General features: G+C 46.2%; 3 protein-coding genes across 3 annotated transcripts in view; 1 reads left to right on the forward strand and 2 right to left on the reverse strand.

Annotated features, from left to right (window-relative positions):
- Window positions 1-2,703, reverse strand: part of T265_00612 (hypothetical protein) — a gene marked incomplete at both ends in the record, with an annotated part of 21,256 nt that extends 18,553 nt beyond the window's left edge. Inside the window, 3 exons of the mRNA XM_009164440.1 lie at window positions 1-699; window positions 1,790-2,007; window positions 2,653-2,703. The exon at window positions 1-699 is cut by the window's left edge and continues 562 nt beyond it. Of these exons, the coding sequence (XP_009162704.1) occupies window positions 1-699; window positions 1,790-2,007; window positions 2,653-2,703 (968 nt within the window). The remainder of the gene's footprint in view (window positions 700-1,789; window positions 2,008-2,652) is intronic.
- A 17,661-nt stretch (window positions 2,704-20,364) lies between these two features.
- On the forward strand, window positions 20,365-26,122 carry T265_00613 (hypothetical protein; the record flags this gene model as incomplete). The annotated part of the gene is made up of 4 exons (XM_009164441.1): window positions 20,365-20,392; window positions 20,427-20,593; window positions 22,966-23,254; window positions 25,459-26,122. 4 exons carry the CDS (start codon window positions 20,365-20,367, stop codon window positions 25,554-25,556), a joined length of 582 nt encoding a protein of 193 aa, XP_009162705.1.
- A 7,484-nt stretch (window positions 26,123-33,606) lies between these two features.
- Window positions 33,607-53,135, reverse strand: T265_00614 (hypothetical protein; the record flags this gene model as incomplete). Its single annotated transcript, XM_009164442.1, has 10 exons — window positions 33,607-34,280; window positions 35,834-36,292; window positions 36,509-37,070; window positions 41,295-41,463; window positions 42,469-42,736; window positions 49,122-49,340; window positions 51,894-52,250; window positions 52,289-52,686; window positions 52,724-52,982; window positions 53,067-53,135. 10 exons carry the CDS (start codon window positions 53,103-53,105, stop codon window positions 33,969-33,971), a joined length of 3,042 nt encoding a protein of 1,013 aa, XP_009162706.1.
- Between the last annotated feature and the right edge of the window lie 9,125 nt (window positions 53,136-62,260).

Genomic DNA, 62,260 nt, shown 5'->3' on the forward strand with positions numbered 1-62,260 from the left:
GGCTCGGGACGTTCTCGTGGATACCGCGATCCGACACTCGGACATCTCGGTGGGAAATCATCTGACCGAGTGTGCGACGAAGGTATAGGGGAAATTGACCCAGGCAGCATTGTAGCGGCCCTCCTCGGCGACAAGGAAGGCACCTCTGGGCTTTTGCACAAAGACTCCGGCTGCATGGTCTCGCTATGAATAGGAACAGGAGCGAATGACTTTCCTGATGTTTCCACGTGGGGAATCGGATTCACCTCCACTACAACCCCAGATGTTGAAAGGACTTTGCCCATAAACGATCCTCTTCTTGGCACACAGGATCGACGGAGAGTTGCGGTGATTTTTGGCTGTTCACCGTTTGTTTTTTTGTCAGCGCTGATCGAACCCGGAAGCACGACAACAGGTTTTATAGGCGGAGGGTCAGGCGATACACTAATTCTGGGTTCCCCGATCGATTCAAAGGTGCACGGTACATTTTCCTTTTGCTCTATTTCAGTATAACTGGGCTGTGGCAAACTAAAAAGTTGTACCACACGATGCTGCTTCTGTAGAGATACCTTTGATACCAACTGATCTGTTTGCGCAGTCAACAAGTTTTGTTTCAGTTTCGTGGCATATTTTTCCTGTGAACAAATGGTCTTATTCACCGCACTCTTCTTTTGTTTGATCGGAATATCCCAAGGGTTTTCTGTGACTACATCACTCATTCTTTAACACCTAAAAATGAAAAGAACATGTCAAAACAACGGTAAAGTATCCATAAAATTATCAAGCAGAAAACCTGAACCAAGAATAAACAAATGTTGTGAGTCGTTGAAACTGAAAGCAGGTGTGAAAATTGCAGCCGTCATTGAGCTTATATTCGCCAGCGTCCCAACCAAGTCCATCCGGCGTCATACTTCTCATCATCATTGAGATCAATACTAAAGGATAACCTTGGTGCTTCACTGCCATACAACCATGACCATTTGAATAGTGCCTTATAACAGAAAGAAGAAACAGTGGGACTTGAAGGGGGAAGCAGAGTTAGTCTAAGGCAAACATACGAGGTGCCTACACCTCCAACACTCAGTTACACGATATGAATGGGAAGTGACGTTAGTCAGCTGCCTTATCGTTCAGTACCACAGCCAGTCACCGGAGGGTCATGTGGATCCCATCCTGCAAGGTGGATAGCATCAATGGCAATCTAAGTTTGCGCAACACCCTGGATTCCTCTTTCCAATGCCAGATTCTGTGCACCTCTAATTTTTCGCAGCTCCTGATTAGGCACGTAAACACAGCTCGACTCAACAGACGGTAAACCGGCATACGTAGCACATGGTACAAAAATCTTTGTTTGCAATACTTGAGTAAAGTGCCTTATGCATCACCAAAGACCCGTTTTCGGATTAGATTACTGCGAATTCGCTGACTTTAACCGACTACAGTTACAGTCTAGAGCTGTCAGAGACTTGAGGAGATCTCAGATGCTCCACCCGAAGTGATCGAGTCTCGTAGTCGTACAACAATATACGTGCACGCACCCTTTGAGATCCAGCGAGATGCCCTTTTGACGCCACCAGTGGCTGAATGGGCAAACGCCGTTTCAGCCCTTGAGATTCGCGCGCTGATATCGTCTGTCATACTATTGCTAGAACTAGCGCAACTCCCGAGATAATGACAATGTCGTCCGCAGATTTCAGGTTGACAGGGTTCTCACTTGGAGAGATTTGGAAACCGGGATTTTCGGGAACTTCAACAGTTTACCTCACCGTCATATTGATGAAGGAATTAAGAAAAAATAGGGAGCGCACACCCCCGTCGGATGTATATATCGTACTGATCAGGTGTCGCACCCTTTCGGTGCCCATCTGCCATGCCACCCGAAGGAAGCACGAGGGCTGGGATACTGTCAGGTTGCCCAAGCCTAGACAGATGAAGTTGAGAGGCAGAGGTCGGGTTCGAACCACGGAACTTCAGGTCAGTAAATTCAGACATACCGCTTGTAGTATAGCTTTTAGAGAGTTCCCCACCCTTAAGCACATAAGTGTATGGAAATCACACAGCGCACGATATTCGTACGAAAATAGGACACGCCCTGTCGCGCAATTGTGTTGAATAGCACGAACTGGTTGATGGGATCAGGGAACACCAATAGTGCTGTTGCTCCAACACCTGACAAAGTATGACGATGGGGTCCACACAGCCCATTCCTGGCCGAAATCTTGCTTGTTACCCTAGTCACATGCCTTGGTAGGACGACCCACAATAAGCGATAAAGAGTCTCCCTGTGACTGCCACACTCATTCAGAGTACTCCCTTTGAAAATGGGCATCCTTATCGACCCATCCCAGTTGGTTGGGGCGATCTCTTCCACCCTAATAAAGGCCAATAATACGACCCACAATAAGCGATAAAGAGTCTCCTTGTGACTGCCACACTCATTCAGAGTGCTCACTTTGAAAATGGGCATCCCTATCGACCCATCCCAGTTGGCTGGGGCGATCTATTCCACCCTAATAAAGGCAAATAAGTTGGACAATCACTGGCTGGGGATATCACCCACATTCGAACAGAGTGAGTGGAATTTCGTCAGGACTAGTAGATCGGTGGCGCTCGAAAGAGGCTTACTTCCGGAGCTGTCGCCGGAAAGTGGGAGTGCAGGACATGCAGCCAAACCTTGGAGGTGATCACATGCTCGCTTAGTTCGGGAACCGAATGGCTACGCATTGGAGGCGGCAGCTTTGATACACAAACGCGACTGAGTGCACGATTGGGCCATTACTGCCAGTGTCATTAACCATTGGTGAGTTCGAACTATGGGGTCCCTATCGAGGGAGGCAGCAATTGTTAAACCGACAAATTTTTCATAATTCGTTGTCAACTCCCCATCCGTTCACATACCGGTCACTTCCACTTAGCACGGAGGTGAGCGAAAAGAGCCCTGCGAGGAAGACGGTCTTCTGGCATGCGGAGTATATGTCCTACCGAGCGTAGACTATAAGGCGTTAGTGATTCATCTATTGCAACATTACAAATCCGAACTTCCCACCAGACTAGACCAATGCTTCGGAGACACCAACGATCAAGCACTGACAACATTCGTATGTCATATGCGTCGAGGCCAGGTTTATGATCCACAAAATGGTACGGGTCGCACTTCTGCAGTGTAAATTCTGTCCTTGATAGAGAAATTGATGTCAGGTCGACGCCGTAGGCATCGGAGGCTAACAAAACTATCCTGAACTTCCCGACTCGACAAATAATCCTATATCTTCACAAGTAATCTCATCTCATTCCTCGATATAAAGCTGTCTCCTTGTCATGGTGGTCGAGCTTATGTGCTACAATCATCCTACGGGCTACACTGGCTGGAACTCGAGACCAGCGGGGATCAGCCCGACGAAGAACAGCGATTCACCGTACTGCGAGGAATAGTAGTACGAGACGGTCCGGAGGTGAAACCGTACTGTCCTCTGTGATAGGGGTCTGAAGGCAGTAAGGCGTTTCCCACCGGGGACCAGAATGTCCATATTTGTGGAAGCAGCGACGCTGCCTTCCGCCGCGGAAGGACGAGGTAGAAAAGATGGGCCATCAACACCGCACATCCCGATCGGCTAAAAGTTGATCGTGACCGCCGGCGCATGTGGTGGAAATACTTAATTCCAGCGTCCTCCAACAAGGGAGGCGGCCTACAGCATAGTGAGTCAGGCTATTGAGTCACTTACTCCGGGAAGCGTCCCTCAAGAAATCCCAAAAACTGCTGCCTCGTGGATGAGATTTTTGAGTTATAGACTAGGAACAGGGTCTTCAACCAAACCCTACATAATCCCACTGCCTTGTGGATCAGAATTTTGAATCAAAGGCTCAAGGTGGGTTACATCAACAAAGTCCCATTCTTCGGCATGGGCAACCGGGAAGTATGATTCGCGCTTACAGTTGTTCGCTCACCGACCTTCCACCACGCTCCCTGTTGTGTCTTTCTGGACGGTCGTGCAACTCTGTATCGATTCTGTGGCTTCCTGCTTCGCTAATTATGGTATATTAAAGGGCACGGTAGCTCTACACAGGCCTTTATGGAGACAAAGGAAAAGTAGTACAGCCGTATTTATAGGGCAATGGCAGAATGTTCCACAAGGTCATGCTAGAATCTCCGTGAGGGGTCGAGAAGCACCGAGTCAAAGATGCTTTATCCGGAATGGCTGGTATTCTGATCAATCAGGGCATGTCCGTATCCTGCAAGTGACATCCCTCCAGATGATGCGATGTTCGATTATTAGGAACGGCTCTCTTCCCCACCCATCGGACATTGCGACCAGCCCAACTACTAGTCCCCTAATCATTGTTGTGTCATAACTGTCGCCCCGAAAAATGAACCAAAATGATCACTTGCTAACCCCAAAAAATTTGATCCATGGTCGCAGCATTTTTTGCTGAGACCTTGTTTCCCTTATTTGTAGATGTACGTTGCGTCTCCGAAACAGGCACACACTTTCGTCGTGCACCAAAAGTCGCCTAAGTAGAGTTCACATGTTCCACATTTCACTCTTCGGGTATCCGGTGATCCTGACGCAATGGCCAATAGGAGTGTGTGGGAGTTGCATTCAGCCCCGAAGCTGAAGGCACTTCACTGGACTGTATCCCATTAAGCAGTCTTCCTTAGACTGTGCGGTTGGTTGGCTCAGTTAAAATCAATGCAGGTGTTTATTTGTCGTATCAGCATACGCCCCGAAAAACTGCAGTTCTGAGGCTAAGAAAGAAGGGTTTTATTGAGATCCGCCACGGCTGCTTATAAACACACCTGATACCAGGCTATAAGCCAAACAACAGGTCACATGAAAATGGGGGAATAGTCCAATATGTATGTTACGTTTAGTTGAAATTTCGTTTTTTTAGTTCTTTTGCAAAATAATCACGACCACAAGCCTTTGAACGCCATCGCCACTGTTTACTTCCGTGCGTCCTACCTTCAAGGGCCATTAGCTAGAGCCAACCCGCTTTTCGGACCATGACCAGGAAGCCGTCATCAACCGATAGTAGGTTATCCAGGCATAACTTTTTCTTACCTTTGAGAATGATGCTATGCTGTAATAACCTAATTCTGGTTTCCACCAACATCCAACATGCACAAACAGAGCGCTGACAAGGCACACGTAGGGTGCGCCATATCCCATTCAGCGGGTGGTTTACTATTCATTCAACGGATTCTAGTAGATGGTTCTGATTCAATAACAACTATTCAGATTGCTGCTAAAATGGCTGAAGATAGCGCTCGGTCCTGAGTATAAACAAATGGAGTAGGATGTGTACAATGATGAGTGTCTTTACCCGACACCGACGGGAAAATCAGCGTGGGAATGAGGCATGTTAGCTCTAGAATTTGTGTAGTGGAATAATAAATGTGTTAGGACGGTTATATCCTAACGAGCAGTTACGTAGATAACAAAATGGTAGTCGTTCAGCCTCAAAACCCTTTCGCTGCCTAGCTGAAAAAAAAATAATATCGTCCAGCTGTAACACCCTTTCGGTGTCTAGCTGCCATGCCACCCGAAGGAATAACGAGGGTTGGGATACAGCCAGGTTGCCCAAGTCTGGACGGGGAGTCGTGGGGTAACGGTCGGGTTCCAACCACTACCTCTCGGCCAGTAAATTCGTGCTCTAACCACTGAGCCAACTTGCCCCTATCTGGCTGATTTCACACCCGAAGAAGGCATGGCGGTTGAGGCACTGCCAGGTTGTCCAAGCCTAAACAGGAGCAATCCAGAAACTGAGGCCTTCCAATCAGTACGTTCACACCTCAACTATCGAGCTATCTCAGGCTCAGTAGTGGAACATAATGGCTCAGACGTTGAAAGGGAGGATATAAATGCCAAGAAACGGTAGCGAGTGCGCGATGAAGTTGTGCGTAAGCGGATACGTACCGGATTGAAGTGGTATGGGGCACGCTTTACGCATACCCAATTAAAGGCTGCCGAGCGACTGTTGGCAAAAGGGTCGCGGGGGACAGGTCGTGATATGGCAACGTGAAATGAATGTAGTTACTGGCGAACTGAGTGCTGTGGGACCTCCATGTATTCCTGGCTATGACCCACTTGATTCTGTTTGCAAGTGGTTTGAAATCCTGCAGCACGTAGTGCGAAAAAGATCCTAGTAGGGCGCACGCTATTACTTTATAGTCGGATAGGATAGCTGGAAACTACATGCCATTAACAAAGGACGCTAGGTCNCTGGAACTCGAGACCAGCGGGGATCAGCCCGACGAAGAACAGCGATTCACCGTACTGCGAGGAATAGTAGTACGAGACGGTCCGGAGGTGAAACCGTACTGTCCTCTGTGATAGGGGTCTGAAGGCAGTAAGGCGTTTCCCACCGGGGACCAGAATGTCCATATTTGTGGAAGCAGCGACGCTGCCTTCCGCCGCGGAAGGACGAGGTAGAAAAGATGGGCCATCAACACCGCATATCCCGATCGGCTAAAAGTTGATCGTGACCGCCGGCGCATGTGGTGGAAATACTTAATTCCAGCGTCCTCCAACAAGGGAGGCGGCCTACAGCATAGTGAGTCAGGCTATTGAGTCACTTACTCCGGGAAGCGTCCCTCAAGAAATCCCAAAAACTGCTGCCTCGTGGATGAGATTTTTGAGTTATAGACTAGGAACAGGGTCTTCAACCAAACCCTACATAATCCCACTGCCTTGTGGATCAGAATTTTGAATCAAAGGCTCAAGGTGGGTTACATCAACAAAGTCCCATTCTTCGGCATGGGCAACCGGGAAGTATGATTCGCGCTTACAGTTGTTCGCTCACCGACCTTCCACCACGCTCCCTGTTGTGTCTTTCTGGACGGTCGTGCAACTCTGTATCGATTCTGTGGCTTCCTGCTTCGCTAATTATGGTATATTAAAGGGCACGGTAGCTCTACACAGGCCTTTATGGAGACAAAGGAAAAGTAGTACAGCCGTATTTATAGGGCAATGGCAGAATGTTCCACAAGGTCATGCTAGAATCTCTGTGAGGGGTCGAGAAGCACCGAGTCAAAGATGCTTTATCCGGAATGGCTGGTATTCTGATCAATCAGGGCATGTCCGTATCCTGCAAGTGACATCCCTCCAGATGATGCGATGTTCGATTATTAGGAACGGCTCTCTTCCCCACCCATCGGACATTGCGACCAGCCCAACTACTAGTCCCCTAATCATTGTTGTGTCATAACTGTCGCCCCGAAAAATGAACCAAAATGATCACTTGCTAACCCCAAAAAATTTGATCCATGGTCGCAGCATTTTTTGCTGAGACCTTGTTTCCCTTATTTGTAGATGTACGTTGCGTCTCCGAAACAGGCACACACTTTCGTCGTGCACCAAAAGTCGCCTAAGTAGAGTTCACATGTTCCACATTTCACTTTTCGGGTATCCGGTGATCCTGACGCAATGGCCAATAGGAGTGTGTGGGAGTTGCATTCAGCCCCGAAGCTGAAGGCACTTCACTGGACTGTATCCCATTAAGCAGTCTTCCTTAGACTGTGCGGTTGGTTGGCTCAGTTAAAATCAATGCAGGTGTTTATTTGTCGTATCAGCATACGCCCCGAAAAACTGCAGTTCTGAGGCTAAGAAAGAAGGGTTTTATTGAGATCCGCCACGGTGCCTTATAAACACACCTGATACCAGGCTATAAGCCAAACAACAGGTCACATGAAAATGGGGGAATAGTCCAATATGTATGTTCGTTTAGTTGGAAATTTCGTTTTTTTAGTTCTTTTGCAAAATAATCACGACCACAAGCCTTTGAACGCCATCGCCACTGTTTACTTCCGTGCGTCCTACCTTCAAGGGCCATTAGCTAGAGCCAACCCGCTTTTCGGACCATGACCAGGAAGCCGTTATCAACCGATAGTAGGTTATCCAGGCATAACTTTTTCTTACCTTTGAGAATGATGCTATGCTGTAATAACCTAATTCTGGTTTCCACCAACATCCAACATGCACAAACAGAGCGCTGACAAGGCACACGTAGGGTGCGCCATATCCCATTCAGCGGGTGGTTTACTATTCATTCAACGGATTCTAGTAGATGGTTCTGATTCAATAACAACTATTCAGATTGCTGCTAAAATGGCTGAAGATAGCGCTCGGTCCTGAGTATAAACAAATGGAGTAGGATGTGTACAATGATGAGTGTCTTTACCCGACACCGACGGGAAAATCAGCGTGGGAATGAGGCATGTTAGCTCTAGAATTTGTGTAGTGGAATAATAAATGTGTTAGGACGGTTATATCCTAACGAGCAGTTACGTAGATAACAAAATGGTAGTCGTTCAGCCTCAAAACCCTTTCGCTGCCTAGCTGAAAAAAAATAATATCGTCCAGCTGTAACACCCTTTCGGTGTCTAGCTGCCATGCCACCCGAAGGAATAACGAGGGTTGGGATACAGCCAGGTTGCCCAAGTCTGGACGGGGAGTCGTGGGGTAACGGTCGGGTTCCAACCACTACCTCTCGGCCAGTAAATTCGTGCTCTAACCACTGAGCCAACTCGCCCCTATCTGGCTGATTTCACACCCGAAGAAGGCATGGCGGTTGAGGCACTGCCAGGTTGTCCAAGCCTAAACAGGAGCAATCCAGAAACTGAGGCCAGTACGTTCGCACCTCAACTATTGAGCTATCTCAGGCTCAGTAGTGGAACAGAAATGGCTCAGAAGGTTGAAAGGGAGGACATAAATGCCAAGAAACGGTAGCGGCTAAACAGGAGCAATCCAGAAACTGAGGCCTTCCAATCAGTACGTTCACACCTCAACTATCGAGCTATCTCAGGCTCAGTAGTGGAACATAATGGCTCAGACGTTGAAAGGGAGGATATAAATGCCAAGAAACGGTAGCGAGTGCGCGATGAAGTTGTGCGTAAGCGGATACGTACCGGATTGAAGTGGTATGGGGCACGCTTTACGCATACCCAATTAAAGGCTGCCGAGCGACTGTTGGCAAAAGGGTCGCGGGGGACAGGTCGTGATATGGCAACGTGAAATGAATGTAGTTACTGGCGAACTGAGTGCTGTGGGACCTCCATGTATTCCTGGCTATGACCCACTTGATTCTGTTTGCAAGTGGTTTGAAATCCTGCAGCACGTAGTGCGAAAAAGATCCTAGTAGGGCGCACGCTATTACTTTATAGTCGGATAGGATAGCTGGAAACTACATGCCATTAACAAAGGACGCTAGGTCGATCCCGCTGACAGCGCCCTACTTCAACATGACGTTAAATGTGTACGCTATTACTTTATAGTCGGATAGGATAGCTGGAAACTACATGCCATTAACAAAGGACGCTAGGTCGATCCCGCTGACAGCGCCCTACTTCAACATGACGCTTAAATGCGTTTATTATAATGCTGTCCAAGGGTGTAGGCAGCTTGTTCTCGAACGACTTCCTTAAGGAAGAGCTTCATCGTCCTGAATCCCTATCAATCCTTTTTCTTTCCAATCTTGACAGACTCCTGCAGTTACTATACGCAAAGCAGAAGCATGAAAGGCGTCAGAAAACTACGTAGAATTAGTCATCCTTTAACTAACAGACGTGCTCGACCATAAACCAACTCTCATCGTCTCGTCTCTTCTATGGTGGTGCACCTGGATCAACGAATAAAATGGAAACGAGCTCCAAAAACGCCAGATGTTGATTACCAGCCATACGTTGAAACATCTAAAGCTTTGTGCATATAGGATTACGCGGACCACATCCTGCAAGGCAAGTTGACTCAACAGCACCCATGCTTTTCGTAATCGCTTCCATATCCCTCTGTCAGGTCAAGGGTTCTCCACCTCTGCTTGAGCCACTTTGAACTGGGCGAAGGAAACAAACCTGTCAAACAGGTGATAATTCGTCACGCAGAATACGTGATTAAATGAGTGCAACTTTTGGTGCTGGACACACCTTGGCCGATTTCACCGTGGCAATCGAATGATCGTCTTCGAACGATTCTGTCATTGATTTGTTGACACGTCTACACGAGCCATGGTTTTGAGATGACGGCTATCTCCTTTCCGATGTCCACTGAATTTACGTCTCCCATCAATACAAAAGCAACTTGAGCTGTAGCCTGATGAAACGTCCGTTGGAGCTTGGGAACAAGCCGCGACCCGAGGCTTAGATGTCCATGCAACTTATATGCACACCACAGTTGGCACTTATACAATTTCAGTGATGCGTACAACGCTCTAAAACCCCACACTCCCCTCCTTAGTCTGTAAGTGGCGTACGCCATACGTGTATTCCGAAAACGACTCGCTCCGATAAGCAAAAGCTCGTCGGTCAAAAGCGCCGAGTAGCGCTAGAGACCAAAGCTTTTAGTCCGTGATTGGCCAGAATATGGGCCAATTAAAAACGGCAACCTTGGCCAGGTGTTTCTGGACTCGTCGCAAAAACTACGGCTTCACCTTGACGAAACACTCCTGAGCAGTCTACAAATACAACTATTGCGGTCTCTTTCTGTCTCTGTTAGGGTCCCACACTTCCCGCCGCTCCACAAACTCGAGGCTTACGGGATTCAAGCGAAAATGCTACACTGGATCAAGGCGTTCCTATCGGACAGATCATTCCGTGTAAGAATAGGCTAGATCTACTCTTCGCCAGCGCCGGTGTCCATTAGAGTTTCTCAAGGCTCCGTCCTGGGACCAGTGATGTTTCTGATACACTTCAACGACCTTCTAGATGTTCTTGCAAGTCCATGTAGACTTTTTGCGGACGAATTGAAATCCTGGAGTTCCAATGCCAGTGCCCTCTAAATGGATGTAGACGTTGTCAAGCAGTGATCGTTGGACCGGCACCTTCCTCTGAATGATGAAAAGTGCGTCCATATGCCGTTTGGAGGGGATTAAGCGAATGCCTTTGTTATGCATTGTGAAAAGGGACAGCAAACATCATGAGGATAGATGCCAAAAAGGATTGGGGCATCTGGGTCTCGTCAAACTTGTCCTTCTCATTGCACCATGAGAAATCGGCCCAAAAGGCATTCGCTATTTTACAGATGATCCCACGCACCTTCTCCCGTATCACTCGCATGGACTTCCTAATACTCTATGGGGCCTATATCAACCCGATCCTGGAATACGCCAACCAAGTTGTCCGCTCAGGACGCACGAAAGAAGTCACCCTCATTGAGCGTGTCCAGCGATCCGCTACGAGAATGGTTGCCGGCCTCAAACCCGTGGACTACGAAACGCTTGATCTCTTTCCCCAGGAGTACCGTCGCCTCCGAGGGGACCTAATTCTTACTTATACCCTGTTTGAACAAAGCTTGGCAAACAGGTTTTTCACCGTTGACCCGGCAAACACCTGGCGGGGACATAGTGTGAAAATTTTCAAGCTCAGAGCACACACATTCATTAGACAAAATTTTTTCGCATTTCGGGTAGTGGCTGCGTGGAATAACCGTCCTCCGAAGGTTGTCCACGCTCCTTCTAGAACCCACTTTAAAGCACTATTAAATACTTTTTTATGTGAATCCTCACGCTGTCAAGCATACTGCCCCGCACTGAGAACATAAAGAGCCGTGCTACCCCCTTTTTCCACCTTTACCTTTCAGGTGAACGATGGCCAATGACCGACAAGATCAAAACCAACCCGGGAATTTGGGCTAAAGCTTCGACCCTGTGTATGATTCCGTGAATCCATGAAATGTTGCCTTGAGCGAGCGTGCTTCCTCGTGGATTCACGGATTGATGCAAAGGATCGAGGCTTCTTCTCAGGTTTCCAGGGTCGGTTTTGTTCTTGCCGCCTAAAGAATGCCGTTCACCTGAAAGGCACAAGCAAAAATGGTTCTTCCCTACTCTTTAAGTTCTCAGCGCTGAGTGGCAAGCTTGCCAATGTGAGCATTCAACCGAAAACGTCTAGTATTGCTTCGAGCTGGGTACTGCACGAAGCGCGAACTACCCCCGGAGGTAGGCGCGATGAACATGACTGATACTACTAATAATAATATTGATGTTTATTCCTAACTTGTGGGTGGCATACCGTTGGCCTGATCATGGGTTTACAGTCAGAATAGGGCACGACTGGGAAATTTGCGGGTAATGGGGATTCCGCGAGAAGGGCACAATTTCATGAATAGTGAGAGGTATTCGATGAAATAATAATAAGAGATTTCTTTCGCAACTTGTAGGGAACAATGAGCGTGAGGTTCGACTAACTCAAATTCTCAGTCGGCTGACATGAACTAAAACAGAAAACCATTGCTGGCCACGAGTGGCCTTGTGCGGTCGGGTAAATGGCCGGACTCACAACGAGCAAAAGCGGAAGTGGAGGCGGGATAATTCGAATTTTGAGAACATAGCAGGTTTAGTCACAAAAGTATGGTGCAATCTGAGAACAAGCAGACTCACTGGCTGCACTGACGTAGGGAGATCAAGTGCAGATGTTGGGATGGATGGCGGCACAGAGGTGGTCGAATTCGAACGAGGATTCCATCTGTTCGATGCTCTATCCATTATTCTCTTGTTTTAATATTCCATATGCTGTACATATTCTCCAATTCGAATACATACGTGCTGGTTTTTACGCTTCGCTGAATTCGGGATTTCTAGTTCGTCTGGTTATTCCGATATAAGCCCGAAACTTAATTTTCACATTTTGGAGTCGCGATTGGAACGATTCATCATGCCTGCCGAAATGGAACCATTAGATGTTAATTCAACTGCGCATGACGTAAAAAATTATTTGGAACGGGTCGACATATGATGCCTCGCAAAATCCTATATGGATGATAAGAAATTCGCTGTCTATTTCCACCATTTCGTTGGCAAGGAGTCGTATACTTCGATCAAAAATTTAGTATATCCTGAATCTCCAATCGATATTTCTTACGTTGCATTGAAGAAAAAAGTTCTTCAACATTTCAAACCGATTGATTTCGTAGCAGCCGAAAGAGCCAGGTTCAATATGTTGACCCGCTCCCATTCTCAGTCGATCCGTGATGTCGTGTTGCAGCTGCAGACACAAGCAGCCAAATGTGACTACGGTGCCCAATTGGAAGACCAGCTGCATGATAGACCCATTGCTGGCATTCAACTGCCCGAATTACAGCAGAAGCTGCCACTCTGTTCTGAGCAGAAATTTCAAACTATTCGGAAAATATGTGACAGTATGAAGCAAATTCAAACCTCGAACAGATTCTCGTGCCTCAAATCCATCAACACGTCACTTCACAGATCGTAACCTTAATCCGATGGCTCAAAAATTTGGGAAATGTGAGTCTTGTGGACAAAACCATTCCAGATATTCATGCCCCCACAGACGAGCGAAGTGTTTTATCTGCTGTAAAACAGGACACATTCAACTTATCTGTAAGTATAAAAAAGTGTGTCACTTAACTTCTGACCCAAATACTGACGTGAAGGCAGCATTTGAAAATATTTCTACTCTTTCTCCATCTTTTTTGTCCCAAAATTCGTCACACGCTTTTAAAACGTTGACATCCGCTTCTGGTCAAAAGCATGACTTTATTGTTGATACTGGTAGTGTTGAGCCCATCATTCAACAATCATATCTAACTGCATTCTACCTCAGTGTCGTGATAGTGCCTACAGATTTTAACATTCGCGGTATCACTGGAAATTCTGTACCTTTAGTTGGTAGTTGAACGAGCCCTGTGAGGTTACACCAAAGTACCTCTATCAATTGTAATTTTTTGGTCTCAACTTCGGGACCGTCAATTATCGGACTCAAATTCTGCGCTCACTGCAAACCAGCATCACCTTACCGATTACTGTGAATGAGAATGAACTCAAACAACTGAGTCTGAAATGTTCTAAGGCTGCAATGGGCGTGCAAATACCCAAGGTGAAACCCGAAGTTACAAAAGATCCCACATTTCTTAAAAGACGAAATATTTCATTTGGCTCACGCAAGCCTGTTCGTCAAGCATTAAATTCAATGTATGAGAAAGGAACAATGACCCCTGTGGAATCATCAAACTGGGCAACTCCGATAGTTGCCCCACGAAAAGCTGATGGTATCACTCCGAGAATTAGTGGTGACTACCGGCTTACAAGCACCACGGAATTGACAGAAGATGTACTGTATCGTTTATGAGGTTCAAGTGTGTTTTCAACAATCGATCTAAAAGATGCTTATCTTCAAATACCACTAGACATTACCAGTCAAGCGGGATGTGCTTGTTGCTGACACTAAAAGATATTTTGCTCCCATTTTTTATGCACTGCGACGTGACTGGACACAGCAAGAACCACGCCGATTTCCCGCTTTTTAATGTCGCCGCGGGAGCTTATCCGTTACCCCGGATGGTTAGCTGTGTCTTCAGGATAGATTTGTCATTCCACCGACTCAGCAAGCGGCTGTTCTTGCAGATTTACACTCTGGTCATCTGGGTGTCGATAAAATGAAATCCCTTGCACGCTTGTCATGCAAATGGTCGGAACTGGATGCTGATAACAAACACGCACATAAGATTCATAACAAGTCTTCACAGTGGCATCCGTGGCCAGTTACTTGTGAAGCATTTCAACGAGTTCATGCTGACTACTGTGGTCCTTTTCTTGGTAAATACTATGCTTTAATTCTTATTGACGCATATTCCCGTTGGCCTGAAGTTTTTCTAACTACTTCTCCAAGTGCCGAATTCACTCAGCAAGCCTTGAGGAAAGTATTCAGCCACGAAGGTGTACCAACTGTTTTGGTCACTGACAACGACACACACTTCACTGCAAAATTCCTCGAGGGATGGTTGAAGGGTCTTGGTTGTCGACATCTGTTTACTGCTCCGCGACATCCCCAGTCGAATGGACTTGCCGAAAATTTTGTCCGAATACTTAAATCTGCTATTATTTCACTCTCTCCCACTACTTTTGTGGAATTGGACCGTGGGATTGATAATTTTCTAATGCAATACAGGAACGCCGTCCATTCCGTTACTGGGAAGAGTCCCGCGCTTCTAATTAAATCTGGTTCGTTGCGTGCAAGTTTCGACTGTGCCAAAACGGCTGATGTTACATTTTTCAAGGGTAATGATTTACGACCTGCTACAGGAATAGTACTTTCATCAAATGGCAAACGAATGGTCACAATTCTCGATTTAGATGATTTCTGTTGTCATCGGAGACACACTGACCAGGTCGAGTTCAATACCAGAGGTCGGTCTGGTAACGGCACTTCTGTTGTTTTAAATACTAGTGAATCCTTTGTAGATGATCTTATGGTACCTGAACAAAACGTATCTGAAGAACACAACCTGCGAAGAGTCTGAAGTTTCCATTTCGAGAGGATCCGAAAGTTTGCGGTCAAGACCACCACACGACAATAAACATCCACAGGTTCATTCAAGGTGTAGCGGACGTGATGAACATGACTGATACTCTAGTCGTTGCTCCATTCATTATTCTCTTGTTTTAATATTTCATATGCTGTAAATTCGAATACATACGTGTTGGTTGTTACGCTTCGCTGAATTCTGGATTTCTAGTCCGTCTGGTTATTGCGATATAGGTCCGAAACCTAATTTTCACTGTAGGCTATTCCACACACTAACTACCCGAAATGAGAATGATTGTTGCCTAACGAAAGCGTGTACTGTGAGCTTGAAAATCTTCTCACCATGTCCCCGCCGTTGTTAGTTGATTCAGCGTTGAAAAACCTGTTTGCCCGAACTTATGTGAGTTGTAACTATTAGATCTCCACAGAGGTGACGATAATCCAGGGAAATAGGTCAAGCCAAAAAACGTTTTGTAATCAACGGATTTGAGGCCGGCAACCATTTTAACAGCAGTTTAGTGACATGCTCAACGAGGGTTGTATCCTTCTTGCAACCTGAGTGGACAACTCGGCCGACATATTCAAGAAATGGTCTGACGTAGACTCCATACAGTGTCTGGAAGTCCATGCCAGTAATACGATTTTAATGGTGCACATAGAAGGACATGTTTGAGGGCAGCCAGACGCCCAAATCTTTCTCGACATCTATCCTCATGGTCCCATTTGGTCCATTCACACCATGCACGACAAAAGCGTTCGCTGAGTCCCCTTCGAATAATATATGAACTCATCTTTGTCGTTCAGAAAGTGCCGATTCAATCGCCACTGCCTTGCAGCGTCTACATCGATTCGGATGGCACTGGTATATGAGCCACAGGGTTTCAAGTCATCCGAAAAAAGCATATATGGAATTAAAAGAAAATCCAGAGGGTCGTTGACGTAGAACACAAACTGAATTTATCCTAAAACACAGTTTCGATGAACCCCATGGAGACGGACGCCAAAGAAGCGTTTGTCGGGCCAAATTGCACCCAGAATATTCTGACTAATAAGAACGCTTTGATACAGAGTACAGTTTATATCTTTGTAGATAAATAGGTGATGACGATTTAATTAACGGCGATTGCCGTAATATATTGTTCAAACAAGGAACGAAATTTAGAAAAGCTTCCTGCTGATTTTTACTTCAAAGAGTTTTCCATGCTTTCAATAGTTCGGGAGCTCCAGCTTGGCGGATATGCATTTTCACTGGTTACACAAAAAGATGCCACGTTTTGTATCAGGAAGGTTTTTCGTGCTTTGCGCGTGCTTCGCTCCAGGTGTGTTTTAACTGTACTTTAAATTTGATGATGGGTCTCGTTACTGCAGCAGACAAACACCTGGAGCTAGTGCGGGTCACGGATTACGACACAACTAGTAAGTCGCTTCTTCGGGCGCTAGTATATCAGCACAGTTCACGCAGTTCACTCTGCAATTGCGAAAAGTCTACTTTGGTGCCCCTGTGTTCTATCTGTTATACATTCACGTGTGCAGCGTCATCCTAAACGAGTAAAAACGTTTTCACAAGACAACTTCGCACTTCTGTTCATCTGGCCGCCGGGGCGATGTGAACTATTCTGCGCACATTAACCCTCCCATGTCTTGTCACACTGGTGTTTATTCCCATATTTGATGTAGGCCACACATGATGCCATATGGGAGCCAGTGGAATTTGGATTCTCATCCTAGTTACCTGCCCGTAGATTCTGTTGAAGTTTAATAAATTGACTGCTGAACAAAATCCTATTCAATTTGTCACAATTAAGGTAAGTCAAACAAAAAGTTGTCAGGCGTTACCGGCCGGCAAACACTTGGCATACATCCACCTACAGTTTATCAGAATTCTCAGAAAGTCGCTTCAAGTAGCCCTGTTTGTAATGAGCCGTTCGGAACATTTCACTGTGCAGTCGCTTCAAGTAGCCCTGTTTGTAATGAACCGTTCGGAACATTTCACTGTGTTGGCCTCAAGCTTCATTCCATGTATTCGGATTTATTTGTGTATTACAAATATGCTACAAACATGCTAGCTTATCGATGAGATCACCTGGGACCGAGGTTTCACATATCTCTGTGGCCTCCTGGCTTCACCTTTGAAGGATTCTCCAAGATACGCGTTAATATCTTGCTTCGCCTGACTAATATACTTCTAGTAACTTAAAGGATGACGTCGGAATCCACTCTTTTCTTAACTGTAGTTCAAAATGTGCCTTGTTCCCGCGAAAATTTTGGAAATTATTTTGCTTTGATTTCCTTAAATTATTGTTTAGCAATCATGTACATTGCAGTGGATTACGGCCAACAAAATAGACACGGTTTTTTCCAATATGAATACTCAAATTCAGAAACTTGTGGGTTGATACACAGGATCGATTGTTCCGCTCAAGCACCCAGCATCTGATACGTTCCTGTTTTTCGTTCCTTCCGTTTCCAGGAACTGTGCGAGAGGAAATAGAGTTTTGCACCTCCTTTTTAGTGCTAGGCATGAGATCGTAAGCATGCAAGAGCACAAGGTTGCATAAAAAGACGTTTAAAATCCTTTGAAAGGAGCGAAAGATGCCTCATGAGGGCCGTTCAACGCAACTGAAAACCGAAATTAGATAAATTTTGTCCAATAATCGTTTTAATTCACACCATGAAGCGTTTCATAGCCCAGTACTTTGAGGCCCGTAATTATTTTCGCAGTAACTAATTAGACATGCTCAAAGATGGCTACGTCCTTCTTGCACCCTAAGTAGACAACTTGGCTGGCATACTCAAGAAATGCTCCGACGTTGGCCCGTAGAGCACATCGGAGTCTACACGAGCCATACTCTTTAAAGTGCTCCGTATTAGCCATAGAATGACTGGTGCCGTTTAAGCCGATTTTGTTTGGTGGAATAAAAGGGCAAAGTAAGAACCAGGTAAATATCCTTCTTGTATTCACCTTCATGACGTCCTCTAGTCCTTTCCAACCATGATGGACTTGTGGACGCGAGCTTTCTATCCAGGCGCGAGGTATCATTCTAATGGCGCTGAGGTACACCTGGGGGACGCTGGTGCTATAAACCCGGGGGTTGCAGCTGTTCGTCCCTTCGTCCGTTGTAGAGATGAACAAGCGTAATTCCGCATGTGTTGTACGTTCCGTCCTCACAAGGCTTGCACCACCCCGAGGATCACTACCGTCGGTGTTGAAAAGGTCTGTGACGGTTGACTAGGAGGCGTGTCCTGGAGTCGCGATCAGTTGCAACGGCGTGCTTTGAAGAGCACAACAATCCACTGCTACCATCGGGTAGGTCATAACATTCTGTCGAACTGTCGCCAATCGAGACACGGTTTTGCACCCCCCCTCCAAATAGGACTGCTGCTGCCCAGTTGTGACACCTCTGGAAAGCTGTCCCCGGACATGCGATTGATCTTAAGGACTGCCTTTTAAATATTAACAGCCCTCTCCACGGCAGCATGGAGAAAAGTATGACAAGCAGACCATGATTTTGCCCGATTCCTCGTTCGTGTAGTCATTGTTCGAGTAATGTTGCGTATTCAAATCTTGTTACGATATCAACAAGGAGCCCTTGTGCCAGTTTCACTGGCGTGCTTTCCTGGAATTTGATCCCCAAATGACCGACATGAAACTCCTCATGTGACTGTTTTGGTCTTAATTACTTCGTCAGAAAGCCGAATCGCCTTCGCTGCTGCCAGAGGAAGCGGGACGGAGAGAATAAGATACGTGTTCAGAGAGCGAAGTTTGCTAACAACTTTCATCCAGACGGCGAGGTTCTTTGTGTTTGTATTTGCCAAATCCCTCGAAAGATGTGCCTTTTCTCTCTCAGACGTTGGAGCTGGGACGTGGGTTTTCATTGACAGCTCTCTTGCCATTTGTATAATGCAGAGCACCCCAAGGTAGTGGCATCTGGCCAGAAACGAAGCCAGAGGATCTTGATAACCGGATTATACGGTCATTTCGCAAACCCTTACACTCGAAATGCCGCCGGGCCTCGTACTCATGACGTTTCTTGCCACGTCCTACATTCGGTGGACATTGATTACTTTCTTATTTTGGTGAACCAGTAGCCGTGGCGGACAGCTGTCTCTGATGGTCTGGCTCATGATTGCCAGCGAGTGGATCAGCCACAGAAACGGAGTCTACATACATTCGGTGGACATCCATTACTTTCACATTTTGGTGAACCGGTAGCCGTAGCGGAGAGCTATCTCTGATGGTCTGGCTCATGATTGCGAGCGAGTGGTTGAGCCGCAGAAATGGAGCGTATCCCGACAAATATTTTTATGCACATGTTATAACAGGGTGGAAAATTCAGCCATATGGCATGTGTCAACTGTATAAATGGTCTGAACTGCAACAGAATTCGTTCGCACACATGCCGGTGCAAAAAGCTCAACCAGTTTCGAACGTACCGCACCTGTATGATTCACATTACTTTCCCATTGCCTTCGGGCATACCATAGTCTGCCTTCCCTCCATACTTGTCTCTTGACTCTTCTCTTATGCCTCAGCGTTCACCTTTATCAGGAAACTGTCCCGAATTTCAACAGAGCACACTGTTAGGCAAAGTTTTGTTATCATTTCGGGTAGTTACCGCCTGTAATAACCTTCCTCCGACGGTTGTCCTCGCCCCATCTAGTAGCGATTTCAAAGCGCTAATAGGTACTTTTATGGGAGTCCTCACGCTGACAATCTTGCTGTCCCGCTCTTATTACCTAAAGATCGGTGTTACACCCTTTTTACCTGGTGCTTACAGGTGAACAACAGCATCTGAACGACACAGAAAACCGACTCGGCAAACTTGAGCAAAAGGTTCAATCATGCGTATCAATCCGTGCTGCGATACCCCAAACTTATTTACCACTATCTCCACTATACCCAGTCATGACATGCGAGTTTCCCCTCTTTTACTTAATTTTCCAGGCACTCGGCCCGAATGTGTGACCAGAATAACAATCCCATCGACCAGATATATGAGACTTCAGATTCCTATTAAGCTGCAGGTCAAATGAATCCAGTCAACCTATTGGAAACCCGTAGAACACAATAAGTTTCCGACAGTCACTGTATCTCGTTAACTTAGTTGTACTGTAAGCAACGCGGTTCTTTCGAAATGTCGGAACCGCTCACATTGCGACGGGGTTTGTGTTTGCTGTTCATATTGACGTGTTGTAGATATCACAAGAGTAATAGAATTATTAGAAATACTTCAAAGATGTCCTGAAATTCAACCTTCCAAACTGGTGGCTCTCCAGAAGATCCTTCAATCGGATTTCTGCAACATGGTTCGGGAAGTCTATGAACATGTGTATGCCACTGTTGATATTAATGGGTCAGAGGAAGTGAGTTAAGTTAGTTTGTGTAATCTATGTTACGTGGAGCGCATGAGTTTCATGGGCATACTTGCGGTCTAACTGTAGACGCAAATGTGTTTTGACAGTAGGCCCTGTGGACAAAAGTAACCGCCCATAAATTGTCTCGGTGTAATGTATATTAGGACTTTCTTTTTGTGATCAATGCACCGAGTGTTAACGACCTCCCTTTCCGAAGAAGCGTCCTCAAGTGTCACATCGCAGCTCAAAGCAAATCTTATATACTTGCGCAACTCAATCGCTTGAACAAGGTTAAATCGGGAATAACCCCATCACACGTGGTGTAACTGGTTCCTTTGGGAAAGACTGGCGACTCAGTCTCAGTGCATCATGTTGGCATCATCACCCTCACCTCAGACGAAACATCGCCGCGTGTTTCGACAACGTACGTTCTGAAACCATGTGCTTGTTGTCATAAAACAGCCGCGCCGCTAATGCATTGCCTCCAAAACCCTACTACATCCACTTTATGTGTCATGGAAGTAGTGGTTGTCACGCGAGTCTATGCTTATGGTGAGTGTGCTGATCTAGCCTACTAGCAGCCTACCACATCCCGATCATTTGACTTCACATGAATACATGTGGGTGAATGTGAATACCCCTGGAGTGTTTTAATACACTTTCGCTGAAACAGCATGGATTCAGACGCAAGGTACTTCCAAACGAACCTCTTATTCACTAAAAACATCTTAGCCGAGTACCTAGGCGTTCCGATTTAGGTGAACTTCATTCTCCTCGACTTCTCCGAACTTTCAGTGGGGTACAACATTAAATCCTGCTTGGAAAACGGGTTACTACAAGGTCCAGGCCTTATCGTGATGGACAACAACAAAGTCGTTCAGCTGTAACACCCTTTCTGTGCTCTAGCTACCATGCCATCTAGAGGAAGCACGAGGGCTGGGATACTGCCAGGTCGCCCAAGCCTAAACAGGGGAAGCTGTAGCGGACTAGGACCTTATCAGCGTGTTCGGATAAATTAACAAGCAAAGTAGCCAATACAAAATCACAAAATCACAATAGGAAAGGAATGAGTAGTCAAATGGGGACTCACGAATGTGTAGATCCAATAGTCCACTACATCGATCCAAGTGGAGTAACTGGCTGTGAAAGGAAATATTCCCTTGTCGGAATTCTCCACAGATGGTTCCGCGTGCGTGATATATTTCACGGTAGGAAAATTATTCACGGCTAAAAAATGTCACAAGGATTTATTGTGACGCTCAACAGTTGACATAAACACAGAGATTTGGTCCCACTCGTTCAGCAGTCAACAAACAGTTCTACGGAGCGTAAATACGCTCGTTCAGCAAGAAGTCAGTAGTTCGCACCGGAAAATTGTGTATTCGTAACATTAAAACAAACGTCGTGATACAATGTGAACGACAGTTACAAAGTGTGGTTCAAGCTCAGGAAGGATGGGAAATGTGACAACGGATTACAGACACTACAAAGTCGAGAGGCAGAGGTCGGGTTCGTACCACAGACCTTCCGGTCAGTAACTTCGTCTCTAACCACTTGGTTTATTTCGCCCCGTGGACAACAAACTATATAGGTCTTGGCGATATCACTCAGAACTAGGGGAGCGGTACCATACACCGAACTCCATATTGTGCAGTTTACAATGTTCGGTATTGGAGGTTACATTCTAAAAGTCCACCTCTTAAGCCCGAGTTTGTGCCTCAAGTTCGGTCGAGTGGGATGAAAAGCCTTAATACAGAGCCTTAACATATAGTCTATCCTTCTTACCATGCCTATTTGTCGCCTTGTTCCTATTCAGAAGTTGATTTTTTAGAGTTTGCGCATGCATATGGAGCTTTAGTGGTCAGTCTACCGGTAAAAGTTCTAAATGTTCAGTGTTTTTATCAAAAGGTAAAAGTTTGAAAATAACGTGAGTGAATGTAGGATTGGGATTATTCAAACGCAGACGTTGAATAAAAAGTTAAACCAACAACATATAAAAGCTTAAAAATCCTTGCTTGAATCGCTCATATGTTTAAGCTCGCACAGTCACATGAGTTTGGCACTTTTACGGTTTTCCTTTTGGCTCGAAACCGTACGCATCACGGACAGCAGAATGTTCGAACATTGCCTGGTGGTTATTACTATACCATCAGAAACGTCAACTAAAGTAATTCATCGTGCATTGGCATATTATTCCCCAATCAGTGACTTTCTCGTGTCCAGAAGTGTAGCCGCTACTTTTGTGGTTCCTATGTGACAGTATGAAATCCGAGGAGTGTAGGCAAGCTATCCGGTGAAGCTAAGTGGCAACGATTGTTATCATAACCATGGATGTGGGAGCACTCACTCGGACAATCTAACGCTCTTCGTTTTTTTTTCAGGTAAAAGCCAGCGCAACCGCTAAGGCAACTGTTGCCGCATTCGCTGCCAGTGAAGGACACGCCCATCCCCGTGTGGTGGAGCTACCGAAAACTGATGAGGGTCTGGGATTCAACGTCATGGGCGGAAAGGAGCAGAATTCACCCATCTATATCAGTCGCATCATTCCAGGTGGTGTGGCCGACCGACATGGTGGGTTGAAACGCGGAGACCAACTTCTTTCCGTTAATGGAGTTTCGGTAGAAAGTGAGCATCACGAACGGGCGGTTGAGTTACTCAAGTTAGCACAAGGTGAGCAGCACCGTGGCACAGTGCACCACTTTTGATTTACAACTATCATTTGGAACGAGTGTTTTCCATTCTGGTTATCTATGCTGGTACCGCTTTTGGTTCAGGACTTCGTTAATTCAGTATAGTTTTTCCAAAATAACATTAGACTACCTGCTTATGTTTCAGTATGCGTCTCTTGAACCACTCTTTATGACCGGATGTTGCTCATTGGGCACGACAATCACCTATAGTTAAGTTAGGGGCGAGATGGCTCAGTGGTTACGGCGCGAATTTACTGGCCGGAAGTTCCGTGGTTTGAATTCGATCTCTGACTCTTGACTTCCCCTATATGGGCTTGGGCACCCAAAGGGTATTGCAGCTGAACGATTATTTTTCATACTGGGGTTAAAGTCATGCGTGTTCAACATTATCTTTATTCTTATCTTAATCTTCGATCACAATGTGGCCCTTTGCACATATTTATCCGTTTTATGGCGCAACAGGAACGCCTACGCTTCTGATGATTGTGTCAGTGATAATTACCATTTAGGATTAGCCTAATAATAGGACTTTGACACTGCTTAGGTAATCAGGCGTTATCACTTGACTAGTTATTTTTTCTATTTATTCTCGTTGCAAGTGTAAAATTTTCGTTATTTTCCATTGGGACGAGTTGACATCGCTCACATCAGTATTGAGCCTATCGGATTTGATATATCATGCAGGTTTTGCGCAGACTTTGCCCCAATTTCTCTGTCATTTAATCGAAAGTTTCGGAGCCGTTATACGTGTCTGGGCGCATGATTCTCTATGTTAAAACCAATTTAAAAAGTCTATTTTATAATTAGAAGCATTCTGGTGATCTGAGTCGGGAAGAGGTTGGCTTACGTTGCTCCTTAGTGTGGAGCGTATTACTTCTATATGCAGTCGGAGCATCTTTGGGATGTGGACGGCCATCACACGCGACCCTATCTGCTCCCTGTTAGTACTACAGCTACCAGTGAGTGAGGACCGGCATACCATGCAATGTACGTGCATGAAATCAGTGACATCCAGATGATGAGATCTACGTTTCTCTTCCGGTTGCCCAGCTGTCTTTAGCCGAAGTGACGAATTCCCCTTTGAGGACATTCTTCATTCTTGAGGGAAGCATTATGGTCATAATTTTACAATTTCTAGCGAATGAGCCAGCTCCGGGTGGCTCGCTGGTTAGGGCGCGAGCTCTTTTCGCACAACCACAAGAAGGGTGAGATTAAGCAATGATTTATCAGTGAAGTATGGAAGCCAATACCAGCAAACTCAACTGCGTTGGCCATTGCCATCTCAATGGATAGGGCCCTCAAAATGGGACATATAAATGATTAGAGACATTATCAGGTATGGCACATTCGACTCTTCAACGGCGCTGATGCATCCAAGCTATTTCCTTCAATCGATAGCTTCCATCCCCACCTCTCCGGTCAAAAGTTTACTAACAGCCATCTAGTTACGCATCAATGATATCAGCTACCGCCTCCAATGTGCAGCTACCTACCCTATTTCCCTATACCTGAAAGAAACTGTGGCAGCTAGAACCACCGTGCGACAAGTACGCGGTTCTGACAGCTGATGATGATGAAGGCACGAAATTACTGGAAGGTCCGTGGTTCGTACCCAGCCGCATTATCCTAACTGCTTCTGTTTAGGTTTTGGCAACCTGACAGTCTCTCAACTCTCATGCTTCCTTCCAGTTGGATGCAGCTAGGCACGGAAAGGATATCACAGCTGAACAAATATTTTAATTGCACGTTGGTTCCGCCAGACGCCCATTATTTTTTGTCTCATCTGATGGCTGTAGCAATGTTTGCATGCTTACGTTCTCATGAAGAAGGCAGCCTGGTACAACAGCTATCCCACATTCTACGCAGCACTGGCCTTTTGCCGCTAAGGCATGTTGTTTCATATATCTAACAACTTTTGAAAATTACTCGGAGCAGTCAGGACCATATGGAGATCAGGGATTTTTGACATCTTTATTTCTGGGACGACGCGTGTAGATATTATTAGAGCGAGAACAAGCAGCCAGTTTCAAGATGCTCGTGTGGGGTTTTAACCGGAGTCGCCGAAATGGTAAGTCACAGCCTTATCTACTCGGTCACAAGGACTGGTTTGGTTTACCTGCAGTTTAACCTTTGTTCCATTGGTTGAGTCTGTCCGAAGTTCAACCCGATTGTTATTCATTCCAGGAACTGTCAAATTGGTTGTTCGGTACACACCGCGAATTTTGGAGGAAATGGAGGCGCGGTTCGACAAGCAAAAGGCTCGCCGACGCCAGCTGAATTAGTCTCGCTACTCACCTGATCTTTTATCTTTTCTCAATTTGTTCAGCTTGCTACCCTACTCGAATTGCTTTCTCGTTCTCCAAACTTTCTACTCAACGCCACAGTCTTCAGGTTGATTTCAAACATGGAATGACTGCTTCCTTTGAATGATACTGATGTGTCGGTGGTGCTTTTTATTCCGTCGTCACATATTTGTCAATTGCGTTCTACGCCACTGTAGTACAGGCATGTGATATTGTTTCTCGAATTACTCATTCACGTCAACTCCCCGTCATTCCTAATTTTGCTACTGTATTGCACCTTCCTCATCTTGATCATATAACCATATGATTATGTCTTTCTCCACAGACAGGGCTGAATCTTGCTCAGCACTTCGCAGGGTTATCGAAAAGCAACTTTCCCGTTTTCGGGTCGTTTACGTGAATCTGCACGCTGTGTACCTACTACAGTTAACAGTGAATTTCACTAAGTTGGGCATGCGAGTTAGAGTGAGTAATGTCGTAGTAGGCTGCATTATTTTTCCGTTACATCTATATAGTTCTTCTGGAATACTGTGACTCGTTTCCCAGAAAACAATAACACTGCGTATCATGCTGTTCAACTACTTTTAATCATCCAACACAGTGGCTGTCAGTTAGATGGAGTTTCATGATTCCATAGCTATTAGTTGGCTCGAACTTCTCAATATTTGGAGACCCGTATTCGCCTTGAGCTTTGAATGCGCGGTATTTTGTTCACTCGTTGCTGATCATTCATCACAAGACTGCAATTTCATTGGACACAAATCCTCCGTGGTGAAAGTCCATGTTTATATCCGGAAACCTCCGCTACACTATCATTCCCAGTAGACTATAGATCGGAAGNGTGGGCCTTCCGACTCAACAGTAAAAAAATAACAGTAGTTGGTCATGTACCGGAAAGGTTTACGAGGCAATACGGTTTGGAAACCACGGTCTGGAGCGTCCAAAACACTGATAACCCATATTCGCAAAACCTGGTTGCTTGTGGCTTGATGGTGGGGAAATGTCTGTAACCAATGAAGGCGGTTAAAAGTGGGGCTGCGACTAGTCAAGTCGTCCCCTAAGTTGCACGATAATTGTGCATTGGTTGGTTCTAGCCGCACTACAGGAACGCCATTGATCGGTGAACGAAACTACGGCATATGTACCCACTGTACGATAAGTACGCGTTTCTCATAACGTCGCCGGGCGAACCAGCCATATGATCCAGGTTTGAACAGTATTACCAAGGGACTGGACCTCATCGTTTGGCAACGGTTCGCTTGCTTAAGTAACCCACTGAGCAGTAGCGTGCGGCGTCCACAAAGTCTTTCCTACCAGGCTGGTCAATGGATAGAGGTCTGACGAACAACTTCTCTTGGTCCTCCATGTTGGGGTTTGGAACAAGTGTGGCAGTCTGTTCATTACGAGTTTGACTGCTCGAATAGTCTCAAGCCAGCTGCAGCCGCTTTGTGGTCAGGCTTTGGTTGAGGACCCTAAACGTCCTCCTGTCTATGCTTGGGCGTGCTGACGTGCTCACATACAACCAGGAACACTACGGGCGAGATTGCTTCCCACCACATCGCCTGCGTGGTTACACCAACTTGGTCGCGTCATTTGCTGCACATAGCAGGGCGGATAGATGAAAACATGCAACTGCTGACGCCTCCTGACACTGTTATGCAGATCCAAGCTGTAGGCACCAATGGAACGGCTCGTCCCCGCACTTCAGACTTCTTTCTCCTGTTTTCAGTGCATCCTTTATCGTGAGAAAACTTGGGCAGATCGTTCAATAAACTGCTCTTGTACTTACCCTGGATAGTCTGTCGGTTGGTGTCTGTTGCCTCTCTGAGGCTCGGATGGAGCATCCAAGTACGGGTGTTGAGCTCATGACGCCCTCTAGCTAGAAGCTACACACTACGAACTTCGGCTGGCTCTGAAGCTGGATCAGGGGATTGCTTTTGTTTTGGTATAGCCTTCTAGTTCACCGGCCGAGGCTTCGTCACTCGACCTGTAAACAGCCGACTCTGTGCTGTCCGACTTATTACTTCGATAAAAAATTTCGAACTAGTTGAAATACTCAACGCTGTTTGTTTGTCGTGCCCATGTATAAATGTTCAATGGACTGTAGCGCCGACTCATCGAAAGACACCCATCGCAAACTGACCCTCTTATCAACGACGACGGCCTCGGACAAAGCCATATTATCAGGGGCTTTCAATGCCAAATTAAGATGCCTCATTTTATCAGGATCACGCTGTAGACATGTATCTGCACGCAGTGATATTGGCGGATGTCATTGCAACTTTTTAATGACCACTAGTCATTTCTCAGTGGTACTGAGTGTAGACGGCATCGTTTTGCTACATGGACCTCTCTACTGCTGAGCAGCCTGGAAGTCGAATTGGCCTCATCGACGTCAGCTATCGTTGTGGTGGTTCAATTATGGACTGCCTGTCGCTCCGGAATACACACCGGTCTATGTCACACTCATTTGGTGTAGATTTTCATTGAACTTTTTGAGAAACGATCCCCATTTGGCAATGGAGAAGCCTTGTGAGCCACCGGTTACGAAAACACCGAAACCCACTATTAAAGGTGGCCTCCTGAGGGAACATTGACCTTAGCCGGGCTCAGATAACCATGGATATACGTAACGCCGAGAACTCTTTTCCTGCTTTTTTTGATTGCGTACACGGAAGCAACTGGATGTCATAACGGTCACTATCACTTCTTGATGCAAGGCGCTCTATTACTTCTGGTTCTGATTACAATTCGGCTAGATCACCGATTAGGCAACATCTCAAACTTAGATTGTTTGTGGGTTGGGAGGCATGGTGAACCAGAAAGTTCGAGAAGTGGAAGAGGCCAGCGCGACTGGAAGTGGATGAAAGCCATCCTAGCTAATACGCAAAACAGGATCCCAAGAGCATTCTGTGAGTTTATTAGAGATAATATTGGAAATCTAATTTATACTAAAGTGCAAAGTCTAGGTCTCTGTGCGGGATATTTTAACCAGCAGTTTAGTTGGCTCTCTGACCCTTTGTCTATGTGTTTCATCTGACGCGTCCATTCTGGGCCTTGACCTGGTAGTTGAGTCTCCCTCAGCTGATGAAATACCAGGCCTCTTTGAAGCCCTATGATCTGCCATACAAAACGAGCTTCCAATGGTGACGTTACAGGATGGAGGAGAATCTGTGTCCCACTTTGTTGATGTTCGTGTGTATTTATGGACAAGAATGTGTTCCAGGGAATCAGGCCCAATCGTTGGTCATGTCCGAATCTAAACAAGGTAACCAAACTGGTTGTTCTTACCATAGGGTATAAGTCTCATAACTTTTGTAACGTGGCTATTGGCTTCCATTATATTGCGATGCCTATCTTCGGCACGTGAGACGCAATTCCGGGAGCACCGAGCAGGATTTCAACTTGCCAGGGTGTGCACTAATAATATATTTGAAACAGTCAAACGCTTCAACAGCGCTACTTACACCGCAATGACAGTTCTCTTCGATTTCAAAGAAGCCTCGATTCCGTGGTTAGATTGGCTGTCCAAAATATTCTTGGCCGAAAGAAATGCCCCTGAAGTTGGTAAACATTCTATGTGTCCTTTATTCCCACACATCTGGTCGGATTAGAGTGTACAGTGAACCGTCGGGAAGTCTCCTGATAACCAGTAGAGTCTGCTCTATCCTTTCGATTCAGTTTTGTCATCGACGGTACAATGGGGTGGACAATTCAAGGGGCCATGAACACGGGAGTCGAAATCACGCCTGGGGAGAAAATAAGGACCTGAACCCTGTGGACGACGTCGTTTTTTGTTTGCAAATTATTTGTCCGCGTGAATTGCATGAATCAGAATGTCCCAGGTGATCCCCTCTTTCAGCATGCGCTTTGAATCCTCGGAATACTAGATCTTACTTCAAGATTTCCCATCCCCATGCGTTTTTCTGAAGCCAAATAATAAATAGCTTGACTGAGTTGATCGGTTCACGCGTCTCAGCAGCTTCATGGGCTGTGATTGTACCGTAACAGATGAAGTTAATGCGCGGATCCGGGGGTGGTCGTAATGATTCCCGCTCGCTTGTTGAGTGAGGGCTAGTTGGTATCTGGTATAAAAGGTGAAGTTACTGCATGACCAATCATAAACGAATTTTCCCGAAGTTAAAGGGGCGTGTATACAAGAACAGTGTAAGAACGATCTTACTCCATGGTTGTTCCACTTCGCTCCACCCATCCAAACGACTTAGGCGATTTCGAGTGTTTGAGCGTCAGTGTCCCCTTAACGTGACAAGTTATCCGGCTGCAACGAACTGGTTCAGAGGCGAGCGCTTTGCTACGAATCCGATTCTTTAGAGGAGCACACCAAACTTACAAGTTTGAAGTAGTCGGGACATGTGTTATGCTCAGTCACCGCCTACCGGAGAAAGCCTTGTTTTCTGTTCTCAGGAGATTTGTGGGAATCAGGCCTTGAGGTGGCGACGTGGAATGAAAGCTGTTACTGTCAAACTGAGTGCTGTGAGGCTTCCATGGCTGGATCCTTCTCGTAAGTAGCTGGAAATCCTGTAGGACATGGCGCGCATGCTAGCCGGCCGCCTAGTTCCCTGTCGTTTTGCTCTAGGCTTCTGTCCGGAGAAGTTCGCAAAGGATGTCGGATCGCTCCCGCTGATGGCATCTTTGACATGTTTATTAGATGCGTTTAGTTTAGTAATCTGATCATTTCCCTCAAGAATATAAAGATTATTCGCACTTAGCCTTACCATCTCATTATCACTCTACTGAGGCTTTCTTCCCTTATGGTTGTATGGCTATTAAGCGCATTGCTGTCAATAATGATGATGACCTATTCAAACGTGATAATTCGTGTGCGGATGTGCTGAAACGATCGCCTCATATGTCAGACGTCCTGGCTTTAAATACCAGCGGAACTAAGGATATACATTTCTGACCAGGGCGAAACGCAATCAGTGCTCTACTTCTTTCGTATGGACTAACCAGAAAGGCTGCGTCTGGATAAGAGTTGGACTGTGAAAATGCAAAAGGTATTTGGACGGTATATATATATATATATATATATATATTATGTCGACTTCAAAGGACAGCATTACTTTGTCGTTTGCTGGTCTCTACCAGCTCCATCTCAGACGCGGGCAGATATATAGAGGACAAAAATTCCTCCTACAGGGTCTCAGTTCTGCTGAGTGTTCTGTTTTCTCAAATTTTGCTGGTTGCTTATCTTCCTCACGCTTTCAGCGACAAAAGTCGAGCCCATATGTAATCCATATTCCCACACTGATACCGATTTTTCCCGGTGTGTGATTCTTCCCCAGTTTGCTTTTAAGCCTTGCACAGCTGCTCTAGGGGCTTTCTTGGCTATGCTGGCATTGTTGTCCCGCTAGTTCTTTCCACTCCGATTGGACATTCATACATGATTTACTGTTTCCCGGGAATAATTCCACTGCTGTTTTTTCACAACCAATGTCTATTGGCCAACAGTTGGCCCAAAACGTTCTGTACTTCCTTCAACTTCGGTTGACATCAAATCATAGAAATGTGCGTCAGCATCACTTGAGATACAGCATATAGGCTAAAGTGGTTTTCAGCGTGACTCGGGGTCATATCAAAAGTATCCGTGTCAAAGTAAGATAACCCAACGGATTTACAGTTGCAGTGCGTGCAACCCTGAGCGTTACCTGTGCGCGTTTGCCGAGTCAATCTGACAAACGGTTTGTTAAAAAAGCTGGATCGGACATGGGCGATCAAATCACCGGGACTTGAGGCAACTCCGCTGCACACAACTCAACATGGACTGGTCGGTTTCCGTCGCACTTTACTATACCCATTTAGAGGCATGAACAGACCATTGTTCATACAGACCCCAAGAAATCCAGCAGACACTTCGCAGTGCATTGTAATTATTATGACTACGTGTCAATCACGTTTCGCGGCTAAGAAGCTCATTCCTTGTTACTTTCTTGTATTTAATCCAAACGGTAGGATTACGTGAACACATTTGGGGAAGTCGCCTCGGCTGTAATGGTCGATCTAGCAGTCAGTCCAAAAGTTTTCTATTTTTAATTTCGTCGCCAAAAATTTGGAACATGCGATAATTATCCTGGGTATTTACGTATGATCCACCCTAGTGGACTCAGGAACCACGATACCTGGGATGCTCACATCATAAAGCCTGGTGGTTTTAACAACCTATCTGGACGGTCTTACATTGGGAGAAACCTAGATACACACCAGAGCGCAAGGTTGCCTTCGTACTGTTTAGGTGGCACCTCAAAACCTGACTGCCAATGCTTCATGCCTGGTGTGAGCATAAAAATTCACCTTCCCGCGGAAGATGGTAAACTGGACATGACAGCAGTGAGGATTAGCCCTCTAATGGAGGCGGACAAGATTTGTTAATAAGTTATAGGCCAAGTATTAGCTCTTGATTACGTTTTGTCTGTCATCCAATCACGAGTGAAGGCCCTCGGCAGAACCAATGCCCTACTTGTTCACACCTAAGAGCCCATAGCGCACATCGGGATAGAAGCACCAGTATCCTCAGTTGTAGAATGACACACGCAACACAGCCCCGTCCATTCCAAACCAAACACAAATAGACGAGCGGAACATGTCAAAATTCATCCTTAGTCATCCAACGACCCAATTGAAATATGCAACCGTTCGCCGTACTAGGAGTGCTCACTAAGCATGTCAAACTGTTGACGTGCAGCCATTGTACTTGGTGTCCAAATGAGCGGAGCGGACATTCATGTTTGACGGCACGCGGGTCATGAGAAAATCCTATGTAACTGCGCTCTTGTCTAAGAGGGAAACTTTGCGGTCATGTCTGGGCCACAGATAAGCGCTGGGCAAAAACGAAGACCTACAGTTCACTTGTTGCCGCCTCTACGCACGCTACTAGGCAGCTTCAATTATATTCCTCTTACACTGGATTGTTGCACAACCCTAAACAAAAAATGAGCTTGTTCGAAGATACCCGTCCCAGACCCATGCTCCTGGCGAGATAGAACAAACCACATGTGCGAGTCCGGACCGGACACAAATGCAGTTCATTTATTAGCACATTCCTTGAACTCCCCCCAAATGGGATCCGGGACTTCTTTCGCGGAGAGATCTCGCTCGTTTCCATGTCTAGACGTTCAAATATATTTCCGCCTGGCCCCCAACATCACCGACGACGATAGCTCGCCCACTCCAATCGATATCCATCGTCAGTAAGATGAATGTACCCAAAGATGGGTCCCTACATAAATTTGGCAGCAGGGCTTTCCAATCCAATAGATTTTTGTTGCATGGAAATACAGCAGAACTGAGGCACGGGATATTTCGACTGCCCTCATGGACCACGCTAAGGTAATATTAGGAGCCTACGGAATACCTTGAAGCGCCCTCATTGATTTCCACCTTGCAGTGCGAATCCTCCTTGTAAACATAAGTCTAACTACCAAGAGACCGCATGCTCGAATTTTCCGTCGTTTTTCGCTATTGGGAAACTGTACAGCGGCGACTAACCTCAAATCAGGTTTCGAAGACCAAGTTGCGACACATTTCGCAAACGCTGAAAGGTGACAGATCGTCTCCAAGCATCGCCACGAAAGCATCCCAGCAATCTAGGAAGTGTTGATTAAGTACCATTCAAGGCTCACGACAAGTATAGTGTAAGCATCAATAAGTATTGGACTGTGCATTTATCAAGGATGAATGACGAACACAAGAAGCGGTGTTTTTCTTGACCGAATATTGTTTGTAAGTCGAATTAAGAACTATTAGCGAAGCACACTGGACGACGGCTCGACATCGAAGACAGCAGTTGACTGCTGCTCAATAGCTATTTGCGGGCACAAAATAGAAGACCGTTCATCAGCAGCCCAGATCCATATCGCGCGACTCAGCGTTTACTGATTCTTTGGCGGTTTCGTCAGTCCTGAGTACTGACGACAAACACACCATCCACACATCTACTCACGAATGAGGTGGACAAGTCACTCTTACATTTACGCCAGCCCGCAACCCGAAGAAAATACAAAACAAGTTGCTGTTCAAAGGCCGTCGTGATGAAACAAATTGATGTTCAAATCACAGACATATGCAAAACACCAAACAACCCCAGATATGTCCGACAGCTATTCACAAGTGCAAGCAAATGTGGATGAAAGCAGTGGGCCATCGGGCCAAAAATGACCAAAATTCCACTAGAAAAAAAGAAAATAGGTAACATTGCATTTTCGGCTGAGGATGCAACTGATGTGCATCCTCTTGCATTGGAGTCGCAGTTTAAGAAAAAAACAAAAACTAACACGAAGAGCACCAAACGTCGTAGGGTTGAAGAAGCTGTGACTGATTGCGTTGAGTAAACCGACCAGCGAATTGTAAGGCACGGAAAATCTGGAGTACGGTTTAAGCACCAAGATCCACCCGGAAATCGCCATAGCGCCAAACGTTTTTCCGTTCCTTCTTCGCTTTTGCCTGAGCTTCCAAATAACCAGACAGAGTAGCGCGGGATACTTGTTTAAGTAAATCCGGGCGCATGGGTTCAACACAAACCAAGCCTTCCTCCAACAGACGCTGAGCCACATCAATCCAAGCAGAGGCAGACACCGAAGACCCCCCAGCCGCTGCTGTATTAGGTATCTTCAAAGCAACGCCCGGAACCGGTTTCATAGTTTCGTTTGCACATGGAACGGCGCCAAACTGATCAGCGAGCAGCACCTTTAAGACGAAGGTAGCGGAAAATGATGCGAAATCAAAAGAACAAGGAGAAAGCGCAGCAACGAAAAGAGACTTCATGCTCATGTGGGTCTGACAATCCCCGCCCTTCCCAAAACCACCAGAGGTTACTCGCCGTCCTGCATTCGCGTGCGCCTGCTGACTAACACTGGGCCAAGGGAAACACTCAGTATGAGAAGATAGTGATATACTGTTGAGCACCTAGTTCACACAATAAGGCTGTTATTAAGAGCCAAAACGAGCAGTATGTACGAACGGGTGGATTCCGAACTTGAGTGTCGGGGTGGCAACAACAAAAAAGACATAAGAGAATCCGACGGATAGGATACACCTGTTATACAGATGCAGGGAAACAAGCTGCAGGTATGGATACCACCACCTCAAGACGGGAGCTGCAGAACGAGACGATGTCTCAAAGTTGAGTTGCTAAATGAGGATAATCCCGGTTCCAATAGTTTACACGTTCCGGGGTGATTTGTAGGCTTTAGCCGTCAGTGACCGAAAGACTGTGGAAATGAATTATCGGTGGAAACGTTGACAAGTACAGGACAAGTAACCTGATCCTTTCAGGACGACCTATATGACCGTAGCACGATCGTTGTCATGAACAGCCCCAAACCGTCATAGAACCAGTTAAACTACTGAATGGGTGGATAATTCTACCAGTCAGCTACTCGTGTGCGGATACCGAATTTCACCACATCACATGACCACCGGACACCAAACCAAAACCGCTTGAGGCAGTTAATTCACGTAAGTAGAAGCGGTAGGGATTCAGAGAAACCAACAAACGGTAGAGAGAAGATACACTGTTTCCTCTCAAGCCATCACAGGTAGTATGCCGTCTCAAATATGCCCAAAGACGTGGATGAAGCCCGACTGAAGGATGCAGAACGACCCATTTTGTGAGGTTTTGTGGGTAGATACCCGAACTGGCAATAGCAATCAGTGTATTAACACTGTATGACAGAATGAAGTGCGAAGCCAAAAAATAAATCCACGCAGTCTCACACAGCCTTATGATTACGCAATTTTCTGAGCGACCTATTCTATCTGCATTCGTCTGTCACACTAATTTACACGTGCCCTGTAGATATTGTTAGCAATGTGGTTTGGTTCTCAGCAGTACACAGTTTGGACACTATCTTAATTTACACGAGAACCAGGAAATCATGGTGAGAGCACACTGAAATAGGGCATATCACTGTATAAAAGATAAATTCCATCGCAGACAACCCCAAACAAGTTGAAACGAATACTCACTTTCGAAGTAACTGACCATCACAACCACCACTTCAAAATCATTCGATTGTCCGCAGATTCGCTCAGAGATGAGAGGCGAGAGCAGCAAACCGAAACGATTTGGGGACATGACAATAGAACAACAAACTACTTCTGGGTAGTCAAAAGAATCCAGACCCTTTAAAAACGGCAGGTAAGCTAATCAAGAAAAGCCAATGGGAGAAGCGTTCAACAGTATATGATGCGGCCCATGGGAAGAACTACAAATGCGAGAGCCGGAAGATTTTGCCTACCTCTTTGTTTTCCACATGCTCAGCGAACGCGCGTTCAGCAAATGCCCGATCCGTGGAGTCCGGAGGAAGTTGAATGAAAGCTAGTCGGTATTCATGGGCTTGAGGTGGGATGTTCACTAGTGGACCGGGAGGAAGTGGGGAAAGACGAAAAGCTGCGTCGGCTAGGTCAACTGTTTCTTCATTACCGAAGTCGATAAACATGACTGTGATTGATTTTGGGCTGCATCGGACAACACGAGCTCTATACCAACAATTATCCACACTGAAGCAAGCGGCGCACAGCTCGCCCTTTTTAGGTTGGTAACCCGGTAGGGGTGGTGGACTTTGTTTTGCGTTTAGACTATGACTTATTTGTACGATTGTGCCGGAATCGGCGGAGTGCTGCGCGAAAAACCGAAGACCTTCACTACCCGCACCTGGATTTGACACACCCGTGATCTGAGCAGGCTTCCATTTAATCTGAAATGGAAATTTAAAAAAACGGAACAAGCGTGTATAAAGTTCAGAAACCTCCTTCGACAGTTAAATCAAAACAGTGAGACACTGATGGGTCGAAGTTGTAGGAGCAAAAAAAAGGAGTTAGTTGAACTGAATATCCATCAAACTGTGGTATTGATGGACGATTTCAACAGCCGTCACAGTCACAATGCGGGGTAGTGAAGTGATCCAACATACCTTGTTCGTTGCATGTTCATCCATTTGGTCGTCTGAATGACCATTAAGACTGAGAGCAGACAAATCGTCCAGGTAGCCAGAAACTCCACTCAAGATGCGGCCATCGTCAGCTCCGTCAGCGTTAGCGGAGTCGGTAAATGAGTTGAGTTCTGCTTCCCACTGTTTTACAAATTCTTCTGAGGACCATAGACCAATTCGTCCAGCCTTGGCGGCATCCTCAGCCCTGACCAAATCGTGATAATAGGGTGACGCCTCGGTTGCCGGAGCATGATGAACTGTAGCCAACCCGCGAGATACCAGTAAAACGCTTAGATTAGCTTTCGTCTTTGAGATGGCTGCTTCTATAGCTTTCTTCTTCTTTTTCCCCGTGGACTTGGGCGCGTCTGTTTCGCTGCTCTCATTTGGTGGAGCGTCAACAAACATCCAACCGACAAAGTTTCCAACTCGATCTATTGTTTCGATGGTAACTTCGACATTGCGTTGCATGCATAGCTCCCTGACAAGATTGTAGCCCTCTATACTGAACGGCATATCCGGTTCGTCGGTGCCGTCCGGTTTCGGTCTATAAAAATATACAAAAGCCAGCTGCTGAGAAAACAAATAAGACGATTAATGATCAGCTACACAAAGCCTGCAATGAGGACCCGTTCTGGACATCTCAAACATACAGTGGAACGGTCAAAAAACTGTCTTATGAACAAGCCGGCCCATCTAAGGCGCACAACAGTGAAACCCGTTGTCCTATAACAGTAATGCTTCAAGTTAGTTCTCGGTCTGATCCACCCCAGCGAGTGTTTTCACCAAAGCCACAAAAGACAGTGTAACAAACGTCCTAAAGCAGGACAAAACACTCATGTACAAAGTGCATGCAACGACATCCTCGAAATCCGGACACCTGGAGGCACCGTTGGCAACCGGCATTCAGTGGACACTGAAACATGACCGACGATTTTCGAAAAAAATTGGTGACAATCGGTAGATTTGTTTTTGGGCAACGTTTCGCTTTTGACACAAGAGCTTCGTCAAGTCAAGTGACTAGGTTCCGAGGTTGGTCGAGATTTAAGGCGGAAGGAGAACCAAGCAGCTAAGTCAAGCTAAATCTATGTTGGGTGTTGGATGAGGGATTTTTGTGTGTTAAGGTGGGTGGACAAGTGTTGGGCCGATTGGGGAACCTACATGTGTTTGGGTCCAGCCTGGGGTCTAGTTCTTCTGGTTCGGTTCATTGAATGATCCCTCTTGAACGTCGTTTGGCTGTTATCAATCAGCGAGCCGCTCGATCATCCAATCCACCACGAGCGACCTAGGTTCATAGCCGTTGTAACGCTCCATTGCGAGTGGTAAAGCGGTTTCAGTGTGAGATTCCGACCAACATTCGTGAGGATTGTTTTTCAACTCTCCCCAGGTTTCCACCATAAAGACCATTCGAGCAGGTGATAATAGCCCATTCAGCGAAACGGAGCTTATAAATTATCAGTACGATAATGATCTTGAATTACTCTACTGGTGGCCACTTCACGAACACTGACTATCGTTCTCATGTGTCCGCACCACATGAGCATCCATAACTTATATGTTGTTTACGGCCGCTGAATGGAAGTCAGATTATCTTGATGTCCACATCCAACATGCATAACCGTACATCTGTGTCTGAGTAAGGTAATGCACCGTAGTGCAATTTTACCCATGTCCGAGCTACAGCAGATTGAGACTTATTTGGCACACAGTGGCCCGCCTTCAGACCATATAAAAGAAATGAAATACAACCGAAAACCTACCTACAGAACTGTTACCGTACATTCTGTTATGCTGTCCCCGCTCATGCAGTCATAGCGGTGGGGAATTTGGAACAATAAGACCGGGAAGGGGTAGTTTGATAGAATATGCGCTGTAGACCAGTGCAATAAATCAAGGGTGTCAATTGAACGGTTGGCAGCAACCACTGTTTTGGATCGCAGTTGTATATTGGTAGAACGAGGAGAGATAATAAGACTGTCCGAAAACCCTCAGTGCAAAAATTGACGCCGGCTACGGCCATCTAGACGTGTATCTCAACAGTGATCAGCTATCGGTACCACTTAAACGGCCCACCTAAACACTATCTACCTCTCCAGCTGAGACCAGCTGTGGTTTATTGCTGACTCGAGGTGGAAACTGAGTGGCTCCAACCACAGGGTACGGTGAGTGAGCGTGTGCGCAACAGGATTTCAAGAGAAATTACGACTTGATGCCAGTATGGACGTATGGATACATGTATGCTACCCGATTGGTGTAACGTCTACCCATGTAGACTTAAGCGCCACACAGTATATTTGGCGATTGTGATTGAGGGTTACAGTTCCCAATAACTTGTGAAAAAATCCACATTCCAGTCACATGTGAAGCAGCGGGGACTATAAAAAAGAAACTTCGAGGATGACACATTTTTCAAACTAATCATCTTTTTCCAGGCGATGATCAGGTTTCTGGTAAGGGGTTCGGAGACGTGTTACACAAAAGCTTCAGAATGTGATAGTGTGGATGCCTTAAGTGACCGCAAATTTATAGAGGATTAACCAATGTGTATATCAGACACCTATCTTTCACCACAATGTTGGAAGCCTACCGTGAAACAAGCAGAAGGGGGCCAAACACAATCATCATGACGACGAACATACGCAGCAACAACCGTAAGCACCGATCCTACACCCTTGTTAAACTATTGGTTGAGTAAATGTTGAGGGAATGTTTGTAACCGCATCCAACAGCGACCCCACATGCAGGAGCAATATCAGTGAGTACATCAATGACTTGCAAATAAATCTGTAAAATGAGAGAAACTATCGGCAGCCAATGCTGAACGCATCCCGCCCCACTCTAAGTCCAATATGAATGAAGGAGGGTTCTGTTCAACGAGTCACAATTGCCATAAGAAAACGAAAACTGTGTATGTACGTTTCCCTCGAAGGTGGTTTCGGGGAGCTGGCCGCATGGATCAACTGAAATAATCTTCGGGCATTATCGGCTCTCTGGGCCTCTTCCATTTCCTTGACTTTCTGTGTCCACCACACTTCACGGACGGCTCGCACGCTCACTCTCACTTTACGTCGCGTCAAGTCATGCTCCGGACCGGCGGAAATATTTCTCCGAAATTTAAGCAGTGCCACTGTTCGGTCTTATATCCAGTGTTTGAGTGAGCCCGGTAGCGCCATGCCACAGGCAAAACTCCCGGTACTGCAAGTAGGTAGCGATTTCGTCCCAGTGTGAATTCACATCTGATGGTGGAGCATTTGCACAAGACTCTACAAGACAATTCTGGTTAACTCGTCTGACATCCGGATATGCCAGCCTCTCAGTTGCCAGATTTTCCCGTACCTTGGGCGACCCTGGAAAACGAACACAGAAGCGACTGCGGACGAGTGTATGGTCGGAATTTACAAGTGTTTCAAAACGAGCGGCAGCCAATTATTAACTCGCCATTGGTAATTGATTGCAATGTGGTCCATGAGTTCGCAGCTCACAGGCCGTCGGAGGACATCTATGGCCAAACGACTTCAGTACTACCTAAAAACAGCACGCTGACAGGACACAGCTGAAGCAGTCGTTCACTCGTCCCGAGTCCAATCAATGTCGACCACCCAATTCAGCCTCAGAGGCCATAAGCCTGCCTACTTGGAAATGCAGATCTCTGGCGACCAGAACGATTTCTGAACTTTTAGCTCGCCGCAACAGGGTATTCAGGGCGTCATTAAACTTTGGGTAGCGTGTACAATATTGGGCAGGTCCAACTATGCACCTCTGCCTAACATGCAATCACATAACACCCTTATCAGTACCAACCAAAACTACATATACCTCGAGGTTTCGCTTCCATGTTGTTGGCTGTATGTGAACCGGGATATTACCAGAACAGAAAAAACGAAAAGCCCTCAACCAAAACCTTTGGTTCAAAAGTATGACCACGAGGCAGCGGCAAATGGATTGAGACTACTCAAGTTGAGCAAATAATTAGGAAATAAATTGCCAAACCCCAACCTGGAGGACCAAAAGAATGTTTGTCAAACCTCTAATTATTGATTGGGCCGACAGGATTCCCCATAAATACTACACTAGTATTCCCCAGTTAACTACAACGGGTTACTCAGGTAGGCAAATCGTTGCGGCACGAAAAGATGTAGTTCCTTCGCGACGGGGTGAAGAGGTGCGATTTTACAGATGACTTTTCCAACGCGTTTCTATCCTGACGGAGTTAGAATCGCCTGGAAAATGCTGGTCGCCCAGGGGAACTGTTTAGTGTTATCACGGCTATCTCGCAGCAAAATGACCGTTTCGTTATATGAATTCCCATAGCACGGGGAGTCACTGTTCATCGTCGGACAGCTCTGCATTGTTCTTTCCGGAAAGTTCGAACTTTAAGCTACTGAGTCACAGTCAGTTTAACCGGAGAATGCTTGAATAACGAGCTTCCTACATTCGAACATACCTTTACCTTACGATCCCGCAGTTCCGTTTCAGGTCAACTGCGACTCGTTTTTGAAGAATGAACATTTAGCATGCGAGTATGTTCTGTGAGTTCCCAAACGAGTTAAAAACAGGCCTCAAAACCGGCCAGCAAAGTGGCACCGTGTAAGCGACCTTATGCAAGCTGCTCACGAGCTGGGGCCTGGTGAATTGAAATAATCCTTCTGTCTATTTGTTACTTTGGTAATTCCTCTAACATATGGAGGTGAGGTAAAAACTATACACAGCATCACACTGAGCCTAAAAACCGTAGCCCACAAGACCACCAAGGGTGACCAAGACAACTCACCTTCCTCTTCGTGGGCACTGGATTCCACTAAGTAACAACGTAACCAAACAGGTTTCTGAGGGAAGAAACACGCGCATCCGACTTGCATGAACGACGAACTCTACAACCGCGTTGAAACGGGGAGTTCGTTTGAGGAATGGAAGAAACTGTCGCGATTTCGCTAAGTTGCCTGGAATACAACATGGAGTAAAACGCAAGAGGGAACCAGAAACTAAACCATTCAAGATATGGGAAGCAAGGCCCCAAAAAAAGAAAGCATCCTAAAAATTCATATTGAACCTCAAATATTCATATTTCGATCAGGTTTCCTAACCGTTCAGCCAAACACAGATGGTCAGAATACCCTCAAATTATCTTCGTTCAAGTTAAGAACTCGACTGATGTCAAAATGGCAGGACAGATAGACCGAAGCTCAGATACATCTGATGACATGTACTACAATAATTAAACATAAATATCAATTTATGTTCACCCTGCCTGTGGTAGAATGTGGCAAAAGCGTCCGAATTCTCGATTCAAGTAGTCGACTGCATCTGGTCTGTCTAAAGCGTTTAACAAACGGAGAAACCAAGAACGGTATGACTGTGACTGCTATGTGACGTGATGTAATCTGTATGGTTCAAAAGTGCTGATCTGTACAAACAGTACCATCCAACTCACAATGCAGCAGTTATTCTTTGACAAAAATCCAGTTAAGGACGTCAGTGGAATAGTTAGGATGCCTGTTTTGAGTCATCATGTTAGGAGAACCGGACCATGCGGTTACGGTAAGTGCCCACTTCAGTGGACAACTCGACTACCAGCTGAACAATATGAACTAGCAACACTACTATAACTTAGCATGCAACAAAGCCAGGACACTAACAAACTGCCTTTGAAAATAAGGATGATAAGTTTCTAAGAAGACCACATAAGGGGCAAATTGTGTGTGGAAAAGCAGCTTCCAAATATGCTATTTTCAGATCAAACAAATCAGTAAGTCTCTACCAGCTAGGGTCAGCCTCTGACCCAAAATCACTCTCTACAAGTGTTCTTCAATTTAAGGAACATGGCAAGTCAACGGTAGGCAGAAAACGATGAAAGAGGGGTACGGTGTGTCAGGCCCTGAATGTGGCGAAATGTTCGAGAAGCGTCACTCATAAAGAAAAACATGCTTTATAATAGTAAGGATTACCTGTGAGGTCCGCGACGCGATGAACAGGAGGATCACTTTTGCTATGCAAACCCAGTCCCTTTGTCTGCGCCTGCTCTTCTGCATTCAGTAGGTCCGAGTAAGCCGAACTACGGGCGTCATTAGCATTGCGATACCGAATCACGGTAGCCAGACCTTTAGAGACCAAAGACTCGGAAATGTTGGTGCTTCCGCATCGGACTGTGCAGCACACCCGTTCATCAACTGTGGTCGCCGTTTTAGGCTGTATGTAGTCTACCTGAGCAGTTACCTGGATCACGAGAAATAAGGAAAAATAAGCGTCCCATGATATTTACCATCATTATCACCATCGTCATAGTTAACGTCGATAACGATGTAGTGCGCTTGTGCTAGGGTGTTATACAGTAATGTCAGTTGAATAATCGAAGTTTTGCTAGTCATGGACGTCAGTGGACTGGGATACTGCCAGGGCACACAGGAGGCTGATTAGGGACCTCAGGATAGATGGCCTAAATCCAATATCTCAACGAAACTCGTAGGGATGAGTCGATACCGCATTCATGAACGACTGAGAAGCGAAGACGGACAAGCCCCGAAACCAAGAGAAAAACGGGAACGAACAGAGTTAGACTCAGAAAAAGGTGGTGGTGCAACTTACTTCTCCGTATAATATGGTATATCAAAAGGCATTGTAGCTTCAGGCTGGCCGTTAAGGAGAGAAACGAAAACTATTAAAACTGCATTTATGGGGTCCACCAGGTCGTCCTAAAATCTTCGTGAGGTGACGAGAAGTGCCGCGTTATAATGCTCAATCTTGATTGGCTGCAATTCTGACCTAATCACAGCCTGCCATTGTTTGGTACGTAGCACGCACAAAACAAATCCAAGCAACTTGATGTTCGGTTATTAAGAGCAGCTGGCATCCGGACAGTGACCTAAAATTAACCAGGAGCATCTAACAAGCAGGGTTCATAAAGACCTACGATCCGTTTGCGATCAGCATGAATCCAACTAGCTGTCATTAATAAAACAAGTTCATGTCTAAAACGAATGGGATCTAAGGTTCATTAAGGTTACATATTCCGTTTAAATTTCACGCGAATATTGGCTTTGTTGGCAAATGCTCATTCATCCATAGTAATGTGCAGCGATGGCGTACGTTGTCATACAACCATGAAGCGGGAAAGATGTTTAGCTATGGCTCCATCTTCGGGTGCAGTTCAGTTTTTAGGCTAAAAAAATACGTGCCGAAGTACCACAAGCGCTTCGTCTACTGAGGCTGAGGAGAATAGGAAACAAGGGCAACCCATCGCACGACATAGCCTAATCAGCTCATTATCGTCCTGTAAGCCAGGCGGTGAAGGCAACAACTCTGATGCCATACCGCCAATAGCTGCGTGGTACGGTCACATGTCCAGGTCACTATCAACAAGTTTGTCTCAGGAAGGTAGCAGTTGCCAACGAAAGTGAGTTGACTGGTTAGCGACTTCACGCAACGTTGGCAAGCTATTGACTGACCGCCCATGGCTCGTCTCTACCTGATACAAGGCTAGGCAAAGACGGGTATACCTGTCATAAGGTCCTCTGGCACAGGAAGCACATGACCGACGTAACCTCTTAAATGTGACCAGAAAAAAATGTATCCAGAGAATGACATTCCCCCAAAAACTATCTGGTGTACCTTCACATAAATGTTCGCATCAGACCCACGTAATGCTTCAGAGGCACCGATGGCCAAACACATCGACTTCGAAGATTTGCACACAAAGGCCATGTCTCTAATCAATAAAGTAGGACATATCGGATCGCGGCATTGTACACGTTACCCTTGACAGTCATGCTGTTGTCGTTGGTGTCACGAGCATTGTGGGTTGGCATTCTCGGTCCTGGCCTTAATAATTTGAAAAGTGATTCCGTCTTCCATCGGTCCACCGAGAATTATGCGGATATCCAGACGGACAAACTTATCACCAACATCCAATCGTTCACCTGCGAGCATGAGCTTTGGATTGGATTTCACCCAATTTTGCTAGAGATACGATGTGCCTACCGAACTATGCAGTGGAACTACCTAGGTTATCTAAAACAATTTGCATTTATAAACAGTCTGATTCGAGAACAACAGTATCATCAGCGTACTCACTGCCCGGTATCAGAGGCAGATAGCGAAAACCTGAGCAGAACATCAATTACCAAGTTGAAGAGAAATGGCGACAGAGTATATTCAAGTCTAACACCGTTAGCTGTAGTGAATTCAGAAGAGAATTCGCCACGGACAGGTACGCGTAATTGGGAGGGGTAGCACAGAGCCTTCATAAGCGACAAGTTAGGAGGGTTACCCTCCGTCTCCAAACGCCGTTACAGTTTCTGACGATCAGCGGAGTCAAAAGCACATTTGAGATCGAGAAAAACTTTCATTACTGTGCGTCAGGAGTGATGCAATTCCAATAATTGCCACAAAGTGAAGATTTCATCGGTGCCACCTAGGCAAGGGCTAAACCGTTTGATTCTCACGAATGAAACACTCACGATGACGGATACCGTTGGAGAGCATCTTAAAAGTTATGACCACTGAAGTGGTGTCTCGATCGTTTCCATACGTTCTTGCATCTCATTACAAGACAGTAATCACCGTCAGGGCACTTCATGCCATCGGTATCTTTTCTTCATTCCAGATATTTTGGAGGAAAGCCATCAAGTTGACGGTGAGGGAATCGCCAGACGCTTGATTACGCTGAAATAATGAAGCTGTATATCTACGGTTGGTGTCGATTTTCCACTCAACTCATATGGTCCTTCCAAAAAGTGAGTTAACGGGGGACAGCTAATATGTCCTACAAAGGGTTTGACCATCATTAAAGACAGCGATTAAGCGAATGAACTCGGGTTTCATCATTTCAAGGGCGAGGTGGCTCAAGTGGTTAGAGCGTGAATTTACTGACCGAAAGTTCTGCGGTTCGAACCCGACCTCCTCTGTCTCTCGACTTCCCCTGTCTAGGCTTGAACAATCTGGCAGTATCCCAACCCTCGTGCTTTCCTCTGGTGGCACGGTAGCTAGGCGCCGAATGGGTGTTACATCTGAACGACATTTTTTCACTAGCGTCAGCCAGCTTCAAGTTGACCGAATTAGCTGATGGGCCTGTTTCAGAAGGTGCAAGCATGGCTTCTTTTATTTCCCCATTGAGATTTTACCCTGTAAGTCAAACCAATCTATGCTGAAAAGCTGAAGAACACTGCACGGATCTTTCATCCTCAGTAGTGTCCCTCATATGAAACTCCAAGGGGTTTCGAACAGGCTACTTGTCGGCTATCAATGTGAACTCACCCCTTCGGCTATGAGCGTTTGATCAGCAGTGTGATCTCTCTGCTTTCGCCACTCAGTATTGAGCATGGAAAATAGCACTCTCCGACACGATGGTTCGGCATACGTAATACATTACCTAAGCAACGCAGCTTCTGGCGCTGGGCACATCCTTCCATTAAAGTCCCTTTGCACAAGCGAACACTCGAGTTATAATTGTCTCGTTAAGGATTTGCCTACGCCAACCTATAAGTGCAATGGTACCGAGACAACGATTGAAGTACACCTCAAGACGTCTTTGTTCTGTTGCTTCAACAGGCAAAGTCTCACGGCCACATGAAACAGCCCATACTGCAGCATGATACACGTTCAGGGATGTACTACTTTGACACCAGTGTCGCAAATTAGCAATCGCGACCCGAGCCTCGTGGATTCATGCATCGACCTTGTCTGTCAAGCTAAAATCGGAACTTGCAAGGAACGACTTCGACTGCCTCTCGCAGATGTGTCCAGTGACCGCATAAGATAGTAAAAGTAGTCGTTCAGGTGGAGCACATTTTCGGTGTCTAGCTGTCAGGTTGCATAAGCCTGGACAGGATAAGTCAAGGTAGAAAGGCCGGTTTCAAACCACAGACCTTATCAGTAAACTTGCACCCTAACCACTGTGCACACCAAGGAACTTTGGTCATAAGCACCTGCGCCTTCTCTTCGAAGACGATAACCGTATCGCCTGCACATTCCAGATCGACGATGTTTTTGTTATAGGCTATTTAAACACCGGGGTTTCAAAGACCTTCCGGTATTCGTCTTGTTATCTCGTAGACCACGAAAATACGGATGAGGGTGGGCACCTCGGATGGACACCGACTTGTGTACGGAAACTTTTGGAGAGCTCTCCATATACTCTCACAATACTCTTATACAAATGACTTATTATGTTCACAAATATCCAGGAAATTCTTCAAAGGACAGATGTGTCAAGAGCGGACCGGTCAACTGAGTCGAATGCGCCCTGGAAATCCGGGGTGGTTTGTACGTATAGCGTTGTTCTAGCATGACGGTGTGAAGATTTCATCAACTGCCGGGCGGAACCGCTTGCGGCTCTCGAGTTTCACGAACATACTTAACGCAAGCAGTCTTGTTACAACTGGGGTTAAGCTGATCTCCTGTGATTACAATCAATACGAGCTTTTTTTTTTGAAAACGGACACTATCACTGACTCCGCCCAGTTGTTTGGGACAGATCTTGTTCCCAAATGCAGGCAAACAGATCAGCCAAGCACCGACTGAGGACTTCACCGTCACCTCTGAACAATGCGGGTGGGTGATCAATTGGACCAGAGGCTCAGTGGCGCTTGAGGAAACATATGTAGTCATAAACCTCCAAGGCCTTAGGGACCTACACGTTCACCGTGAAGGGTTCTATGTCAATTGTGGGTGCCGGATGAGTGGTAGCTGGTGGCCACGATAGCTGTTGTTCGGAGCCTACAGGTCAGAGGCTCGTAGTGAGTCTTCCATAATCGTATAAATGGCGAAGTTGAAGATAGGTGAAAGAGGACAGCTCTGTCTGATACCAATTGATGTGAACTCAGGCAAGAGCTTACCGTAGGCTTCCACGCGTCCACAGGAGTTCGCGTACAGCACCTGATGGAGGGTGAAGAATCTATGAGCGACACCTTTGTTGCATAGACACTGCCACAGTGCCTGACGGTCCAGGCAGCTTTCAAGTCAAGGAAGGCAATCATTGTTGGGCGCAAGGTGTCGATGTTCCAGAACCTGTCGGAGGGTAAAAATATGATCAATGCATCTTCTTGCATTGACCATTGCAAGACGGAATCCAGCTCGGTTTTCACGAGTCTCTCTCTTCCTGTGCTCAGTCAACTTTCGAAGTATAAGACCACAGAGCAGCTTCGATGTCACAGCTACCACGCTGATGCCACGGTAGTTTCAACACCGCGTTCGCGTACCCCATTTGAAAGGAATAATTGTCGACATGCACCATTCTTCAGACACATCTTCCCTCCAAATAGCACTAATTTTGTTAGATGCGTCACCAGGAAATATCCGCCTTCTTTGAACAGGGCTAGATACAGACCGTCCGGTTTGGGTGCCTTCTCACTTTTTCGTATGGATAGTTCGTGCTTTATTTTTTCTATATCCCACTCACCCGTGTCGCAGGAGGCCAGCTAAACTGTTCTTCGAAATGTGGCTCATCATCCTAGTTGATGTTTTTACGAGTGAAGTAATGAGCCGCCCTTTTCAGTAATCGTTGTACTGACCGCCTTCCTAGGGTTGTCTAGTTGATTTAGGGCACGCTACTGCCTTCACATTTCTACCGCAGATGACTTTACCCCTAGGTCGCCAAGTGGCACGATTACCTCCACCGGCAGTGATTATCAATCCGCACAATCGGTAAGTGATGGCAATGTGATAAACTTTAGTTGCTAAGTGGCATGCTGTTGGAGGACGTTGTGGCCAGAAGACCTCAGTTATTTCGGAACTTAATACTGCATAAAATAGTCTGCGGTCAGCACAACCGAGGCTGTTGTTGGCTACTGTTCATACGTACGGAGTCCAATCCATGTCGGCCACCTGACTGATTCCAGTATGTGCTAAGCCCGCCACTTGTGCAGTCAGATCTCCATCATCTACAGGCCATGAAACTTGTATTTGATGGTTGGGGCACAAGCAAACGTGGCAGACAGCGATCTACTAGCCGCTTGTGAGACGAGCTTCTCCTCAAACGAAACTGCTTACTGCTGTACAACCAAAGTCGACGTAGCATGGGACAATTTGTCGATGTGTAAAATTCGTGGTCGTACGTCGGCTGGGATACTGCCAAGGAACCCACGTCGAGAAAGGACGACTATGATCCTTGACCTAAGCCGTTGCCTCAAAAGCCTGACCGCACGACAGCGGTTTGTCAGAAAGTGCAATTAAGCTATAGTTTTCATAGAACAAGTCATCACGCGTGTTCGAACCTCCAACCTGGACGCCCAGAGGTCCGTGCTGGTCAGAGCTCTAACCGTTGACCAACCCGGCATGAAAGACAGTGAGTGTCGCACGGACACCACCCAGAACATCTCAATGGGTTGCTGAGCCACACAAACCGTCACACTGCGATACGGTCGTCTCCTCTTGGGATTCCCCCGAAAAGTTATCCGTGGACCACCCGAAAAAACACGTAGTAGAAAACTTTTGGTTAAGAAGTTATTGAAGGCAACAGAATGTGATTCCCTTAATATTCTCATCACTAAAAATCAGCAGAGATAAAGCAACGTGTTAGCAAAGAACCGATCATTGCATTGTCGAATTTCATATTGGTGTTTCATGGAAAACGGCCGAGAATAATGAAGACACGACAATCACTTACCGATTTACCGACAAATGCCCTGAGTTGTTCACGTGCTTCGAACATATAGGGGACGTCATAAAGAGGGCGATACCGAGTACGTTGAGCCGTCGAAGATTCCTCTTCGTCCTTAGACGGAACGGACGGCCTAGGTAGTCGAATGCTGGACAGAAAGAACCTGCGCACTATGCCGTCGGAACACTTGATAGATATGTTGTCACCGTTGCCCACTTCAACAACCTGGCAAGTAAGGATTTCACCTTTTGTAAATACATCGTAAGTTTCAAAGTAAATAATGAGACATCATGAAGCTTTTATCGAATGACTTGCACAGTTGAAAAGTTACCGTGAGTTAACCTCTTGACTGATGAGGGGAGAAATAATAAACCAGACGATGGTATAGACCAAGATGATCATGCCTGAGGCCTCGCAGCGCATTGACAAAAACGTATGAAAAGTGCCCTCTGAAAACATGGTCCGTGCCGAAGTATCCGAGAATAGAAAAAAATTTCAGTGATTAGGCATAAGCGGGCAAATAGCTTGCTAGCGGCTTAGTTGACATAACTGGTACCTAACCGTAACGACTTGAGATAATGTGCATTTTACACGCGAGCGGATTGGTTACAGACTGTTAGGCAGCGACGGGTCTCAGTCGAAATCCGCACCAGCCTTGGACAAATCTGGGCGTGCAGCGAGGCGACTGACAAGACCGAAAAATCTTCAGCCTCAGAGAAAATCATTTGAACAGGGACTTTCCGAATGTATTTGACCTGTGCTGTAGTGGGAGCTAAGCAAGCCTGATGACAAGACGAGTGACTTTAAACCACCAAACGGAAGCCACCCGTAAATCACCACATATATCAGAACTGGTACCACTGCGCCATTCGGTGGATCCCGTCGATGGCTTGTTCTAGAACGTTGCTCGATAGCAGACTCCCGACCATAGCAAAACCGAGCTCACTGAGGGATTCACAGATCTTCACACCTCTGTTCACCTCGTGTGCGACCCTTGATTACGACTGTCTCACCTTTTGTATATGTTGGATATCTGATACGGAGTGTTCAGTGTGATGTCTGTACCTCTCTCTCTCTCTCTCTCTGGAGGTGGAGACTGAGTCGCAACGGTGTTCACGAATCAATATTAAACGCATGGCACAAGGAACTATGAGCTGCCACAGGCGGTTTGAACCGCAGTTTCGAGACTTAACTTTATCCACCCAATAAGTGAATGACTGGGATAGCCTGTCGGAGACCGTGACGAACACAAGGGGTGAATGAATGCTTCAGACGGGTGATAAGCAATCACCACCATCATCAGCATTGATTGATGCTTCATTGCCTTGTCTAGTACTAGTATAACAAAAGGAGTTCGGAATGTTTACACATCCAAGCGCCCAATAAATCTGGAAAGCAATGACAGCAAGTCATCGATCAGCCGTCATTTCTTGCAATGTCTCCACCCGAGCCACGAGAATTCTATCCTGGAAGATGGACCAAACAAACACCCAAACTAGTTGTATTATTTCACACCTTTCCGCTAAGTCGTAATTTATCCCCCTCACGATATGCGCCATTCTGGAGACCGACAACAATACTCCCCTCATTAAGCAGTGTTCTGGCATTCACAGAACATGGCCGAGCCACCGTAGTTGACACCGATGGATGTCTTCCGTCAATGAATTACCCACCGTACAAACCAAATGCTCATTTTCAAATGACACCGTTACGAATCCGTTGACGACATCCAACACCAGCGACACTTCTGAGACATCGGCCCGGAACGCAACGCCCCACACCAACTGCCTACAGAGGCCATGTTTCGCAACCATGCTACGACAGAACCCTTCTTTAGGCTGGTACACGCGATACTTGATACCCAGGGACAAGTCTTTCTGACGCCACAGGTGACGCAAATTAGCAAACGTGATTTGGGTCGCCGAGATTCGGGCACTGATTTCATCAGAAACACTTCCGTGAGAGCTAATACAACTGCTGAGGTACGTGAAATTCTCCAAAATTTCCAGTGTTTTTCCTTGAATTGTAAGCAGCATGTTCAATCGCTGTACATTCTAAAGCGTGACTTCGCATTATAAAAAAACTGTTCAGCTGTAGCACCCTTTCGGCGCTTAGCTGTTATGCCACCCAAAGGAAGCACGAGGGATGGGATACTGCCAGGTCGCCCAAGCCTAGCCGGGTCCAACTGAGGGGCAGAGGCCGGGTTCGAACCACGGATCTCCTGGCCAGTATATTAGCGCTCTAACCGCTGAGCCATCTCACCCCCATTACCCCCATTACGGCACGCGAAAGATGATATGATGTTGGTCGGTTTGTTCGATGGGGCTTTTGCTTCGCCGTCATTTTCGAAGTTACCGATGTCCTCTGTGTACTACAGATGGACAAGGTTCCCATCAGCATTGATCTGAACACCAGGGTTTTGAAGACCGTTAAGAGTTTGCCTCAGGATTTAATAAACGACGAGGCTGCAAAAGAACGAAGTGAACACACGTGCCAGACATTTTGTAGGAAAGCCTCTAGAGAACGATAGGAACATGCTGTTTCTCGATCCCTAGTTGAATTGTTTGCAACAGATGTCGTACTCGCAATGAACAGGTTGACAAGGGACCTCTGTCCAGTGGACATGAGACAAATACGGTAAACCGAACGGTTCCTAAGACACTAATTTTATTGATGGCGACTAAAATAAGTGCTTATGGATAAATACCTTACGCAAACGATTTAATTTACAAGCGCAGTACATAAAAACCACGATGCCGAAGACTACGTAAAACTTACATTTCCAACAAATGTCGTTCCTGGAGCTAAGCGATTAGGATCACGAACCTCAGGAGTTTCCATCTGAACCATAGGTGGTTGATAGTCTCTCCACAAACGAAGGCGTTTTTCCTTCGCCATCCTCTCAGCTGCTCGATAGACATCCGAAGCACCGGGGACACTGACTAAATTAAGATTCCACTCAACACATTTGGCGAGACCCTCTCGCACTAAGACCTCCGCGATATTGCCATTGGGGTGTAGAACGCTTCCAATAAACGTCTGATTGTTGCATGATTCAAAAAGAATAACGACTTCTCGTTGCAACAACCGCGATTCCACGAAGAACTGGGCATCGAGACCAAACGGCTCAGCTACCTTGAAAGAATCATTGGGAATATTTCCGTCTAACTCACCTGCTTGCCATCCTCAAACCGGATAGTCGGAGCCTTTATCCCAGAGAGCGATAGCATTACATTATAATACAAATGTGGTGGAGTAGATGGACCCGGCAACAGCGTGACTTGCAGTGAACTTCCATCCCTAACGTATTCAACAACTCCCGGAATTCGTTGTCCCTTGTGTGCATCGATGAATGCTCTAGGATCTTCGATGTTCCATATAACTTCGCGAACGGCTCCAGTGGGCTCCGGTGACCACTTGCCTCTACCAGTAGACTTGGCTGCCTCCTCTGCCGCCAAAAGCTCCTGGTACTGCGGATTCTTCTCCGCAAGTGCTGCGTTGAGTCTGCGGACTTCGGCGAGACCTGCCTCGACCAGGGAACGTGCAATATTTTCACCAGCAGTTGATTTACCTTAATAAGGTTACAAGAGAATGAGCTGCGAACCAACCTAAGTAGACACAACCATACTTTCGTCCAGTGGGGAGCTCCGTATCCACAGTGTAACAAACCTCTTTGCCAACGAGTCTCGACCGCACGAACTCGCGCGCCTGCCAGGCAAAAGGGTCCTCAATTCCGCCGGATGGATTATTGGGAGTAGGTCTACGAGCGACACGACCGCAAGAAATATTTGAGAGGACAATAGTTCTCTCTGGCGGAGGGCCATCGACAGGTCGATCACGGATAACGATGCTGTCACCCGAAAGAACCTACAAACACACACACTTCAGACACAAGATCGTACGCCCAGGTGCGTGAACCATGCTCACCTTGATAGGAGTGGTTCCACTTACCTGTTTTACAACACCTGAAAACAACGCAGGGGCAATCATTCCACACACGTGGCAAGAGATCAGCCGAATAAGGCGCCCGCTTATTAAAACAATAATGGCGGGCTCTTGAATTCAGTCGAAATCGCTCTCCATTGCTCAGGAGTCCTGCTCGGTTTATGGCGTTCCCATCGATTCAGAAAAGATATGTGCTCTTAAGGAGCGGAGCATCAAGTCAATAGTAAAACAAAAAGTTGGTATTGAGGCGGCCTCGGATCGCCATTTACCAACGCTGGAAACTTCAGTGGAAGGTTGCAGTTCAGGAGTTCCGAGCGAAACTGGGTAAGGCGAGTAGCGTCAGTTGGGTCTACTGCATGTGTATGTTATACCGATTACTGTAGGAATCCTGAAAAAGACTTTCTGCGGCAACCGAAACGTTGGATTATAACATCCTACGCTACCACCCTGTTCTGGCTTGGGGGTAAGCGGTGCAGTAAATGATAGGTTGTTTAAACCATTGTTTGAAGGGCTCGTTTTCTGCGTTAAATAGGTCAAACAGCTTATTTGCTGTCCATTCACTGAGGGCGTTCATACCCTATCATAGTATCCTTCTGTCATCGGGTCGGCGAATCAGGCACCAGCTTTTTAAACCACCAGCATTGGCCGACAAGATTCCTGTATGTGGGGCCGGCGTTGGTTAATGAAGAGTACTGCATACAAAAGTTGCTACGCGCCCGCATGAAGCGTCTCGTAATATATAGCTCACTGTTTTCTGGTCTGGTGTATAATTGGTGAGTTTAAAAATTACTGGTTCCGTTGAAAAATACTGCAATTTGTGGACCCGAGATCACAACTTTTTAGCGGATATGGCCAGCCGCGCCACTACAGATGAAACGACACCCCAACACCTGCAGGACCGGTGCAGGAAAACTGTCGCCAAACTTCCCGGGACTATCTGAGCATAAGTTGTTTCTCCTCGCCGGTAGGAGTGAGTGCCTTCCAGACTTGTGTTTCGAGATTTGGTGCTGATGTACCTAACCACAGGCTTGATGCAACCCTTCGTCTCGCTGAACATCGCGATTCTCGGGGCCTCGAAGCCAAAAATATCTGGCAAAGTGCCTGATAGCATATCGGCACCCGTTCCGTACTAACTTTATGCGCGCAGGTATACCATTCGTTGGAGTGTGTGGAAAGTTCTTCGCCGTAAAATGTTCATGGTCGGTAAAAAAGCTGAGCATCTCGTAGCTTCCAAATAAGCCCCCCACTTCAACTTCAGGAAAAATCAACCGTTTTACACCGTCCTGAAGACGTTCGGGTGTTTTGCTCTGCGATTGGTGGATTTCGGGGGCTTTGCGACGCACGATTTTGCATCGCTGGAGTATGTTGAACGTGTATAAACTGTGTAATGGGGTAAATGCTATCTTGTTGAGCGCGTCCAAAGGTTTTTCCAAATGAATATATGTGTATGTATGTGTGTATATATCCTTGAAGCTTGTTCTGTGTGATATTCAGCAAACCCTATATTGTCTGTCGCCGTATAACCACCCAGCATTGCTGCAGATCGGTTTTCCTATTATATGTTTATTCCTCGGGAAACCATTGATTTGTGTCGAGCGGAACAAACTGAGAAACAACAGTGAGAAAACTATGTTCAAGTTTCTGCAATCACACCCCCACACACACCTTCGTGCGGAACCAATACAGGCACGACTCGCATACTTTCTCCCCAAGTCTGAGAAGCTCTGGTTGTATAGAACTTCTGTGGCCCCTCCCTAACACGGGTAAGCTCCTGACGCTACACGAAGTTCAACCAGTCATTTGCACCCAGTGTTCCTTCCTATAAGCCGATCCCAACATCTTCATACCACTGCAATCAATTTTCTTCCTACGCTTTTTCACGGATTCACGCTTCTCGAAACGTCGTGACGGAATTCCGTCCCCGCAGCCTGATTGCAATGGGGCTGCGTTAGAAAGCATCTCGAAAGAGGCAACTGATATGGCCTCATTCCTCGTGTTCGAACGCTTATCCCCGCACACCTTCCCGCAGCCAAAGCGCTTTTCTCTACTGTGGTAATAAGGATGACTCATGGCATTATCTTAGTCTTTGTTACCTACACAAACAGTCCTACAAATATGGTGGGCGGGCCGGCCCGTCGGGACTGTTTGTGGCAAACCTTGATCCCCTGTATGCAGTTTCTGCATCGGCAGTGGGTAAGGAAATGTGCATTCATTCAAACAAAACTTAGATAGGCTTTTCTCAGACTATCTTTCTAAAAGAAGAAGCTCCGATCCATGTGATTCAAAGGGTCCGTAATCTTTGTAAAAGATAATTGTTATTGATATCCATTAGCCGGTTACATAAAGCGGATTTCATGCTCTGAAGTCCCTAAAAAGCAAATTGCTAAACATGTTTCAGTGTGTCATTTGAATCGGAACTTGCACGGAACCGGAATGTTTTAATTTAAGCCGCAGCGGTCTATATGACAACTGGATATTTTTGTCACATTAGTGTGAAGCCGCTGTGCCTGATTACCTTAGAACATGTGCCACACCCTCCACTTATTTCACAGGAGCAACAGGCCACTAGCAACAGTGTTCTGCCCCATCTAATTGTCGCAGAATTTTCTAATTTTTGCTTTCTTTTTATTGATGCATCGGTTAATTTACCAGACGCTAGGTACATGTAAGTAATCGGTTTATACCCTGACTGATGCGAGTATGAATCTTCTTGAATGCAGTCCTGCTCTAAAAATAAACAACATAAGCACAACAAGGCCAGTCGTTAGTTTCAAAGATCTCCAACAGCTTTTCACAAATGGCACACCAGGGGATAAAGCCAAACTGAGAAAATGAAGGATGGTTCACTCAGAATGAGTCAGCCAGTGAGTTATTGTGTCCTTGGGACAAGTAAGGGAATCGAGGTAGTCTAGCGAATCTGATAATGCTTGGGGAAATTTAACGGCGAAACACAAACTGGTAATGACTCATCCTATCAGTCTTCCAGAATAACGTTGCTCCAAGTGTGAACACCCGGCATGCTTGTAACGTTCTCCAAAGGAGAGTATTTGTAGCGGTCGCCCAAGATGATTAGCTCATACACGTCCACTATCTCCTCTGCGCCTTGTTTATGTTCCACATGTCACAACTTGTGTCACGAAACAACAACGTGACGTGAATCCGAACTTCGGTCATCAACGGGTTTGCGAGCTCGTTAAGGCCACATGTTTTCATATCGTTGTTTTTCACGGTCCACTCAACATATATCAGAACAAAACATGGCCAACCGACACAGTCGGGACAACACACGCAGTCGACACGCCCAACACAAAGATGGATGCTCGGCCGCCTTTCGGACGTCGTCCGGACAACGGCGCTCATCACCTCGCACAGCACCTTGACCTGAGTCACTAGAAACCAACGCATGACTCACTGTGCGAAAAAGTCTGGGCTAATGGATCTAATCACAAGAAGCATGCCGGACTTCAAAACGCTCAATCAAGACTTCAGCACGTTTGGCCAAGTCACCCTTCCAATACAGTTGCGTCCAGCAAACCTCGGCGTCGTCCAATACAACTTACCGCACGCAAAACTCGATAAGTCCCTTCTTTCTGTATGTAATCCGCTTGTAACACAGTGTCTCTCCTTGTCACTATAAGTACCTCCTTTACTATTGGTGTTATTCACCTTCTGACATAGCCCGTAGTAGAAACCATAGTTCTGGTATGATCAAAGCCGTTTGGGTTTGGTGCTCGTACAAATTTATCAAGGAATTCTGTAGCTGCTTAGTCAAGTTATGAAGTAAGTACGTGTAATTTATTTGCATTTTCTACTTCAATATAACCTGTAATGAAAGCTGCTGCAAAACTGCACTCCATCTCTGTGTAGCGCCCACTTATTCACAGGCATGAGCCAGATATCACCGTCTGCGATTCGCTAGGGCTATCGGTGGACCACAATAGATATGGACAAAATCAATGTCTGCCGAGTGTTAGACGTGGGGTGCAATGTAATGCTTGCTCGGCTTAGTGGCGTTTAAATGTATGGATTTATAATTTGACCAGGTGCACCGACCATCCACTTCCCCGGACCACTTTGATCGCGCACTCTGCCTCTACCTTGGGGATGCCTTGCATTCCACGAGCAGGGAGGCAGCCGTCAATGAAGGGACCAAGTCGCCACCTCTCAATCGGCAAGGTCAGTACAAATTTTTCATTTTATTGCATACACTCGAGGAGACACCGGTACTTTTTTCGAAGTCTCCAGAGGGTGCAAACAAATAGCCTAGCGGCCTGAACGAAAGTGGAGAACGAGCTTTGCCACCTGAACGAGTGCCTAGCCCTTACCATTTCGAGAATTTTTGCTGACAAGAAAGTGATCACACTCTCTGATTACGATGGTGTTTAATAATAATATTTACAATGGCTGTTCCCAATTTGTGGATGGCATGATCATACGTTAACAGTCAGAATGAAGCATGGTTGTATGGGTTTGCGGGAGGTGGCGGTTTCTCCAAAAGAGGACAATGTTACAGACTTGGGCAATATCGAATGAAATAGTAATAATATGTTTATTTCCCAAATTGCAGGGAGCTATTGGAATCAGATCCGACTTGTTCAAAGATGAAGATGGCTGATATGAACTTAGAGCCATTGCTGGCCATGAGTGACCTTGGACGGTTGGGTGAATGGCCATAGTCACAACGAGCAAAATGTGACCAAATCTGAAACTAAATAGACTCACTGGTTCCACTGTCGTAGGGAAGTTAGGTGCAAAGGGTAAGTTGTTTGGGGCGATAGTGCAGTACATAGGGTCAAAGAAACACCGTAACTGGAATTGAACTTGTGGAAGAGGCAAGTCGAAATTGCAGCAGAAAACCAGGTTGTTCAAATCCGAACGAAAGTTCTATCGGGTTAGAATGAACTCGTCTCAGAGGCGGTCGAGACCAGGCGAAATATTTGCCCGTATTTGCAATTACAGGCCTCAGTGAGTGAGAGGTTGTGGTCGAGATTGAGAAGAAAATAGTTGCGCGCCCGCCATCACACTGGGTATGACAGTGCCATACCATTATTGTACTTGATTGCCTACTTCGGTCTGTGGACAGCCCCATAACGGTCGTCAAGGATGTCGTGATTACAGAGTGATGCGCATTTCTGTAGCAGCTTGATCTGGGTTAGACGAGGAGAAAGACTCAGGCCAGTACAGGGTCATGAATAATTTCCCTTCCATGTGGATGCAGACCGCGGACCAACCAGACCGAATGAATAACTGTTGAACGGAACGTTTTGGTTACTGCAGCCGAAGTTTGAAGCTTGGGAAGGCGGAGAATGAGGAAGGAATACAATTACAGGCCTCAGTGAGTGAGAGGTTGTGGTCGAGATTGAGAAGAAAATAGTTGCGAGAGCGCCATCACACTGGGTATGACAGTGCCATACCATTATTGTACTTGATTGCCTACTTCGGTCTGTGGACAGCCCCATAACGGTCGTCAAGGATGTCGTGATTACAGAGTGATGCGCATTTCTGTAGCAGCTTGATCTGGGTTAGACGAGGAGAAAGACTCAGGCCAGTACAGGGTCATGAATAATTTCCCTTCCATGTGGATGCAGACCGCGGACCAACCAGACCGAATGAATAACTGTTGAACGGAACGTTTTGGTTACTGCAGCCGAAGTTTGAAGCTTGGGAAGGCGGAGAATGAGGAAGGAATACAATGAGAGCAGTAGCGTCTGGTGGGTGCCAGGAAGCATTAGATGCAACGGCGATGAAAGTAAAAGAAATCTAAGGAGATGGCAGCAGACTAACTCGACCTGAGAAAGGTGAATTGGTTTGCTGATCTAAAAATCAAGTACTAGCTAGGCCAGAGTAAGTGCCTAGTTTTGGGAAGGTAATGACCTTGTCGTCCAGGTAGCTAGCGGGGAGGCTAGCCATTAAACTAGACGGAACGGTTGGTAATTTTTCAGCTTACCAAAAGGAACCTAACATGGAGTATCCGTTGTAAAAATGATGGAGTTGATGTGAGCATTGACAGTAGACAAGTATAAAGCCGTCAGGCAACGGCTTTCCAGACAATGGATAAGAACCGTAGCTTAACCGAGATCTACGCCAACTTAACAGGAAGGTAACAACAAGGATCACCAAGCTTCAAACTTCGGCTGCAGTTACCCAAGCGCTCCGTGGAACTGTTATTAATTCAAACTGGCTGGTCCCTGGTCTACACCCGTACGGCCCTCCATTGAAAGGGAAATTATCCGTGAGCCTCCATCCGCCTGACTCTCTGTGTCAATCTCCATCTCACCCAGAACCAGCTGCCACGGAACTGCGCACCCCTTCCTCGATCACGGCACACTTGACGAACGTTACGGGCCTGTCCATAAACCGAAGCATGCAATGAAGTGCAATAATGGCATGGCACGGTCATACCCAGTGTGATGGCACTCCCGCAACACTTCGCCCACTCAGACACGTAGTCGCAACTACTAGCAAATTTTTCATCCTGCCCAGTTTCTGGGACGAGCTCTTTCGTACCCGGTGAAGTTTCGTTCAAACTTGCTAGCCTGGTTTTCTGCTACAATTTCGGCTTGCCTCTTCCACAAGTTCAAATTCATATATGGTGTTCGTTTGGTCCTATGCATTGGCACCATCTCCCCATCCAACCCATCCTTTACACCTGACTTCCCTACAAAAATGGAACCAGTGGGTCTACTTGATTTAAGCTCAAACGGTATTTTTGCGACAAAACTCGCCATGTGCTCTCAGTTAGAATTATTCCATCTCCACTTTGCTCTTTGTGATTATGGCCATTTATCCAACCGCCCAAGGTCACTCATGGCCAGCAATGGTTTTCAGCTTTAGTTCACGCCAGCTGGCCATATCTTTGAATAAGTCGGACCCGTTGCTCATCGTTCTCTACAAGTTGGAAAATAAACTTATTATTATTTCATCGGATATTTCTCACTGTTTGACATTGTCATTGTCCTCTTTTCGTGCAATCCGCACTCCCACAAATCCTCCAGTCATGCTTCATTCTGACTGTAAACGTATGATCATGCGAGGCATTATGCAACCCACTAACTGGGGACAAACATTATTATTGTTATTATTATGCCTGACTGCTGCCAAGAATTTTCTTCCTGTACCCCCTATAATATCCGCAACTCCGGACCGACCTGCCGAACTGTCTTTAGATAAAGCTCTTTCTTTCGCCTGTATTCCGAACTGTGGAACAAGCTGCTCCCCATATCCGTACTATCTCATCTCATGTAGGCTTTCAGAAGGCAGTCGATTCTCACCTCTTTATTGGGGGACCTGCGCGCCTTTTCGAGTCACAGCTAACAATTCCTTCTTTCCACTCCTTCCCCCGGCCCCAAAACTTTGTACCCAGTCAAATTATTACTAGTTCTCCAAGCTTGGTTCCATCCCTGAATATTTCTATCAGCTCTGTTTAGTGTCTGGTGCTTTGCCTTGACTGGATTTAACTTACGTCAGCCATATCAAAGCCTTAGTTCCCTGCTGTTCTGAACCATTCTGCCTCCTCCGAAAACGCGCAGTGTGCGCGTAATAAACGTGGACACGAAGAGGCGCTATGAACAAAGTACGTGTTTGCTTTCACAGCCAAATCATTTACACACAACACTGACTCGCCTCTACTTTACAAGAGGTTCACAATAGTCCTTCATCATTGTCTTGACGTAGTACACAGGCTTTTAACATCTCCATTCTGCTCTCATAACCCTAATGGTAAGTGCCGTTTCCTTTCTCCCAGGGGCTGTTTGCTTGTTCGAAGTGACTGAGCTCTTTTACTGGCCTGAGTTTTCGCCAACCGGATAAAATAGTTGGTATCTGTAGTTATCTATTAATGCACAAACCGCAAACATGACGGCCTGGTGACCTGTCACCCTGCAGATCTGGTAGCATACTCGAAGGTTGAAAACCTCGTGTGGTAGACAGGCACGCCCTGCAGGGAGGGTCAAAGTGAATACATATGCGCTACGTGTTACGCTGTTGGGTTACAGTGATATTCTTGCTGAACTAAATTACTGTATTTTGTGGGGTCCGTTCGCCACACAATGTCCGTAGCTACAAAACCTTTACACCTGGAGAAAAACGTTTTCGCCATAATGCTGCATTTTGTTGCGTATGTGCTCAAGCCAAAAACCATTCTAATCTACATTCGATTTTGCAGCACACCAAATTTCATTGTCCACCGAAGCACACATACCTCTGGCGGAAACGTCTAGTGGAATGATCTCCCAGCATCGCTGCGACCCCGGGATGCCCAAATGGTGCTCGGAATTCTTGACTGGTGCTCCGAACTCGGTAGCCCGATTGCTTTAGTCCATCACGAACACGTGATAGCATTCGAAAGTTCAATTCCATTGTGCGGATACTCGGAGCCAAATATTCGTGCTTTCGGAAATCTTGATTCAAACTTTACTGATGCATAAGTAAGCGTGGACACATATTCAAGACTTTTCGTACTCGGAACGTTGGGTGTCCTTCCTTTCCTATTTTATGGGCAAAAGCAGTAGTGTCCTGTTGAGAAACGTGCTAACGAAGAGAGTCTGAAGGCCGGACGACGTCGCCCTGATTTGAACCGTGATCCACCAAACACAGGCTTCTCAGCTTATCCCACCTGGCCATCGAGCTACGAGAAGCTGGCTGTGCAAACCCCAGACAAACAGCCAGGCCTCATATGGAGTAATCGCATGTGATGGTATGAATCATTTGAGCGGACCAGCTTCAGTTTGACTTTTGTATAAATCGTCTTCCGCTCCAAGTCCGTCAGTGTTTTGTCTCATAGGCCGCAATTCTAATTCAGCGGTTCAAAAATTTTGGAAATGTGAATCTTATGGACGAAGTCATTCCAGATACTCTTGCCCTCACAAGTGTTGTTTCCCCCGGTGAATCAACGGTGAACAAGGGTAACTCCTTGTTTTCTGACCACTCATGAGTAACATGACTTATACCTGTTTATTATGACACCGTTTCATTTTCTTGGTGCTCGTTTTCCCCCACTTTGTTCCTACTTAAGGTCTGCTTATTTCTCAGCAAGTGATGTCAATATTTGTTGCCCGTGTGTCATTGCCTGCGAGTTCGCCTCGATTACACCTATTATTTGAGCGCCCACTCCGACGGAAAAGCGAGCTGACCGGGTATGGAACCCGGATCCTCCGGACGGCAGGCAAACGAGCTACCAACTACACCGACCTAACACTCGG

This window comes from Opisthorchis viverrini (genome assembly GCF_000715545.1).
Source record: "Opisthorchis viverrini unplaced genomic scaffold opera_v5_6, whole genome shotgun sequence".
NCBI classification, from domain to species: Eukaryota; Metazoa; Platyhelminthes; class Trematoda; order Opisthorchiida; family Opisthorchiidae; genus Opisthorchis; species Opisthorchis viverrini.